We start from the raw sequence: 72,089 nt of genomic DNA on the forward strand, positions 1-72,089 counted from the left end.
TCTCTACGACACACTGGCCCAGCAGAGGAGCACCTTCAGCAGTAGACTCCTCTTACCCAGATGCACCACAGAGCGCCACAGGAAATCGTTCCTGCCTGTGGTCATTAAACTCTACAACGCCTCCCTTGGAGAGTCGAACACTCCCTCTCTGTAATCTCTCAAACATAGACAATCATTTCTCTTTTTATTGCACTTTTTGCACATTAACACTGTACATTTGATCTTTTATATATTATTACTGTGTATTTGTTTTTAATATATATGTTAAAGTCTGGATAATATATGTTTGTATATCTGGAGTTGTAACAAAAATAATTTCCCTCTGGGATTATTAAAGTATTTCTGATTCTGATTCTGATAACTGCTGTGTGAAACCAAAACTTACCGGATCAAATGTAGGCCTATACAATGTAACAAAAACATGAACCTTGGTCCGGACCTTGGTTCGGACTTTCATGTGTGAAAACGCAACACAGTCCCAAAAATGACACCAACTTAACTGGCTAGAATTCTCTCAGTCAGTCAGAGTATCTGAGGATTTGTGATTTATCAAAAGAACAGGTATGAAGTGAGCAAACAGGAAGAAGTATTGATGCCAGGACCAGAAAGCCCAGTACAGGCTGTCCAGCATACATCATTTGTATTTATGCATGTAAACCTGCTTAAGTATTTTTCTATCACAGCTTGGTAATAATAAAGCCATGATGGGATGATATAATTTAATAACGAAATAATAGCTACAGCATGTTATTTATTCATTGTGTCATGCACATACAAGTGCCCAGCCCAGACATCCCGTCACAGTGCTGGAACATTTTTCATACATGAACATAACTTTGTTCAACACAATGCCTACAAATACCTGTCTTCTGTCCCAAGCTGGACAAATCAAATCTGCCAAAACTTCCTTTCTTAAAACACAGCTCAAGTTTTTTTTCTTAACATCCAACCATAAGAACTCATCAGAAATTAAAGATCCCATGACATGGTGCTCTTTGGATGCTTTTATATAGGCCTTAGTGGTCCCCTAATACTTTATCTGAAGTCTCTTTCCCGAAATTCAGCCTTGGTGAAGAATTACAGCCACTAGAGCCAGTCCCACAATGAGCTTTACTTAATATGTGCCATTTCTGTGTCTGTAGCTATTGAGGAGGAGAGAGGGGGGGGCAAGGTGGAGGGTGGGGGTGTGGCCTTGACCAACTGCCACTTTGCTCGTTTGATGTCTCTCTCTCATGGGTTGGCCAAATTCTCTGGGCGGGCAAAGCAGAGAAAGGGGAGGTAACCTTGCTCCTTATGAGGTCATAAGGAGCAGGTTGCCTCCCCACATCCACAGCTATTCATTCTAGCATCTTTTTGGGCCCTCCTCACGTGAGGGCCCTGGTTACTCAGTCCCCTTTTTCCCCCCAGTCTAAAGCCCCTGTAGGCAGGTAAAATGAGAAATGCCTTTCAGTCTGCTGCATTACAGTTGCACAGAATGCCACAGAATAAAGCCCCAAATATAGCATACAATCAAATCCAACACCTCCCTAACACAGGTTAAATAATATAAGAATCATAAAAGGTAAGATGTATTTCCAAGCTACTGTGATGGATTGCAGTGAATGTAACTAATATTATGGCAACTCTGGGTTACTCTGCAAATGAGCCTCCCTGTTCACCTGCCTACAGTGCCAAGCCCAGCTGACCAGACCTTTCCATGACCCTGCTCAGTGGTGACAGCTGCACCCAGTCCCTATGGAACAACACACCATCCCAGAACTGGCCAAACAACGGCTCCTTCAAGACAGACAGGCAGTCAGACCAGGTCTAAAGCAGGACCTGACTCAGCCCGAGCCACACAGGTGTGCATTGCTTGCCCCAGCACAACAACTTCTATTTACCCCTAGTTCACCTCACTTTACCTCATTATTCTTCATTTCCCTGGTCTATATAGTCACCCTAAGCAGTAGGCTGAGTTTTCTGCTGACATTTCTCAAACATCAGAAAAACCAAGAAAAAATTATCACCTCGACTGTGGATGTGTGAATTACAGTAATAATAGACAATAAAACTAAGTTCTGACAAGAGAGTAGAAGGAAGGAAAGCAACAAAGGTGAGAGGTGCAAATAATCATACACGTTGGTGCACCTGTGAACTTCAACCAAAATTAAGAAAATGTTCAATCTGCAGGATTGTTGACTCGTTTCTGAGTACAGAGGTTGTGTGTGTATTTGTGGCATGTACAGCCACTTCCTCCAGAATGGGTCATTTTCAGGTCATGGTCATTAAGAGGTAGTGTAAGCAATAAGAAACTAAACCTGGCTTTAATGTTGATTCTTATCTAGTTAAAACATTTAGTTCTAATCATCTTGTACACCCCTAGACTTGCACTAAGAACAACCACACCATACTTAATGCTACTGCGTTTATCATCACATAAAGTTTACTAATTAATGTCTCTCAAACAGTACTCACAGATATTACAGTTTTTCTTGATTGATTACACATTTTCTGAAAGCATGCCTCATAGTCTCAGAACTCTACACAAAAATCTAAAAACACACACACAATGGGCAAAACCCGTCAATTCTCCTGCAAAATGAAACTTTACATTCAAAACAATGTTATTTCTTCACAAAATGGTATTTTGTTTTTAAATGACACACACAAACCATCATATGAATAGACATTTATAAGAACCAGTTGAAAACTGATGTGCTCAATGTAAAACACTATGATGAATGGAAAACACCATTCATCATAATGATTTAGGCCTTTTTTTTTGTTCTGTGTTACACTTACTACAGACAGTACATACATAAGTGTGTTGTAAAATATTTGAGAATATTGTTTTTATACTCAGAATACACAAATACACGGAGCAATTATATTTTATTTTCCCACAAAAACAATGTACACAGTGTACATCCCAACCAACACAAAGTTGCACATATAGTGGTCTACATGCAAAACAACAGAAGAATTTACTCTATACAGTTACAGTATATAATAAATAAGCTGCATCCTCTCTTCTGTTTGGGTCTGGCCACAGCACCTCATCCACATCACAAGCAATGTTTTCCCTGGCCAAGCAGCGGGGGAAATATCGCCTAGCATGGCGATTTCAGCCATGAAAAGCATCAACTGCTATATCTCCAAATGTGTCATAGCTTGGCAAAAGGGTATACGCGTTTGTGGATTTTGGTCATACACTTGAGAAAAAATTATCCAAAACAGAAGAGCTGACCTGTTGCCCTTTTATGCTAAAGCTCTGATTGCTAATTGTAAAATTGTGTGACAGGTGTTGCGCATGTGATGAGTCAGTGTGCATATTTGAATGGCAGCGTGTACATTGTGATTTTCCTCATGAAAATTGTGCCAAATGCAGAGAATTGTGTGTAGTGTTTTGAAAAAAGTGTGTTTTAGAACTGCAATTTGAGTGTAAAGAAGGAATTGTTCTTGTAGTTTAGCAGAATTGGTTCAGGGGGTTTGTGCATGTGTTACATGTTGTGGTCATTGTGTCACAAGTACCAGTATGTGTGTGTAAACAATTGAGAAAAACTGTAACACATAGACTAGTTTACTGAAGCATGTGAATTACAGTATTGTTCATGGAGCCCAAAAAAGTTGAATAGCTATCTGCCTTCCTTTCACATTATTCTGCTTTGTTATCATCACTCTTTTCTTCCATGAAACCCCAGAACCCTCTCTACCACCATTGTTGTCAATAATATCTCCCCAGTATGTGTGTGTGTGTGTGTGTGTTGAGATAGCTTGAGTTTAGAAGGGAAATATATGGTTGAATAAACAACTCATATATATCTAAAACATGACAAAGGGACACAAGCCAAAAAGGCTGGAAACTAGTGGTTTAATCTTGAACATCACAATGTATGAGTCCATGTTTTAATAATCTTACAAGTAGCCTAACTGCAGCTGTCGGACAAATGTTCTGTAGAATACTTGTACTGTAGCTACCTGAGATAAGGTACTTACTTTCCACTAGTGTTAAAAGGATAGGAGGATAGGTGTTCTCATCATTGTTGGTGCACTGGTGACTCCTACTGGTTGTTTGGGGTGTCTGCAACCTGGTGAGTGTGTCTATTAGTGAAGCTGTCATAAGCTACTACTGTTTTTACAAGAACTGGTCAATTTAGGAGCTCTTTATTGTTTTGGGGATCCTGTGAGATCCAGATGGCGTGATTTTCAAAGGGCTTTGTCAGAGCCTCTGCTTTATTTTATATATAATGCTGAACAATGTACCAGGTTTGATGTCATACAGATCTAGATTAGCCTGACACAGTTCTCTTTAAAAAGTAATATCAACTGTATTTCTCCACAGCAGCCATTCTATGGCATATGTTTTACATTGTGGTATTGGTAATCTCAAAGATTTTGTTCTTTTAAATAAATGTCTATTAGGTCACTATAATCAAATGAGATAACACAGTGGTGATTGGGCTATGGCCCATAAATGAAAGCCCTTGCATTTAGAGTATTACGAAGTCTGTGTCGACATTACTGGGGGAAATAATATAAGGCAACACTGTTTGGATCTCTGGGAAATGAGGTCCAAAAACACACCTGCAAGTTGCTTATAGCCATACATGCCACCAATGAGAACGAAACTGAGATCTTAGAGGTTATAAATTTAAGTAAAGGGTCTCAGTAATTCTTCCACCACTGGCTCCCCTAAAGTGATGGGTAGGCAGCTAATATATAATCCAGGGAAATGATCACTTCTGGACAAAACATCTGACCAGACCAGTAAAATACATATGGAGAAAAGGGTTGTGTTTCCACATTGACCAGAAGGTGGATAAGCTGACATCTGCAACTTGTGAGTTTTGTTTTGAGCACAAAACTACTAAACCTGTTTAGTAACTGCGTGTAGCACTAACCTTAAGGCATATGAGAAGTTTGGAGTTAAACTGAGTGCATGTACAGGCACATTTTCATAAAAACACAAAGAATAGAGAAGCCGTTTGTGTGTTGAAATTGTTCCTGTCATGTGTATACATGTATGACTTCCTGGTATCAACGTCAGCTTACTCAGCAATGAGACCAAAACACACTCATGCAAAAATAATGCAAAGGGTTTATCCTGAGGAGAAACTAACCAAGGCATACAAGGCACTTGCTAAACAACGAGAGTTTTACTGCACCATCATTTGTGTGTTGTTGCCTGATATCATGCCACTGCTGTTATTTTTATTCCTTGATATGATCCCACAGACAGTTTTTCAGTTAAAAGACAAAGCTTGAAATTTTGTTCTGCAGCCCTTTATCACAAACGTAAAAAATCCTAACACACTCCTGCTGACTAGTGAATGTTTATGAAAAATAAACAGGAATTAAAGCTGCAAGCAGCGATGACGGGCCCTCGCTTCTTGCCCCGGGGGGTACTGGCAAATGCAACATCACATGTAGACCACACAGTCTAAGTTTCATGTAAATCGCAAAACTTTTGCCAAGATAGAACCGTTCATGTTTCTACACCCACCTACAGGAAGTTGTTCCTCCATAACTTGCGCATTGTGTTAGCTATCAAAATTCTTTTGATAACTTTTAGTCACGAGGGTCAACCGAGTCTATATCCAAGTTTTTGTGCAGATTGGACTCACGGCCCAGGAGGAGTTAGACAAAGTATGTTTCCCATATATCGCGATGTGAATAATTAATAAAGAAAATTCTAACAGCGCCATCTAATGGCCGATGCACTATAAATTTGGCGTGGATGCTCAAACCCCTATACGGAACAACTTTGTCATGTTTGGTGTCAATCGGGAATAAATCTTGTTAAGATACGCAACTTCCTGTTTCGACAGCCCCCTACAGGAAGTTGGTCATCTGTAACTTGCGCATTGTGTTAGCTATCAAAATTCTTTTGATATATTTTTGTCATGAGGGTCCACCGAGTCTACGTGCACATTTTTGTGCAGATGGGACTCACGCTCTAGGAGGAGTTAAAAAAAATAGCTTTCGCTCAAAGCAAATTAGTTAATTAATTTAAAAAAATTAAAACAGCGCCATCTAAAGGCCAATTGACGACATATTTGGCAAACAGCCTCATTGGCAGATGAGGAACAACTTTCTTAAGTTTTGTGTGCATTGGAATAGCCGTTGGCAAGATATAACCATTCCCGTTTCCACTCCCACCTACAGGAAGTTGGTCCTCCATAACTTGCGCATTGTTTTAGCTATCAATATTCTTTTGATAACTTTTTGTCACGAGGGTCCTCCGAGTGTATATGCAAGTTTTCGTGCCGATCGGACTCACGTCCCAGGAGTAGTTAGACAAAGTAGGCTTCCCATATGTCAATATTTTGATGATTAAATAAAAAAAATTAAAACAGCGCCATCTAATGGCTTATTGCAGCCAACTTTGGCACAGTTTCGGGGCAATCGGAATAATTGTTGTCAAGATAACGCAACTTCCTGTTTAGACAGTAAGTTGCTATAACTTCCGCATTTTTTCAACTATCAAAATTCTCTGGATAACTTTTCATTATGAGGGTCAACAGATACTTCCTGCAAAGATTCAAGAAGATTGAAGTCACGGCCTAGGACGAGTTCGAAAGAATGTAAAACACCTGAAAAATGCATAATTAAAAATTGCCGCCTTCCGGTTGGGCGGAGCTAATGAATGTAAATGGGAAATACAGTGCCTTGCGAAAGTATTCGGCCCCCTTGAACTTTTCGACCTTTTGCCACATTTCAGGCCTCAAACATAAAGATATAAAACTGTAATTTTTTGTGAAGAATCAACAACAAGTGGGACACAATCATGAAGTGGAACGAAATTTATTGGATATTTCAAACCTTTTAAACAAATAAAAAACTGAAATATTGGGCGTGCAAAATTATTCAGCCCCTTAAGTTAATACTTTGTAGCGCCACCTTTTGCTGCGATTACAGCTGTAAGTCGCTTGGGGTATGTCTCTATCAGTTTTGCACATCGAGAGACTGACATTTTTGCCCATTCCTCCTTGCAAAACAGCTCGAGCTCAGTGAGGTTGGATGGAGAGCGTTTGTGAACAGCAGTTTTCAGTTCTTTCCACAGATTCTCGATTGGATTCAGGTCTGGACTTTGACTTGGCCATTCTAACACCTGGATATGTTTATTTGTGAACCATTCCATTGTAGATTTTGCTTTATGTATTGGATCATTGTCTTGTTGGAAGACAAATCTCCGTCCCAGTCTCAGGTCTTTTGCAGACTCCATCAGGTTTTCTTCCAGAATGGTCCTGTATTTGGCTCCATCCATCTTCCCATCAATTTTAACCATCTTCCCTGTCCCTGCTGAAGAAAAGCAGGCCCAAACCATGATGCTGCCACCACCATGTTTGACAGTGGGGATGGTGTGTTCAGGGTGATGAGCTGTGTTGCTTTTACGCCAAACATAACGTTTTGCATTGTTGCCAAAAAGTTCGATTTTGGTTTCATCTGACCACAGCACCTTCTTCCACATGTTTGGTGTGTCTCCCAGGTGGCTTTTGGCAAACTTTAAACGACACTTTTTATGGATATCTTTAAGATACTTTCTTCTTGCCACTCTTCCATAAAGGCCAGATTTGTGCAGTATACGACTGATTGTTGTCCTATGGACAGAGTCTCCCACCTCAGCTGTAGATCTCTGCAGTTCATCCAGAGTGATCATGGGCCTCTTGGCTGCATCTCTGATCAGTCTTCTCATTGTATGAGCTGAAAGTTTAGAGGGACGGCCGGGTCTTCGTAGATTTGTAGTGGTCTGATACTCCTTCCATTTCAATATTATCGCTTGCACAGTGCTCCTTGGGATGTTTAAAGCTTGGGAAATCTTTTTGTATCCAAATCCAGCTTTAAACTTCTCCACAACAGTATCTCGGACCTGCCTGGTGTGTTCCTTGTTCTTCATGATGCTCTCTGCGCTTTACACGGACCTCTGAGACTATCACAGAGCAGGTGCATTTATACGGAGACTTGATTACACACAGCTGGATTCTATTTATCATCATTAGTCATTTAGGTCAACATTGGATCATTCAGAGATCCTCACTGAACTTCTGGAGAGAGTTTGCTGCACTGAAAGTAAAGGGGCTGAATAATTTTGCACGCCCACTTTTTCAGTTTTTTATTTGTTAAAAAAGTTTGAAATAGCCAATGAATTTCGTTCCACTTCACACTTGTTGTTGATTCTTCACAAAAAATTACAGTTTTATATCTTTATGTTTGAGGCCTGAAATGTGGCAAAAGGTCGAAACGTTCAAGGGGGCCGAATACTTTCGCAAGGCACTGTATGTCTGCAATGATTTGAGCAATATGGGTATTAAATCTGGTGAAGAATGTCTGTACAGTCTCGAAAACTCACAAAAATTGGCGCCCACATAAACACCTGGGGGCTTTGTGAGACTGTACAGCGATTTGGCCCATACCTGTAAGCGGGCTCCATAGCGCCCCCTAATGCGTAGAAGGCCTTAACATTGACATAGTTGCTCCGATCTTCACCAGATTTAATAGCAACTTACTCTCTAAACAGGAATTTGCGTTATCTTGACAAGAATTATTCCGATTGCCCCGAAACTTGACAAGGATGTTCCTCCTGGCGGGTTTAGCAACTGTGACAAAGTTGGCTGCAATCGGCCTTTAGATGGCACTGTTTTAATTTTTTTTTATTTAATCATCAAAATGTCTAACTCCTCCTGGGCCGTGAGTCCAATCTGCACGAAAACTTGGATATAGACTCGGTGGACCCTTGTGACTATAAGTTATCAAAAGAATTTTGATAGCTAACACAATGCGCAAGTTATGGAGGAACAACTTCCTGTAGGTAGGTGTGGAAACATGAACGGTTCTATCTTGGCAAAAGTTATTCCGATTTACATGAAACTTAGAATGTGTGGTCTACATGTGATGTTGCATTTGCCAGTACCCCCCGGGGCAAGAAGCGAGGGCCCGTCATCGCTGCTTGCAGCTTTAATTTTATATATATTTACAACAGCTACTTGGACCCCAAATAGATAGTATCGTTGGTGTATTTTACTAAAACTACTAAAACGTGTTTAGTAACACTGTTGCTCCACACACACTCACCTGCTCAAATATGATTTGAGGGTTTTATAAATTAATGAAACAGATTGGGTAGGGCTGATTGCTTCAGTCATTGTGGGGAGGTTGTCTCTAACAATTTGACAAAGGCGTGAGTGAACAGGTTAGCCATGGTTCATATGAGGTTAGAGATGATCTGGAACATGTTGAGACCAAAACACCGTCTGAGCGTGCTGCTAGAGAAGACAACTTCATCTATCTATTAGACCATTAGGTTTCTGTCAGAAAGCTTGTTGAGTTTGAGGATTGAGTCTTTTGACTAGTGCTCATAACAGTGTTCTGACTTGCACATGTTCCTATTGTGTGTACAATTCATGCATAACATCCTGGTATCAACAGCAGCTTACTCACCAATGCACACACTCACAAAAGACAAATATAAAAATAATGCACACCATTGATCCAGAAGAGGAACTAACTTTGGAGTTAAACTGAGTGCATGTACAGGCACATTTTCATAAAAACACAAAGACTAGAGAAGCCGTTTGTGTGTTGAAATTGTTCCTGTCGTGTACACATGTATGACTTCCTGGTATCAACCTCCTGAGGAGAAACTAACCCTAAGGCATACAAGGCACTTGCTAAACATCGGGTATTTTACTGCACCATCAATTTTAGGTCAGAACCTTTAGGATTAAGTCAGAAAAATTAGATGAGGAAAAGGTTGGAAAATAATTTGTTTATCTTACAAGGTCCTTTTAAAACAACAAACAATAAAGAAGCCAAACATGTGATACTTTGACTCATGAGTGAACTTTATTGAGGTTTATTGGGCAGTATACCATATAAAGTTATTTAAGCATTTAGAAATAGTGTAGATTTAAAAAAGTACAGTAAATCGCGAGAATCCAGCAGGTTTATTGCTATCATCTAGTTCTCTCTATTTCTTATATATGAAGACATAAAAAACATTATTTTGCAGTAAGCTATACTATAGTCTTTGAACATTAAGAAAAAAAGATCATCATCATTCTTTGAGAAGCCTATTTCAAATCCAACCTACAGTATGTACCGAAATCAAGGTTACGATTTAAATTACACACCCATAAAATCATTAAAATTTCACCACTCTCATCCCAATTGACCAATACTAATAAAATTATGAAAAGAAACATGAAAATATATTCAAAGAGAACAAAAAATCAAATCATGTTAAATCATTAAAAATAAAATACACCATATTGGCCTAGTGGCTAAGACGTGTACCATTAAAATCACAACGTCCATGGTTTAAATCAGACTGGGAACATTTGCTGCATTCTCTCTCTCTCTCTCTCTCTCTCTCTCTCTCTCTCTCTCTCATCTATAATCAAAAATGTCCTACCAAAAATAGAAAATCTAAAATCTCTCACCATGTAATTCACCATAAGCAAACTCAAAGTACATATCAAAACAACACTTAAGAGGACAGGGATAGCAACTTGACAAAAATGGTTGAGACCAAATCCAGAGGCCTGACGTCGGTAACCAGTGGGTCTGCAGGACCTTCAGTGGGGAATCGGGCCTCGGCTGTTTCTCTCCACGGAGCAAACCTGAAACGTCCACCAGAGAGATAAACAGAGAGGTTGTGACATTGAACAGTAATGACAAACTGTAAAGCTGTCATATCATCTATCATACCATCTGTCTGAATCATCAGTTCCACTATAACGTACCTGTGCACGTCATGGACTCTGCCGCTGGGGCTTCAGTTCAATGTAGTAGTCCTTCACCTCCTCAAGCTGCCGTGTAACATCTAAAAATAAAGCATTGTTTAAAACAAGTGTATTATTAATTACACTATTGGAAATTTGTTGAGTATTTTAAACGATAATCATTTTTATTTTTTTACGTTCCCTTTACCTGGGATTGAGTCACCATCTGTCTTGAGTGAGAGCTCGATTGAATTCTGCATTGTTTTCTTCAGCTTCTCCAGGATCTCTTTCTAAATTAGCATCAAAATCTTTATCACTTATCACTCACACTGTCAAATATTGCTTTCAAGATTACTTAACTGAATCCTACATTAATTAACTGTTGAGATGTGTATTCAGAGGGCTGCTCAAACAGTGTATAACTGTTAATAGCTACATCATATTTTGTATGTTTCTGTATTAAATTAATAACAATAGTTGAATGTTATATTCTGCTTGGATTTAGAAAAATCCTTCATGTAAATGATGAGAATCATGGATAAAAATAAAGATCTGCAGCACATGTTTTACTTTATCATCATCGTATGATGTATTATAAAATGTCACAAACCATCAAGTCTCTCAGCTGTTTCAACAATTCTTCTTTTGCCCGCTCAAACATGATGTTCTTTGCAGCACGTACGTGCTTCTTAAGAGTGTCTCTCATATTTTCCAGCGAGTCCTTTCCTTTAAATGTTGCTGCTTCTACAATACAACAGAAAATTGGTGTAATGTTTTTATGCACAATCATAATGAGTGTAAATGTGTATTAATACAGTGTCAAGTTGCTTATGTCATGTTCTTCTATCTTACGGCTATAGCCTTCTTGCATGTTTTCCCCAATTGGCTCGGTCAGACTGTTGTAGATCGTTTTCTTACGCTCCCGGATCATTTTGTTGAGTTCTGTCTTAATTTTGTCTTCCTTAAAAACAGAACATATACATACATACATACATACATATATATATATATATATATATATATACATACATATATACACATATATATATATATATATATATATATATATATATATACATACATATATATATATATACACACATACATATATATATATATATATATATATATATATATATGTATTTTTTTTCTTAAATAAAATCAAGGTGATACAAATACATGAAATGCTCATCTTTCCAGATTTTACCAGTAAAGCAGTAAATTATTTTTAACTGAGTAGGACCTGCTTTCTATCAGGTGGAGATACACATTCTTTTGCCCACTTAGGTCAGACTATCACAATTCTTCAGTATGTTGACATGAATTGGGGCAGGGTCAACAGTCAAAGAGCCTATCCAGTTTTAACTGACAAAAAATGGCTTGCTAACAACACTAACTGTAATAATAGAATTCTCCATTTACAGTGTATATGTTCACAGTCAGAAATAAGATTATTGGTGTTCAATGTTTAGTCTTTATTCCAGACATTAGTAACAAACTTGATGTCCTGGTTGATTTGCTCAGCCGTCAGCCTTCGGCTTCAGTCTCCCTAACCTAGACAAACAACTTAATAATAGACTAATGGAAAGGACGGTGTTATTCTCATCTCTTACCTCTGTCTTGAGAAATATCAGCTGCAGTTTGACATCTTTGTACTTTTTTATCAGACTCTTTGTGTCAAGTGAAAACGTATTGATGACATTGTTGAATGGTCCACACTTTCTTTCATTTCTGAAAAATGTAACAAGTTGAAATGCCTTAAAGGTAGCATTGACAAGTTTGATAATGTCATTTGTATTTGTATATATTATATAATATGTATTATATTACATCATTTATATAACCATATCATTTAGAATGGGTTAATTCTACATTGTTTGTATGTCTTCATCAGGTTATTTCTTACGGGAAGGTCTTCTTGAATTCCTCATCAATGCTGTCAGTCAGGCATGAAGCTAACTTCCCATTGAGATTTATTTGTTTCCCTTTTTTTGATTTGTGGGTGCCACCTTTATTAACTACACACTTCAATGTCTGGTGAAAACCTACTTTTCTCTGAAACAAAAAAACCTTTCAAAGACATATTCATATTAAGCTGTCCAAAATCAGCTGTTATGATGTAATTATAACTAAATACGTACAGGATGTATGACCGACATCAAGACACTTTCACATGAACTTTTTGATCTTTCAACCCCCTCACTGAGGCATTTTTCAAAAGCCTTGTAGGCCTCTTTCATGGGTTTTCTGACTTCATCAAGTTCATGCTTCATCTTTTTGTCAAGGTCTGTGCACACATCTGTGTTTTTGCCAGCCTGAAATCAAACACGACACATTCACACACACGTTTTTATAAACTATATTGCAACCCGAGTGGATTTTCTTTCATGACAGTATTGATTCTTTCTTTCTTTCTTTCTTTCTTTCTTTCTTTCTTTCTTTCTTTCTTTCTTTCTTTCTTTATGAAATTCTGTTAATCTTGAGTACGATCACCCTTTCTGTGTCCAGCCTCTCTGAAGCAACTGGAAAACAACTACCTTGATGGCTAAATATTCTCTATGGGTGAGATTACCCTTTCAGTGTTTTCAGTGGCATTAAAACATAGTTACTCCACAAAGATTTGAGAAGTCTGTCATTTCTTGTCACTCATCTTTTGACTGAATTTGAACATACTTTACTTCAGCTTACTTGCCTTGAATATTATTTATGGTCAATAAAAATGACAATGAAAGCAGTTGTATTACTTGATCTTACCCCTTTTCTACGGCTGGCCCCTTGAATCAGAGAGAGAATCCCAAGAGCTCCAGACACATGGTTTACTGACTCTGAGTGACAGTCATTGAGTTTTTGCAGAAATTCCTTAAGTTTGGGTATTTCTGCAATTACACATATAGAATACATTCTTACATTTAAATGTCATAATCCAATTATTTTTTTTAAGTAAAGTAAAACAAAATATATATTGGAGCTATTCATTTTCTTTTACCCACAAAGTGTTTATATATCTACCAGTGTGTGTATGTATCTACCAGACACCTACCAGTTTCATCTGGGTTTAGATGGATTTTCGCTAGAATCTCTGTGGAGGACACTGTGAAAACTTTCAAACATTCATCACTGAATTGTTTCTGAAAAAAAGGTTTTGATTTAAGATAGGCTTGCAGTTGTAGACAATGTTAATCTTTCAGTCAATGAAACTCACCTTGATCATATCTTGTTGGCTGAATTTTTTGCGCACTGCTTTTTTGGCTTTCATGTTTCTGTTAAATATGGCTTCACGGTTACTATAAGAGAAGATTTACATCAAGTGGCATTTTATACAGTCTTTGGAGAACTGAAACCTTTTCCACCTTAATTGTGAATCAAAACAGTTATATAAAAATAAAAAAATTCTGGTAACACTGCTCACTCAGAGTAACAATAAAACTTGTTCGAACTTTCGAAATCCGAACTTTAAAAATTAGCAAGAAAAGAGAAACCTTTTTGCCACAACATGAACATATTATAAATAATAAACAAATTACATTGTGTACAGGCTACTATTGAACCAAATAAAATGCAAAGGAATGTAAACAACAAAGACTTTTTAGTGAAAACTGCATAAAGACACAAATCTTTAACAATAAACTTGGTGACTGCCCTGTTGTCAACATTGAACTAATGGAGAACTAACTTAAGTGCAAAGGAATGTAACTGAATTGCCTTGTTGCTGAAAGGTGCTGTAGAAGTAAAGTTGTCTTGCCGTACAACCTCAGCCTGTCAGTCAGTTACCAGGACACAGAAACCACTGTTGTGCCTGCTTGTCTCAGAGGAAGTGTAACGCCAACAGAACCGTGACCGCTTTCGGCTCGCCATTAATATCATATCGCAGCAAACGCTGTCTGCGTGAAGTTTTGAAAAACTGTAACCACACTTGAAACCACTTTATCGGCATTGCCGTTACTCACTGTGACTTCAACAAAACTGCAGAGCCGACGTAGTTTACTCCGTCTGCAACTCTGCGTGTGTGTAGGGCCGGCGATTGCCATAGGCGACCTAGGCGATTGCCTAGGGCGTCAAAAGTGTTGGGGGCGCCTCAAACTCAAACTCAAACACACGGACCTCTGAAGCATACCTGTGCGTCGCTTGGTGTCCACTCTCGCTGTAAAAATAGAGACGAGCAGCGGCACAGACACGGAGCTGCTGCAGCGCGCCTTCCCTGGTCTGTGCAGCTTCAGGTTTATAATGGACGCGCTCTGCTGTGGGCATGCTGCGGCAGATGTGTCCCTATTTCTGCGTAGTATTGTGTTTCCACCTCCGATGTAGAGCAGCGTAGCCTACAGCCACTTCCCTAAACTGTCTCATTCAGAGACCAGCGTCTCAAACGGGGCTCTGTGTCTGTCAGGAGGTCTGACATCTACCGTATCAGCAGAGCAGTCACGTAATGCACAGCAGACTATGGTGCAGGTGGATTATTTTCTGAAATATAGTGACTTTATTCTGGTAATAGTCTATTGTATTATCACTTTATTTTTCTCACAATACCACAACTCCTCCAAACCTCAGAGAACACAGATGAGATATACTGTATTTTGAATGTGCACAAAGTTTTGAACATGAGCAGAAATCTTGCTCAAACACATCTGAAATATTACAGTCGAGGGGTTTATTAATTCATTAAAATGAATTCATGTATCATTCAGGTGAATAATTTTAATATGCACATTTAAGGTGGTTACTTCCTCAACAAAAGAAGCAAAAGTGGGAAGAGTAAATGTTGCCTAGGCTACATGTGTGCTGACTCAGATATAATTAGAAACATCGATCCAAAGGAGAATAAATAGATGAAAGCAATACAGAATGCCTGAGAGCCTTACTGCAAAATATTCCATTATGTTTTTATATTTGGATTGTAATCTATGTTTCCCTTTAGATAAAGATATTTCAAGCATAAATTGATTCAGAAAAAGGTCAAAAAAAAGAAAGAAAGAAAGGTGCATAAAAATTCACCAGAATACAGGAAATTAAGTATTTAATGCTCAAAATTTTAAGGGGGTGGGCCCCCAGACCCCCCATCATAAGTCACCATGCACACAAATCTGGAAACAAAACACTGGCCTTTGGTTTGCCAGACGAGTTATGATTAAACCAAATGTTGGTGCCATCTAACTTACATGGAAGCTAGAAACTAAAATGAACATACATTGCTACTCTATCGCTGACACAGCGCTGTGGACATCTGGCAATGTGAGACGGGGGGCGCAAATCTCAATCTCGCCTAGGGCAACCAAAGGGCTAGAACCGGCCCTGTGTGTGTGTGTGTGTGTGTGTGTGTGTGTGTGTGTGTAAAAAAATTACTGTGTCAGGCTTCACCTCTGCACCTAAACTAACAACAAAGCATTTTAACAGCATTTGCTACCTGTGGCATGAAAACGTTATCAGTAAATTTGCTTGTGTAAACTCCTCTTGGCCACCACACATCAGTGCCTCATTTTGGATGTTTAATTTAACTACTCTTAAATCACTTACTTAAGATTCACATCAGACCTGGAGCAGATAAAGTGAATGTGCTGACACTCGCCCCCATTTCCCATGAGACTGCTGGCACTTTCCAGGATCTCCCAGGCTTCTGTCTCTGCTGCTGCTCGTTCAATGTCAGTCACAATCCACAGAGTAGAACAACTTCTAACTAACTGAAGGGGCATAATAGCAAATTTCATTATGAATAATTCCTTATCAGAGCTTCATAATAACATAATGTCACAACTTCCAGATAACACATACACTACAAACAGCATTGTATGTCAATAGATTACCTCTTTCCACATCTTGTCTCTGCTCTGGTTACAGTCCCCATTTCCAGGAAGATCCACAAGTGTGACATGCCATTTTGAGTTACGCACCTCATTACTACTTTCTTGGTCTCTTTTTTTTTTTTTTTTTTTTTTTTTTTTGAGTCACATCTTTTTTTTTTTTGTGAATCTGACAAGTCTTGTAGATAGCTTTTCAGCCTGCATATATTAAAAAATTAAATTAAAGCAAGATGATTTTATTTGTATGCACAACTCCAACTAAAAAATGTTTTAAAAATTGCATAAAATAATAAAAGAATTAGACAAAAAAAGAGCAATTAAAGAATGCTTCAGGTTAAAATCATATTTAAAATAGTAAAGAGTAAACTAGAAGTGGAGACAAAAGCAAAACTTTCTGGAATAGCGAACAATTAGGTTTTAAATTATATTTAAACATTAACAGATTTCGACAGTGCCCAGGAATATGGGAGGTAATTACAAGTATGTTTATCATAGAATAGAACACCCATATGGTCCTAACTCCATAAGTGGTAGTATTTTATTAAATCAATTATCAGACAAACTAGTAACAAGTGCAGATAATAGGTGTAATGACTTATTATTTGGTTTTTCATATAACACTTGTAACTTACTGATTCACATGTCAAAATCTGCTTCTCGTTTTTGAGAAATTTCGGAATTTCTTTGAAATATTTTTTATCCATGAGCATTTCAGAGGTTTTGTTTTCCTTTTCTTCTCCATACAGCGCTGACAGCTTTTCCTTAAAGTCAGGATAATAGTCATCTTCCTGATCTGCTTTATCGCCAAGAAACTGAAACAACTCATCCTTCCACTCCTGAGAAATAAAATAATTTAGTTAAATTAAGTTTAATTGAATAATAATCAGCAACTGTATTTCTGCAGCTGCATAATAGCTTCTAGTGCTAGTCAACACAAATATTCAGTTAATTTTACCTCTTTTGTAATGAACTCAATGTCCGCCTGATAGGTTTTGTTCTGCGTGTTAGCATCTGTGTTAGCCTCGACTTTGATCATGACTGAGGTACATGCACTGACATCTCCAGTGGGTAAGAGATTCTTCACTCCAATGACGGCATTTATCAAAGAGCTCTTTCCAGCCCCAGTTCTACCAAATACACCAACCACCTCCCTCTTGTCTCTCTCCAAATCATCGATTTTATCCCTGTTGAAAAAGAGTTTAAATATGTGAATTTGGAAAATATAATAATTTAAAGTGGCTAGAATCAATATGTTGATATTAACAATAGTTCTACTATTATTATCTGTGACTGTGTAAGGTTTTAAAACACCACACTATGTAATAACACTGCATTATGTAATAACTTTACAAAATGTAATACATTTTCACTTCACTACACCTGCATTTTGAAATCAACAGCCTGAACACAATACTCTATGTAATAATTTTCTCTGCATTAGCTGTATGACCTGTGTTGCCCCCCTTGGTATTATAGTTGACTCTCATTTTAGTCTAAATAACAGCAGTAACAAGATCAGCTTTTTCTCATCTCACAAATGTTGCCAAACTCAGAGACTTTGTATCAAAAGCCAATATGGAAAAAATAAATTCACGCTTTTATTTCTAGTAGAGTTGACTGCAGCTAGGTGCTCCTAAAAAAAGCCCACCAAAAAGCTTTTCAAAATTCATTCAAAAGGTCTGCTGTGGCCTGTCATCCACATCATTGAATAGAAGTCAATGTCACTTCTTTTTAAATCAATACTTGGAGTGGGACCAAAATGCATTACAGACATGTTTAAGGAGTACACCTCTGCCAGGCCTCTCTGGTCAAGTGGGAGTGGGCTGCTGCAGTAAGTAGTCGGATTCGAACCCTGCTACATGGGGCACACACTCTCACTAGGTGAGCTTGAGGTCGCCTCTAGAGTGTTGATATTTTTAAAAGCAAACTTAAAACCTACTGTTTTTAGTCAGGACTTTTAATAAACAACTTATTTATTAATGTTCTGTATCTATCTATTTATGTTCTATTTATTTATTTATTTATATGTATGTTTGTTTAATTAGTTTTTTTAATTTATGTTATTACTACTAGTTGTTTTTAATTCTACTTATTTATGTATCTGTATTTTATGGATTTTTTTTTAATAAGCAACTTTTTAGAGGTTAGATTTATTTTATTCATTTATTTATTTATATATTTAAGTATCTTTTGGTTTTAAGTGTCATGCCTATGTTGTTTCCGTACTTCCTGTTTTTAATGAAGTAATTTTTGTCGATTTAGAGGTGGGTGGGTAGGTGGGTGAATGGGGCTGGGGGTGAGGGATATTGTGTGTGTGTGTGTGTGTGTGTGGAGGGGTATTGTATGATGCAAGATTTAAATTACATGTATGAAAAGTGCTATATAAAGAAAGACTGATTGATAAACGATGTGTACAGACAAAAACGATGTGTACGGCTTTTCCCATGAATTGTTATTTATAAAAATGTGGGAACCTCACGCAAACTTCAGACCAGATGTAGACACAGTTTTATCTGGGCCTATACAACAAAGAATTTAGAAAACTTAATTAACTTAATACTTACTTCAGGAAGTTGTTGAGTTTGTTTTCTTGGGCCGGCTTGAGTCTTTTCTTAACAAAGCTCATGATGTTTTTCACTTTAGTCAGTATTTCTTCTGTCAGAATACAAGAAAAGAACTATTAAGCAGGAACCTTGAACCAGTGTATCCACTAAGCAGTAATGCATAATGAAGCACTTAATCTACCGAGTGAATATAGGATGCTTTAGAGTATTTAATCACATACACTATGGCAACTTAGCACAGAAGAAAACATGGTCTGAGTTTTAAACATCATCAAGGTAAAGGCCAAGGTTAAGTTCATTTACTTAGAAGCATACATATTACTACAGTATATTTACATCATATGTAACATGTAAGCTGTTGACTGTTTGAGGTGTCCTGATATTGACAGACAGCAAATAAGCAAGTATTTTATGTGGCTAAAATAACGAAACAGACATTTGCTATACAAGTAAAAATGTCATTACATAAAATGTTTAACACTGTAGTAGGTTGCCATTGTTTGAAAGTATTATAAATACCTGAGTCTGATCGTGGTTTAGTGCCACAGTGTCGTTTCTTAGCTGGTGATTGAGATTTGCTGGACTCGCCCTGAAGATCCAACTTTCTCTTTTCTTATTAGATTTTTTTTTTAAATGAAAAAAAGAAGTCTGTTCCATGTGCCTCTCAAAACATTCAAAAGTGTTCTCAATATAGTTGCTTAGTCAAAGTAAGATATTATTGCCTTGAAAACATCAATGAACACTTAATGTAATTAATTAAGATACTGTGTATCTTACCTTTATTACTGGTGCCACTGGTGGACGGACAAACCTGTGGATGAGCAGGAAAGTTTAATATGACTATAAAAATAAATACATTATATTACATATACACCACTGGTCAAAAGTTTTAGAACAGCCCAATTTTTCTAGTTTTTTATTGAAATTTTAGCAGTTCAAGTCCAATGAATAGCTTGAAATGGTACAAAGGTAAGTGGTGAACTGCCTGAGGTTAAAAAAAAAAAGTAAAGTTACCCAAAACTGAAAAATAATGTACATTTCAGAATTTTACAAAAAGGCCTTTTTCAGGGAACAAGAAATGGGTAAACAACGTAAAGCTGTTCTGCAGCAATGGAGGTTGATCAAGCTTTGAAAGTTGGTGCTACCAATTCCCACAGGTGTTCCAACTTGTCTGGATTACTTACAACCCCCTCTGTTTGTATAAAAGTATTGTTGGAACACATTGTGGTACCATACCCTCGTGAGCATTATATAAACAGTATTGTACTGCAGAAAGTAGTGTGTTGCTATAAAAATGGCGGGAAAAAGAGAGACAGACCATCATAACACTTAACAGAATGTTGGTCTTTCCTGCAGAGAAATTGCGAAGAAAGTCAAGGTGTCAGTGAGTACAGTATTCTTCACCATCAAAAGGCACTTAGAAACTGGGGGAAACTCTGACAGGAAGAGGTCTGGCAGCCCCAAAGCCACAACAGAATCAGAAGACAAGTTTCTGAGAGTCAACAGCTTGCATGATAGGCGGCTCACAGGACAACAGCTTCAAGCACAGCTTAATAGTGGTCGTAATAAGCAAGTCTCAGTTTCAACTGTAAAGAGAAGACTTTGAGCTGCAGGTTTGATAGGTTGAGTTGCAGCAGGAAAGCCATTGCTAAGGGACCATTCGGTATTTATGGAATGGACCACCGGAGAAAAATAGGGGAGGGTCATGTCTTTTTATTCTTTATTGAGGGGAGGGTCATCCAACATTTTTCAGTCCAGAGGGGGAGGTCACCCAACTTTTGTATTCATGAAACAACAAAATTTCAAAGTGGCTTGTTTGGTGCATATTTTTCCATGTAGCTCTTAGTCTCGGACACATATATGGGTCTTGAATGGCACATTTATGGGCCGAGTGGGCATGGGTTTGAACTGGGAATGCATATATGCAGGGCTCAACATCAAAAAAAATCCCCACTGGCCAGTAGATCAGAGTTTTGCTGGCCCCTTCTACATTTTTACTGGCCCTGAAATAAATATCATAGGTGTGATTGGCAAAGGACAAAAAAACGCAGGAAAATATACATCGCACCTACTATGAAGCTTCAGAAAATGGTTATAACCCAGCTAGCCACTGCCACTGTATGTTGTGCCATAAACGTTTTTCACGGCAGACATTGACATGTCATAGTAGGAAAAGCACAGGTGTATTCAAAACCATTAATGATGGGTGCATTCCACTTAGGAGAGGTCCTGGTATTAAACCATTACTGATGGCTGCATTCCACTCAGGAGAGGTCCTGGTATTAAACCATTACTGATGGCTGCATTCCACTTAGGAGAGGCCCTGGTATTAAACCATTACTGATGGCTGCATTCCACTTAGGAGAGGCCCTGGTATTCAACCATTACTGATGGCTGCATTCCACTTAGGAGAGACCCTGGTATTAAACCATTACTGATGGCTGTATTCCACTTAGGAGAGGTCCTGGTATTAAACCATTACTGATGGCTGTATTCCACTTAGGAGAGACCCTGGTATTAAACCATTACTGATGGCTGCATTCCACTTAGGAGAGGTCCTGGTATTAAACCATTAATGATGGCTGCATTCCACTTAGGAGAGGTCCTGGTATTAAACCATTAATGATGGCTGCATTCCACTTAGGAGAGGTCCTGGTATTGTGCATGCTGACTCACTGAAATATCTTCCTGGGACACTTGATGGAATTGAGCCATCGTTAAGGTTATCAGTTTCAGCTGTGCTTTTCCTACTATGACAAGTCAACATGTCTGCTGTAAAAATGGTCCATTAGCAGTAAAGCTAGACCAGGGGTCATCAACTACATTTTTCCAAGGGCCAGCAATCGAGCGCAGATCGATAGGTAGAGTTCAGTAGAGTGGCGCAGGATTAGCACTAAAGATGCCAAACGGTTTATGGATGTTGGAACGAAAGAAATGACAAAAAACAAACAGCAAGGGATAAAAGTTCACAGGTGAGAACGTGTTTTATGATATATATGGCGCCTTGGACCTGCAATCTGAGCTCCGGCGGCAGCGGGAGGTGGTGAGTTCCGTGGCACGGCCGCAGCGTCTCTTTCCCCGGGCAGGAACACCGCCTCGTCTTGCTGCTGCGCCGGTCCCCGCTGATCCAGATCGGACCGGCCAAAGACAGAGTGGTGATCGGCAGGATCTTCCACGTAGTCCAGGACGACCTGTATGTAGATTTCGGCTGGAAGTTCCACTGCTATTGGGGGCCGGCGGCCGGAGAGAAGCTAAAGCGGGGCAGCAGAGTCCGTTTGCGGAGCTCACTGCCCGCTTCCTGGAAGCCAAAACCGACACCACGCTGCTGGAGGCCCGGGTCGTACTGCTGGGACAGCTGGAGGGAAGGGAAGCCCGGGAGAACTAGAACCAGGACTCAGCGGGTGACTGCCGGGCCCTGCTGAAGTTTAAATTACAGGTTTCCTAAAGGGAGTCTGGCGGGACTCGGACTGTGGACATGATTTTAAGTCTCGTTAAATAAATAACTACATGCAGAAATGAATGAATAAATAGGAGTGCCTGGACATTTCAGTCTGTTTAAACTTCACTTTGAAGCAGAACCTCTTAGTTCAGAAGGGTGCAGTTTCTGTTTGGACTCAGATCTGTGAACTGATTATAATAAATATTCTTTTTATAAACACATTAATTAGTCTCTTTGTTTTGTTTGTTCCTGCACATGATGATAAAGCTACACTTTTAAATCACAAACAAAACTAACTTTAATATGTATATAAACGCTCTAAGGAAAGAGACAAATGCTCTTACTGGCTCTTACATCACATTGTATTGCAGGCTTGCTGATGTACAAAGTAAACCAATGCAATTCAAATGTTTAAATTAATTAACATGTATTTTCAAATATGGATAGTCACACTACTTTGCATGCAGTAGGCTAGGCTAAGGTAAGTAGCGATAGTTCATTTTAAGTTTACTTAAGTGGAAGAATGTGACTAATAAACCTAGGCCTACTAACACCAGGCATTACATTTTCAACATTGTGAACAGGTAGATTATATTATCTATGAGTCTCTGGGTCAAGGTGAGGCTGTGCTCCAAAACGTTTGTGCTGGCCGAAGAGGAGTCCTGTGTATCTGCGCCACTGAACTCTACCTATCGATCTGCGCTCGATTGCTCTTCCTTCATCCTCCAAGTACCCGGATGTCTGTCTCAGTAACTTGAAATTGAATTTCATGATCTGAATCTGAATAGTGAGAACTGAATGTGAGGATATATAGAGAGTTGAATTTTCAGTGAAGATCAAATTTTATTGGAATTCAGTTACAAACGAATGAATTCAATTTCAAATTATACTATTCAGATTCAGTTTTTCAATGCAATGATTCAAATTAAACAATACAATTTCAAATTGTGTGATTCAAATTCAGTTTTTCAATGCAATTATTCAAGTTTAGCAATTCAAATTCAAATATAAATGATTCAAATTCAGTTTCTGGTGGCACATATTTCAGCCCATATGTGTTTGCACAGCACGGTGGACGAGAGTGGACAGCGCAGACAGAGCAGACTGAAATATCGCTTTCTACATGATTATGCCTGTACAACAGGTAGGTGGGTTATTGATAAGTATTGACTCTTTAATCATGGAGGTTTTATTGTAGGCTAGGCTACTTACAGTAAAGAGTGTAACGTTAGTTCATCTGTGCCATCGGCGGTAAATAATCCTCGGTAACGTTTCCATTCAGTTACATGTGCTGCGTGAACGCACACACCTCGGCCCTGCTGTGTGTGTGCGCGCAGCGCGGACGTCGCTGTTCAGAATCCAATCTATCTTCCAAAATGCAACGCTTGTATCCAAAGGAATTGTTTATAAATTACCTGAGGTGAAAATGTGAAATGTTAACATTTACACGCTTCGTGCCACTCTGTATGACGTTGGTACTGGCCCGTGCGGGTCAGTGACTGGCCAATCAACCAGCCCGACATACGTTTTTACTGGCCCCGGGCCATCAGGCCATTGCTTGTGTCGAGCCCTGATATATGGGTCCTGCATAGAAGTTTTCCGGGCCGAGTGGGCATGGGTTTGATCAGGGAACACATATATGGGTCCTGCATGGCATTTTTATGGGCCAAGTGGCCATGGGTTTGAACTGGGAACACATATATGGGTCCTGCATGGTATATTTATGGGCAAAGTGGGCATGGGTTTGAACTGGGAACACATATATGGGTCCTGCATGGCAGAGGTCGCAAAGTAACTATGTAGGCCTATTGAGTTATGTAATTACTTACTGTACCATTTTTATTAACTTGTAGTAACTCTACATGTAGGCTAATTAAGCATGTTGAGATTGAGTAATTGTAACTCAATACATTTCAAGTCACGCTAGTCACCAAAGAACAAACATTGCATACATGTAGATCTTTTGCCAAAACAATCCATTAGTCATTTTTGTTAGTCGTGCAGAAAATAAAAAATGTAACTTCCCAAAAATGGAAAAAACATCAAAATAGGTCAAAGTTTACGCTGTGTTGAATTATGCTGATTAGTGGACTCTCAGAAAGGTTGCAGGCCTACCGTAACACTTCAAATATTAGCCCAGTCCCAGACGCCTGTCCCTTGGGGCAGAAACACATATTTAGACAAATAACTATGCTCGATATTATCGGCCGATATTGGCTTTAAAATTCAATATCGGTAAATATCGGTATCGGTTTTTGAAATGGTTTAAAATGACTAAAGTATGTCATTTTATACCTTATTGGAAAGCTTGTTTCCTCTCAAAGCGAATGCAGACAAAATTTGGGTGTTGCTGTAGGTTGTTGGCCAACCAGCATAAACATAGGGTTTGTACAGTAAATAAATTCTTGAGCAAGGCAGATCTAAGACCCAATGAGTGGAATGAGTTGAATTTTTGTTCTTGTGTGGCTATTTGTTTTCAGTTTACCTCAGTCAAAGAAATGTTCAGTTGCCATCTTCTCTCGAAGGGGTAGTAAGCACCGCACCCCAGTTAGCCTACCGGTTGCTGGCTAGTCCTTCAAAACATTCAAATCCCCAGAATCAAGGGAGTCATGGAACAGTGGGCAGTAAGCCTATAAACGATCATATGTTTCGGTATCTGTATCGGCTATCGGAAATTAAGCATTGGACAATATTGGTATATCGGATATCGGTACAAAATCAATGTCAAGCATCCCTACAAATAACCCCATACGGTTATCCACATCCCATAGATGCCTGTCCCAATGGTCTATTTGGTCAAATAAAACTCCGGGATCCTATTCGAAGTTTTACGGTACTTCATTTTTGAAGATGAGGCCAAATAGCTCACAGACAGCTAGTCCCTTTATGGACATGATGCATTTATTACCTCTTAGGAAATTGTAATTCAATATTTGTTAGAAAAGGACTTGCAGGAGGCCTCATCATCAATCTGTCTTCCACTTCTGTGTTGTTAGATGTCCTTGGACCAAGGAGTAGCATGTGTTTCTATCAAGGTGTAGCTCATACATCAACAATGATTGATGTGTTGGCTGTAAAAGATACAGTAGATCTGTTTGAGAAAAAAATGAGGGAAAAACACTTGTTTTGTATCTTATCAATTATTAATGATTAATAGATTGTTGGCATTTTAACTTTTGGTAAAGGAAAACACACATCCAGCCCTAGTCTGGAGAAGTGACGGTTGTTAAAAGTAACTAATACTCTGAGTAGTTTTTATTTTTATTTTTTTTTACAAATTGTACTTTTACTTGAGTATTTCTCTAACACCAGTACTGTTACTTGTAATTGAGTAATATTTTAGCAATGTAACAGTACTTGTACTTGAGTACAGATTTTCAGTACTCTTTCCGCCTGTTATGCACACAACACCTAATTAGGCTCATTCATAATGAAGCCAGCGAAGCAGTTAACGTTTGTTAATTCTCTCACATATCCTTTAATTTACGAATTTTACTGTATTTAATTGTTATTTGGTCAGGCAGTTCTTAGGACATCTATAAGGGGCCTGTATGTAAAGGCCTCGTTTTGCGCTCAAAACGTTAACAGTCCATTCGGAAAGCACTGCTGCTGGCTGTGACTTCGAGAGGTTGGACAATAATTAATATATCACGATAGACTTTTATTCAATAACGGTGATATGAGTTTTAAACACATTTCCGATATTTCGATATACATTACAGCATAGCTGTCAACCAGGGGCCTGTTTCACAAAACCAAGATAAGGGATTAAGCCGGGATTTCCCAGTTATCCTGGATGAATTAAGCCTTGATTCGGTTTCACGAAAGCGGAGGCACATAAATCACCATGGAGATTTATTCTGTACAGCTAGCCTGCTCCTGACCAGGCTAACAGTCAGGATTTATTTAATCCTGGAGCCTTTTCCGATCACCCAGCACTGGTTTTACCCTATTGTTATTATCAGCCTGGATTAAATACAACAGGTGCATATTGCTGTTTATTTAAGTACTGTTATTATTTAAAGTTGTGACCATTATTTTTTTATTTATAATTATTCATGTGACAGTCATTGTTACTGTTATATTGCTGTATGAAGACTGCTGTTCATATTGTTGTTAGAAGTTTGATGAATATATTATGGCAGTTGTTGAGATAATTAGAAAGGCAGACAGATAACATTTCAAATGTGTTTTAAATGAAGTCTGTTACTAAGGGCAATACATACAATGCTGCACATTTCTATAATTGACCAATGCACCTTGAATCATTTTAGTTGATACATTTTTTTTTATTCTTTAACAATAAGGATCATGTTTGTTCCACTTCCATGTGCATTGTATTTGGCATTCTTAGCACACAATTTATGTTGTCCAGTAAACTGGGAATATAATTTGGGAGGATTGTACAATTTAAGAACATATCCTAATTGTACAATCCTCCTAAATTATAGTCTTAGTTCACTGGACCAGTACCTATCTAGTGATGTAGGCTACTGTACATTCATGTAATAACAGGGAGAGGACACCTCAATGGTTTTTGACCTTATATTTGGGGGGAAATAACTGATGAATATCACTCTGTTCCATTCATGTTTACAGTGTGCATGGAATTTATCACTTAATTATCTTCATAGCTTCTAGATTTTAGAGTCCAATTTCTTCAGTGTCTTTATTTTCTTTGTCCATATATACAGGGAGCAAGGCATATAATATGTAGAGAAGGAAACTCGGCCTCTATAAAAAATAAAAAAATGAATACGCAAGAAAAAGCGTGGCAATTAATAGCGGACCGACTGAATGATAGTCTAAAAATATACATTCATGAAATACTGCTCTTAACTGAAACCATTCAATGAGTCACTGTCATTTGCAAAAACGAACAGTTGTACACTTTGCATTAAAAGCGAGCAGTGGAAGTTAATGACTTAGGAAACTTATATTTTAGCCCATGAGAGAGAGGGAGGAACAGAGTGAAAGAGATATTTACGCATCACATTCTAGCGTTGTAGAAAATTGATCTTCATTGTAAATTTCCTGAGTAACATTATCTTCTGCTTACTTTTAAGGCAAAGAGTACAACTGTTAATTTGTGAAAATGATTAGTAGCCTAATCCTTGAATGGAAAGATTATGACGGTTTCAGTTCAGAGCAGTGGTCAGTTAATGTATATATTTAGGCTACAATTACGCATTCAGTCGGTCCGTGGATCGCCTGGCTTCGCTGTTTCATTACAGCGGCTGTGTTTCTTTTTATACAAATAATGTGTTTCACGTCATCATACTTCCACAAGAAGCTGCTGCTCACTCTGTATAAAGTATGTACAACGCGTATTCTCCATTTTGGCATCAGTAAATCTGTGATCGACCTCGCGGTCTTTTGAGGAAAGCTGTGGACGCGCATCTATCTGAATTACTTCAGCCTGGCTCGACCTAGTCGCTCCTCCTCAGCCTGGCTTGGCCTTCGTGAAACGCAACAAGCCAGGATGCACAAATTAGACTAGGTCAAGCCTCGCTTTATCAGTTATCCTGGATTTATATATTCTGCTTTTGTGAAACAGGCCCCAGGGCCGGCGATTGCCATAGGCGACCAAGGCGATTGCCCAGGGCTTCAAATGTGTTGGGGGCGCCGTGTCGCCCTTAGGTCTACTTCCCATTAAGAGAATTAGAACAACAAGCAAAATAAAACGTGTTTATTAAACATGATCATCCTAGGGCACCCCCTCAGCCACACGTTTACTTACCTTTCATTACGCGGCGTTTCCCGTCTCAGGTCAGACTCAAAACACACGGAGCTCTGAAGCAGACCTGTGCATCGCTTAGTGTTCACTCTCTCTGGATAAATAGAGACGAGCAGCGGCACAGACACCAGGGGCATCGGACCAGGGGTAAAACCAATACTGTTTACCAGGGTCCAAGGGGAGAGAGGGCCCTTGAAAAGTCTGGAATATATTTTATTTTACCTGGATAATTTTATTTCCTAATAACATTTCATAATGCATATCAGATGAAATGTAAAGTTAGTGTATTGGCTGAATAACTTGGTTGATTGACTGACTACATTTTGTATACAAATAGGTCTCACCCCTTGCTAATGTGCCAAACGGTTTAGTCCACCTGCACGCATTACGTTAGCTAGATCAGTTGAGAGCGTCTGGTGGAGCGCAAACTTCTGCTGTAGAAATTGTTTTTTAAAGATTATGTTTGTTGTTCGATGTAACAATTTTGTATTAATGTATTTTTTGAGAGAAGTTTTTTTTCAGAGATTTTTTTAAAATATATTTTTGATTTGTTTACCGGTATGTTGTGACATTTAAATTGTTTTTTAAAGATAATTTTTGTTGTTCAATTTAACAATATATTTCTTGCAGTTCAAAGCGTCAAGTGTCTTGTATTTATCTTGGACTTATATTCATTCTTCGTTTTTCTTAGATTGTTTCCTTAAACCATTTGGCATGGTTGGGCTTAGATAGGCCTTGCATGAATTGCCCAGTTAGGACCCACATAAGACCCTTACAGGTCCCACTTAAAACCCATCTGGGCATCCACAGCTGAATCCTGGTGCAAGCCCACTTTAAGCCCCTTTAGGCAGGTGGGGCCCAAATGGGTCTGACATGAATTACCCAGTTAAGAGCCACATAAGACCCTTACAGGTCCCACTTAAAACCCATCGGGGCATCCACGGCTGGCCCCCGTGTGGATCCCGGGTGCAAGCCCATTTTAAACGCCCTTTAAGCAGGTGGGGCCCAAATGGGTCTGTCATGAATTGCCCGGTTAAGATCCCACATAACACCCTTACAGATCCCTTTTAAAGCCCATCTGGGCATCCACGGCTGGATCCTGGGTGCAAACCCACTTTAAACCCCTTTTGTCAGGTGGGGCCCCAATGGGTCTGGCATGAATTGCCCATTTAGGACCCACATAAGACTCTTACAGAGCCCATTTAAAGCCCATCTGGGTAGCCATGGTTGGATCCTGGGTGCAAGCCCACTTTAGACCCATTTGGGCAGGTGGGGCCCAAATGGGTCTGACATGAATTACCCAGTTAAGACCCACATAAGACCCTTACAGGTCCCACTTAAAACCCATCTGGGCATCCACGGCTGGCCCCCGTGTGGATCCCGGGTGCAAGCCCATTTTAAACGCCCTTTAAGCAGGTGGGGCCCAAATGGGTCTGTCATGAATTGCCCGGTTAAGATCCCACATAACACCCTTACGGATCCCTTTTAAAGCCCATCTGGGCATCCACGGCTGGATCCTGGGTGCAAACCCACTTTAAACCCCTTTTGTCAGGTGGGGCCCCAATGGGTCTGGCATGAATTGTCCAGTTAGGACCCACATAAGACTCTTACAGAGCCCATTTAAAGCCCATCTGGGTAGCCATGGTTGGATCCCGGGTGCAAGCCCACTTTAGACCCATTTGGGCAGGTGGGGCCCAAATGGGTCTGATATGAATTGCCCAATTAAGACCCATGCAGTACCCTTACAGGTCCCACTTTTAGTACGTCTGGGCTTCCACGGCTTGCCCCAATGTGGATCCCGGGTGCAAGCCCATAATGGGGGCCACATTTGCCACCCATGAAGCCCTCATCTGGGCCCCACATGTCATTGCTGGCTGGGTCATGTCTTTTTTTTGGCTAAAGGTCCCACAATTCCTCCGGTGGCCCCTTAAATAAATAACAAACAGTCCCTAAGACGTCAGAATAAGAAAAGAGGCTTGCCTGGGCCAAGAAACACTGCCAATGGACTACTGAAGACTGGAAGAAGGTGTTATGGACTGATGAATCAAAATTTGAAATCTTCGGTTCATCAAACAGGATTTTTGTACACTGTCGAGTAGGCGAAAGGATGTTTCCTCAGTGTGTGACATCAACTGTCAAACATGGAGGAGGAAGCATGATGGTCTGGGGCTGTGTTGCTGGATCCAGGGTCGGTGATTTGTATAGAGTGAAAGGCACCCTGAACCAAAACGGCTACCACAGCATTTTGCAGCGCCATGCAGTACCCTCTGGTATGCGCCTAGTTGGTCAGGGGTTCATCCTACTGCAAGATAATGACCCAAAACATAAGTTCAAGCTATGCCAGAACTACCTTAGCAAAAAAGAACAAGATGGTAAGCTTAAAAACATGGAGTGGCCAGCACACACTACAAATGCCACACATTTATGGGAACTTCTGCAACAGAGTTGGGAAGAACTTTCTGAAGAATATTTGATTTCCATTGTAGAGAGAATGCCACAAGTGTGTTCAGCTGTTATATCTGCCAAAGGGGGCTACTTTGATGAGTCAAATATTTAGAATACATTTTGGTTTATAAATCGATTCCATGATTTCTTTTTTAACTTAAATTCTTCATTTATTCTATTCTTTCATTTCAGAGTACAATAAGACATTCAACTGCATGAATTTCAATAAAAACATGGAAAAATTGGGGTGTTCTAAAACTTTTGACCAGTAGTGTATATTCACAACCTTTGTCCTCTACCAGAGTTCTATATGCTTGAACACACATCTTTACAATTCACACATCGAATTTGCATTTATGTTCTCCTTCAATCTGGGATGACACCGTGGGAAGTGGAGTCCAGAAAAGGGCCAAAAGGTGATCCCATTCAGAATATTTTTTCCCTCAGTCCACAACACTGGGATCCAATGAGACAATTCTTCAGTCAAAGATGACGTTGTCTCAGGACAATGGAGAATAGAGGCACGTTCACTGAATATATGCCTGGGAATTCAATGTGATCCTTACCTGAGCAGAAACAGCTTCTTCATGCTCCTGTTGATATTGCAGATAAAGGTAGCACTAAGTAATAATTACAATAATAGCTGCTTTCCGACCGGAGGGATTTTTGCAGTTCCTAGAACATAACGTTCCTAGAACCCTTTTTTTCTCCTGTTCCAACTGGACCAATTTGCGGATTATTAAGTTTCTCTGGCCGCAGTTCCTGTAACTCTTTCAGCTCCTACTTCAGGGCAGGGTCTTTCCCTTTTCAGCATCTTTTTAATATTGTATTAACTTCACTGTTTAGCATGCCTTCTACTTTTGTAATGTCTTAAGTTTATCTTTGCACTCTAAAGTTTGCTTGAGTTTTTCCAAGTTGGTTATGTAGGGTTTGAAAGCGTTTAGTATATAAACTGATACTGAACAAATAAGTGGATCATTTTAACTACAGGATAATTGATACACATTCATTTAATTGATTTATTTTAATGTGAAACGTAAAAATGCCGAAAAGGTTTCTTTGCGTCACATTGCCTCAGATACAGAGATTACATGAGATATTTTAATCATTTGTTAACAGATGTAACAGATTAGGCAGCGACCTCTCGTGGCTAAGGGCGGCCGATCTATTTTTTTAAATATTGAATATCTACCGATACCAAGACCCGATCCAATACTTGCATTTGCTCAGATAGTAGAGCTGCATACCGTTTTTTGTTTACAAAAATAACAAAGTAAACAAAGTAAGTAAAATGTCTTAAGCTTAAAACATTTAACTTAGAGCAGCAAATTAGTTTTTTCTCTTGACACCAAAACAGTTCTCTTTAGGATCCCAGCTAACCCCCAACCAAAACATAAAAAGTTCCCCCAAAAACAAACTTTGTGATGCCTCTTGCACTTAATAGTCAATCTTTGATTTTCTTCTAGTGTTTAACTCTCTAGGAAATAACAGCCTGTAAACTGTAGAGATATTTCTATTAGTTAGACATTTAGTATTTTATCTAGATGTGTCATTATTCAAGTTATAGTATGTTAAGTTTACCATGATGCTGAAAAAAGGGACCGAAGTGGGAAAAGTTACATAGTGTTGCTTTAAGGCATGAGGGTGTGTTAGCGCACATGTCACACTGTGTCTGTGCCCCCCTGTATTTCATTATCAGAAATGCCAGATCAGACTATTACTCAACACTAATAGAAGAAAATAAGAACAACCCAAGGTTTCTTTTCAGCACTGTAGCCAGGCTGACAGATCACAGCTCTACTGAGCTATCTATTCCTGTAGCTCTGAGTAGTGATGACTTCATGACCTTCTTTAATGATAAAATTATAACAATTAGAGATAAAATTCATCACCTTTTGCCCACAGCTTCTAACGGCTCACCATTGGGCGCAGGAGGGCTGGAGAGAACAATAAGACCTGATAACATACTTTTATCCTATAGACCTTCAACAATTAACGTTAAAGATCTCTTCTAAGCCAACTACCTGTCTCTTAGACCCCATTCCAACGAGGCTACTTAAAGAAGCACTACCCGTGGTTAACACCACATTACTAGATACGATCAATATGTCTTTATTAACAGGTCAACAGTCATTTAAAGTAGCTGTGATAAAACCTATTCTGAAAAAACCCACCCTCAATCCTGAGGTCTTCTAAGTCTATCTAAGCCTATATCTAGTTGGCATTAAAAGAATCGCACTAAGCTGGTTTAAGTCCTATTTCTCTGAGCGATCCCAATTTGTTAATATTAACGATAAACCCTCCAAGTACGCTAAAGTTAGCCATGGCGTTCCTCAAGGCTCAGTGCTTGGACCAATTCTATTCTCCTTATATATGCATCCTCTAGGAAATATTATTAGGAAACACTCAATCAACTTTCACTGTTACGCAGACGACACCCAATTATATCTGTCAATTAAGCCAGACGAAAGCGGTCAGTTAGCTAAATTTCAAGCGTGGTTATTTAAAGATTAATTACCATTAAATATATAAAATCCTGGATGACCTACAATTTCCTGATGTTAAAATGAAGTTATTGTGCTGGAACACAAGCACCTCCAAACTTCATTATCTAAAGAAATAGCTACCCTAGCCCTCATGCCCTCCTTAAAACAACTTACTCTCGACACCTTCGTGGCAAAAATGTCCACACACACAAAAACTGCTATTAAATCATCATATATCAATATTTTTTTGTGCTTTTTTTTCATAAATCACTTAAACAACTTGTAACCTAATCGAAACTACCAAACATTCAATAATTTTCAGGATTTTAACCCTTTAAATGCCAGTTTATTTATTTGAAGTATTTCATTTTTTATTAAAAATGTTTTTTTTCCATATAATGAATAATATGTAGATGAGGCTTTGGTGGTGATTAGAGGCTTGGATATGTCAAAGATAAGCAACAAAATGAATTTGATTGCATTAGTATTTTTTACATAGTGCCAGATACTCCCTCTGGACACCTTCGAGGCAAAAATGGCCCCATTGACTTCCATTATAACCACATGTTTTGATCTCACTGCCTTTACAGTATAAAACCATGCATTCTGTAATGTCAGCATTTCATTTGGAAGAAAACTAGTCATATTTGACATTTGTACAGTATTTCACCAGATTCAACCATTTTGCCCTTGTAGGCCGATGCATGAAATTATAGTTATATTATGGAGCTCTGTGTGTGTGTGTGTGTGTGTGTGTGTGTGTGTGTGTGTGTGTGTGTGTGTGTGTGTGTGCGTGCGTGCGTGTGCGTGTGTGTGTGTGTGTGTTAACTGCACCGTGACCATTGCGTTAGTGAGATTTGGCCATCGAGCAGCCTCTGCTAATGTTATCAGCGACATTAAGTTTGTGGACGCCCCCCCCCCGCCCCAACACCGTGTAATGAGACCATGAGCAGACTGAGAGGAAATTCAAACAAAAACGGATACGTTAACTGGTGTCTGCTCTGTCTGAAGCAGTGGTAGCAATAATCACGTAGCTAGCTAGCTAGCTACATAATGGAAACTCTTGTCTTTTTTTTGGAACACAAGCTGCTGGCTTTGCACACCCCAGTGTTTGAACATGGAACATGGTTAGTCTCTGTTCTCATCAGAGAAGGCAATAGTCACATTCATTATTTGATATTTTACAATGGTTTATGCAGTGTACCTAAATAAAGTTGCCAGTGAGTGTACATCTAATGTATGTTTATTGAAATACAGTTTTGTAATGCCTAGATTATTTTTTTCCTGTTTTGCTGCAGAGTGACAGACAAACTCAAGTCTGCTTATCACCTGGAGTCAGCTGATGGATCGTGGGCTCAAGTTTTTGTGGTGAGACCAGGACAGTGTATTTGCTCTTATAGTTACCGTAATTATAATGCATTACAGAATTTAATGAATTGCTCAGCACTTGCATACACACACTGGCCACCTCATTTATACATCTTTGCAATCTAATACAACAACTCTGTCTTAGGTTAAACTTTTACCTGTGTATATTGTCAGACAGGTGATTCATGTAATTAGCTGGTGTGGTCTACTTGAGTGGACTATTTTGTGTTTCTGAGCATTTCAGATATTTTGACCCAGTTATGTATGGAAACAGATTGGACAAAATATTTAATAATGTTCAATACAGTACACTCCATCACACTGTTATTAATTCTAAGTATAGCTATCATTTATCTAACCTTTTGCAATCAGTGTCATAGATAATGTGTTCATGTGTAAATGTAATGATCAACTTCATTAGGATGTGTTTCCAAATATTCCATAGCAGAGCCCAGATGATTAACCATGCACAATGCACGCAATGATATGACGGGCAGGTGTAGATTTGATGTTAGAAATGTCTTCTAAAATTTGTGGGCTGTGCCATTTTTTAAAAATAATTTCATGTTGTTTCAGATAAACATGGCGTTTAAGCGCATCACAACCATGCCTCTACAATCAAGGTTTCTGTCGCAGCTTGACCTTCTCTCTGAAAGATTGCTGAGAGTGTTTGCAAAGCGACCGGGGGAGCAGAGCAAAAAGATGAAAGACATACAGTAGCTGCCATGATGACAGTAAGAACTTTTAACTCTAAATTGTTTAACTATAAAGTGGATATCCATTGCATTAGGTCAGTAAAAGATTTATGTGTCCATTGCAAAGCTCAACTACCTTTACCTGTGAGTACCGATTCCACAGAAAGGACCCAGTCATTTGTATCATGCATTCACTGTCCCACTGTAAGAAATGTATCTTTTTGGATACAGGGATGACATTGATGCCAGAAGGGAGTCCCTCATTAAAGGACTCTGCATCTATCTGAATGAGAATCCCGACGTCTTGGTGCATTGTGGCTTTGCTACATTTCAAAACTGATTCGGTTAACCCTGTGATCCTTCTTGGACTGTTTAGGTCCATTTGCCCTCTTTATCACCTTGGCAAAGTGATTCCAGCGCTGAGATTAAAACAAATGGTCCAAACAGTCCACTTTTTCTCCATAGTCCCCCATTATGAAAGTGAAAAACCACCTATTTTGACCCTTCTTCCACAGAACGAAAATATATTGTTTCACTTACATTAGGGATTACACCAGTGTGAAAACACTTCAAATTTGTGAATCTAGCGAAAGAAGGAAAATTCTTCCTACACTGCACTGACCCTCATCTGATAAGGTTAAAATTGGGACTGGGATACAGCCCTGGAATAAATCCAGGTTAATGATAAAAATCATCCAGGAACATAAAAACAACTTCCAGAAAAAAAGGAGGATGAGAATTCAATCTTTACATTAGTTTGCTAAGCTTGAAGGCTCCTCTTCATTTGATCTGGAATAATTTTTTTTCTTCAGAAACTAACTACGAATGGCAGCATGGGAGGGCATTCTTTGCCTGTAGTAATCTGCTATGCTGCTTACATGGGTTTAAATAAACTATAGCATTAGAATTGCTGCATTCAAAAGCGCTCAGTTTAAAAAACAACAACAATATAATATAAAAGCTTAAAGAAATGTTTTATCTTTAACCAGGACATGACGGAGTGCCATCAAGAAAACAACAGTGGGAATCTATGTCACCAGAGAGACGCCAGGCAATGACTTTTCTGATGTTGGCATCATCATCGAGGGTGTGGTGGTTCTTCTTCAAGATCTGGATAATGTGGCCCTTGCAACAGCCTTGCTGTTTGGACTTTTTTACTCTTTGAACATGAGGTATCCGTCCATCGCTCTCCATCACTTTCGAAGTGATTCAAAAGGTGGTAATGGAGTTGGATGTGACTCAACTCTCGAGGAAAGCCCAAAGCTTAAAGACAAAACTGCTCCAGTAAGGAGAGCTCACTGTTGTTGTGCACGTGAGGCTTCAGGTTGAATTTCCAGATGAACAATCAGCAACCAACAACAAATCACAGCATCCATTGTGAAGTCCACCAACAAAAAAGAAAGTGTCAGTCGGTTTATAGTTCTCCTTCACCAAGGGTGTTTATTCCTTAAAGGTGCTCTAAGTGATGTGACGCGTTTTTTAGGCTACATGGTTTTTCACAGCAAACATCTCCTAACTATCCGCTAGCTGCCTATCCCCTGAACACACTCTAAAAAAACGCGGTCTCTGTAGACAACCCAGGCTCCACAAACGGCAACAAAAACAAACTGCGCCAACATGCACAACGAACCATAACGAACAGTGTTCCAGCCAATAAACGACAAGAAGGAGTTGGTTGAACCATGAATACCCATTGTGGAAGTAGCCTACGTGCTAACGCTGCTGCAGTGATGGCTGTATGTGATGAAAAATGTTGTAGCCTAAAAAACGCGTCACATCATTTAGAGCACCTTTAACTGTCATGTGGACAGTGCCAGATTTTTCCCTCTTCCTCTCCTCTGCAAGTTCTCTGATTGGCAGCATTCTTCAATCTTAGTTTCTATTTCTCTTTACAAGTGAAGAGATGGAGAACTGTACACAGTCGAAATAATCCCACCAGGGCGGTGTGAAATGGGATGTTTCAGTTGTAGTAAAGAATTTTCAATACTTCTAAGAATACTGTTTTGAACCAAGATGTCACAATCAGGTCAGTGTTGGAATTTTTGACACTCACTGTATTACTGTTTATCCTATGGCTCTTGAATAAAGGTTTTGACATGCAACTGGTAAAAATGGGTAATGTTAATGATTAAGAGTTAATAGAAAGGTATTGGACATTAAAATAAATGATTGCTGGAATGGCAATGGTAACTAACGTTTTTGCATTTCAAATCAATAATATAGTTAGAATTGTTTAATTACAATTGTTAATTTAATCTTGATAATAGAGACCTTGAACATAATGTTTGTGTTGTTCTCTTCGAAGATGGTTGCCTGTAACCTTTTACAAAAGAAAAGGTCTAATTTCCATTCTGTGACTGAGTTGGTAAAACTGAAAAACTGACATTACTTGTTCACTGTTGATTTGTTTAACAGTAGAACAGTAATGTCAGTTAAATTATCTACCTACTGTCACTGCAGTGAAATTAGGCATTTTATTTTTAAACGTTACTAGTGGTTACAGGCAACCATCTTCAGAGAACAATACAATCTGTTTTAAGGCCTAAAAAATTCAAAATTGTAATTGACACTAGAATATAATACTAACATGTAATATGAAAGAAACGTGTAGTATTTAAGTGACCAAATAGTATTAAAGTAAAATTTATTGAATAGTGTTGAAATAAAGTGATACAATTGTGAAGGATTAAAATGTTCCAATTACTTTATCAAAACATATTTTAATCACACTGTATCAACACAAAATACACAGGTTTATTGAACATGAATAACTTGTGTTAATTTAACTCAATTGTTTAAGTTGCTGACAAAGCAAAACATTTGTGTGCAACCAATGTCCACTATTGAATTAAATTAATCCAACATGTTCTTTTTTTCAGTGTATCTCAAAAAAACTAGTCCATGCATTCGTTACTTCCAGGCTGGACTACTGTAATTCCTTACTATCAGGTTGCTCAAATAAGTCCCTTAAGACTCTCCAGCTGATCCAGAATGCTGCAGCACGTGTTCTGATGAGAACTAAGAAAAGAGACCATATTTCTCCTGCACTAGCTTCTCTGCATTGGCTTCCTGTAAAATCCAGGATTGAATTTAAAATCCTTCTCCTGACCTACAAAGCTCTAAATGGTGAAGCACCATCATACCTAGAAGAGCTCTTAGTACCTTATTGTCCCACTAGAGCACTGCACTCCCAGAACTCAGAGCTACTAGTGGTTCCTAGAGTCTCTAAAAGTAGAATGGGAGCCAGAGCCTTTAGCTACCAGGCTCCACTCCTGTGGAACCAGCTCCCAATCTGGGTTCGGGGGGCAGACACCGTCACCACATTTAAGAATAAACTGAAAACCCTTCTCTTTGATAAAGCTTATAGTTAGGGAGTGAGGAGTTGCAGCGTACGCCTAGACCGGCGGGGCAGGGTGTACAGCTACAGACACAGCACCCCTGCTTCTCTCTGCTTCTCTTCATAGTCATCAGATTTACCTATCACATATTCAATAATAATATAGTGAGAGTAGAGGGAGGCAGGCCAGTACAGCCCGATCCGGCAGGGGAGAGTTCAAGTCCGATCCAGCACCACTCTTTAACCTGCCTCTCTTAGTTATGCTATTATAATTCTAGACTGCTGGGGAAGTTCCTTCATTCCTATGACACAATGAGCTGCTCTCTGATCTCTCTTTTCATTTGTTTCCTTTTGTGTGCATCCTTGTCCCAGAAATGCTTGTTACTAACCTAGCTCTGGGGAGTTTACTCCCCTACTCTTCTTTGCCCAGAATATTGCCTTGGATTAGGATGGCACCAAGACCTGGGTCTTGGGTGCAGCTGTCACTGTGGACCTGCTACACCCTGCTACACCCCTGCGATTCCCTGCAGTGTCCGGCTGCGTCCTGCCGCGTCCACTGCGTCCACCCATGCTCTGCTGTGCCACACTACACCCCATAACGCTCTACTGTGCCCTACTATGACATGAACTACTACGACTACCATTGTAGTCACTGTTCCATTAGCTTTATTATGACTATTATTGACACTGTTCATCACACCCCCAACCGGCACCGTCAGACACCACCTACCAAGAGTCTTGGTCTGCCGAGGTTTCTTCCTAAAGGGAAGCTACTGCTACTGCTAATGCTTGCTCTTGAGGGAATTACTGTAATTGTTGGGGCTTTGTAAATTATAGAGTGTGGTCTAGACCTACTCTATCTGTAAAGTGTCTCGAGGTAACTCTTGTTATGATTTGATACTATAAATAAAATTGAATTGAATTGAATTATAATCAATGATTAAAAACACTAGGCCTACCTCACTGTACAAGAGGCAATCTGACAGAGCAGGGCAACCTTTTACATTTCACATTAAAATGAATCAATCAAATCAATGTGTATCAATTAACTTAGTTCATTCAGTACCAGTTAATATAGCCTATGCTTCCAAACCCTGCATAAGCAAAACTCAATACACACACAGTAAAGCTGGCATGCGACCACACGCAACAAAGATGGAGTCTGTATAGCAGGTAAAAAAAAATGCTCTCGCCCCGTGTAATGTCCCTGTCCCATGTATTTAGGCCATTAGATGATGAATATTAAATTGTGTTCAACTTACTTTGGCAGAAGAATCAACTGTTGCCCGATATGTTGTGTTTTTTTCTTTCTAGTGACAAAAGAGTTGCAAATCTTATGATAAAAAATCCATAATAAAGACATTTTAAAACAATCTAGTAAATGATAGTGTTGTCAATGAGATATAACAATCCTCCATCAAAAATACTACTGTAAATGTATCTACATAAGTGAAATTTATAAAACTAATCAGTGTCTGTGTAAATTGTCTTCACAGAGCAGAATGATGATGAATATTAAATTGTGTTCAACTTACTTTGGCAGAAGAATCAGCTGTTGCCCGATATGTTGTGTTTTTTTCTTTCTAGTGACAAAAGAGTTGCAAATCTTATGATAAAAAATCCATAATAAAGACATTTTAAAACAATCTAGTAAATGATAGTGTTGTCAATGAGATATAACAATCCTCCATCAAAAAAACTACTGTAAATGTATCTACATAAGTGAAATTTATAAAACTAATCAGTGTCTATGTAAATTGTCTTCACAGAGCAGAATGATGATGAATATTAAATTGTGTTCAACTTACTTTGGCAGAAGAATCAGCTGTTGCCCGATATGTTGTGTTTTTTTCTTTCTAGTGACAAAAGAGTTGCAAATCTTATGATAAAAAATCCATAATAAAGACATTTTAAAACAATCTAGTAAATGATAGTGTTGTCAATGAGATATAACAATCCTCCATCAAAAATACTACTGTAAATGTATCTACATAAGTGAAATTTATAAAACTAATCAGTGTCTGTGTAAATTGTCTTTACAGAGCAGAATGATGATGAATATTAAATTGTGTTCAACTTACTTTGGCAGAAGAATCAGCTGTTGCCCGATATGTTGTGTTTTTTTCTTTCTAGTGACAAAAGAGTTGCAAATCTTATGATAAAAAATCCATAATAAAGACATTTTAAAACAATCTAGTAAATGATAGTGTTGTCAATGAGATATAACAATCCTCCATCAAAAAAACTACTGTAAATGTATCTACATAATTGAAATTTATAAAACTAATCAATGTCTGTGTAAATTGTCTTCACAGAGCAGAACATTACCTTAAACAACTTGAATTTCTTCTTTGGTCCTAACTTTGTGATGAGTTTATCAATTTCTTTATCATCAAGATCATAAAAAACTTCCTCGTCAATTTCTTGATCTGTAATAAAAAAATATTCAGTTGAAACGTATGTGTTCTTAGTTTGGTGCGATTACCGACAGTCAATGCCAAGACGCAAATAGAAATTTTTGCGTAATGCTGTGTCGCAAAAGCCTATCAGCATTTACATTCTCCCGACGTCCTGACGTTGTTGATTGTTGAAATAGAGGAACAAATTATTGTAGACGTCTTTGGGTAACAATCGACACACTGATCCATTTAATTTATTTCAATTAAATCACTTCATAATCAGTTTACTTTGGGTTCATACAGCATCTCCGCTGCATCTTGCCGGAGTAATGTAAATAAACTATAAATGATCCTGCAGTCAAACTTGCGCGGGTATCGCAAGTTCAAAATTCATTTTGCGTTTGGTGAACACAGCGGGCATCATGCAAAAAATTAGAAATGATATCAAATTGCTTCAGACATGTATTTCATAAGGAGTGAAATAGGCGTGGGTTCAGCTGACAATTTTTTGAAGGCATCTAAGCCTCACAGAGTTAATGGCCTTGTTGTATAAGCTGAATATTTTAAGTATTTTATTCATTTACTTTTTAGTCTTGATTTCAGTGTTACCTAAGCTGAGATCCTCATCATAAATAACATTACAACAACCCACAAGCTGCAACAAAACAGCAGTTATCTTCTTAATTAATGTTTCCTTTCCAAATGTGTAATAATAACAAGGTCTTTATCATTAATGCGTTTGTACTCTTTAAACAGCAACAAGAATTGCCTGGATATGTCAACACTGATCTCTCCCAGTTTCTTAAAACTATGTCTGTTAAGGACAGATCAGCATTGTACTGCAGAACAATGTTACATTTGTTTTATGTCTGTATTAGTAAATGCTTAGACATTTCAGTATTGGTAGGTCAAGTTAACATTGTATTTTATCTGTGCCTAAAGACGCATGGTAGTACTTTACCTTTAAATTCCTTAATGAGATTGCTGAGATGCCATTCAGTCAAGGACAGATGCCTACGATTTGAGACAAAAATGAAATTGCGCTGAAACCATGCAGGAATGCATAGTGCACCTTTAACTATGACATTTAAAGCAACCTTAGCTTGTTCTAAATGTTAATATGTGAAAACAAATCCAGAAGAATGTACATTATCCAAAATATCTAATGTTATCCTAGCATTTACAGTGTATGATATTGTCTGTAAATCAGTAAGTGATGCATACATATCTTACATCATATTCACTTTTAAACTTCAGCCAGAATTGTGGCGTAGTTCTTTTTCTAACTTCGTTTCACTATGGGAATCGCCTCGGCATGACCAACTAAGGAAGCTCCAATGACACCACGTCTGTCCATGACAGACAGGTCGAACTCCTCCTCATATAATCACAGTCAACCGGCTCCTTGCAAATCATTCTCGCTTTCTTCCCGTGAAGAAAACTATAAGCTCCCTCAGCGCTTCTGGGCTAGCTTGGATGGTTATCTGCTAACAGTTCACAGACGGACCGTTAAGGACTACGTCGCCGAACGCAGTTCCCGACCCAGTCTGGATTCGCTGAGTAAGTACTTCGCAAGAAGTTTTACGGTTACACACTTGAAGCAGTGTCCGCGTCAAGGCAAACTGCTTCTTCTTTGGCTAGTCGGTGTTTGTTTATCGCTAGCTAGCTGTGTAACTCATTTACCCTCTGGCTAACGCGTTACGGCGAGCCTCCCTGGGTTTTTTGGTTAGCATTTGTTTGTTAGCCGAACCAGGTACCTGGAGTGAGCTAACGTGTTACGACGAGCTAACTCTTACAGTACACTGATAACGTTAGCTCGGGCTAAACCCTGTGTGCTAATCTTGCCAACAGGCTGACGTGTTACGACGCTCCTGCTAAGGTTGTATATTTACGCTGATCTTCTTCCTTTCCAGTACCATGTCCTCAGCAGCGGACCCCGCCAAAGGGCCGGAGCCGAAGGCTAGTGAGGCTGCATCCCGCCTGTGCCCCGCATCATGTGGGGCATCCATCTCGGGCAGGGACCCTCACCCGATGTGCATAGCCTGCATGAGCATTAAACATGCTCAGGCAGCGCTGGCTGACCCCCAGTCGTGCGCCCACTGCGCGTCAATGACGGAAAAGATACTGGAAAGGCGGCTGAGAGTGGCCGTGGCCAACAGTCATGACCCATGTCTGTCGGGACCCACCCCAAAAGCCACAAGCAGTACCCATCAGCCGCGAGCTACACCTAGCTGGGCGGACATGATGGACGAGGAGTCCTCTGCCATGCCTCCACTTTTCGAGGACCATCCTCGAAGTGGAACCGGGCAGCGAGGACGTAGAGGGCGATGCCATCGCTGATATCCTCGACGTGGATGGGATGGAGGACGAGGAGGAGGACTCCACATTCCCCATTCCACAGTCAAGGCCTCCTAGTGCAACCGACACTGCTCCCCCAGTGGACAGCAGCTTGTACGAGGTCTGTAAGCGGGCCGCGGCCAAATTGGGAATACAATGGCTGGCAGCCCAGGACCCCGAGGGGGCGGAGAGAGACCTATACGACGGCAAGAGGCTCCCACCTGCCCAGCCGCCTGCGAAACAGCTTCTGCCGGCGGTGCCTGCCTGCATGAAGGAAATGAGCCGGTACTGGTCTAGCCCATTTAAGAGTAGGCTCCCGACTAAGGGCTGCTCTAAGCTGGAGATCCACGGGATGGAGGCACTGGGGCTGACCGAACCCCCAGTGGTGGAGCCTTCAGTGACTCATCACCTCCACCCAAACTGCCGCTCTCTCTCAGCCTCCCACAGCATTCCTCTGCCTAACGAAATGGAGCGCCTCACCGCCTCCATGTTTCAGAGGATGTACAGGTATGCAGCGCAGTCTGTGTGCTCTCTAAATGCAATGACTCTGCTGGCTGCGTACCAGGCTGAAATCCTTGAGGAGATGGGCCGTCAGCTGGACTCAGGGGCTCCTAACCCGGTCCTCTGGGACGAAATCTGTGTGGTCAACGACCTGGTGCTGCGCTCCTCACGGGGTGTGGTGCAGGGCTGCGGCCGTGTAATGGGGCTCGCAGTCGCAGGTGAGAGGGTGGCTGAACCTGTCGGTCCTGAGTGACACACAGAAAGCAAAGGTTATGGACGCAACATACGACCCCACCAAAGGTCTGTTTGGCCCAGCTTTGGAGAAGATGAGAGAGGCCAGCACCCTCAGGAAACAGGAGGGCGAAGCCTTTGACCTCTGCCTACCCCGAAAACACACACCTTGGCCCCAGCAGGGTCAGAGAGGTGGCTTTGCCGCAGCAGCGAAGGCAAAGCAAGGGGCTGCAAAGCCACAGAGATAAGCCGCTGGTCAACAGACTAGCCAGCAGTCTCGGTCAGACAACCCCAAGCCGTGGGGAAACACTCCTTCGCGGCTGTGGCAGCAAAGAGCCGTAACTCCCACCCCGGAGAGGGGAAGAAAAAGCGGCCGTCCTAACCCCCCCAGCTTCTCCCTTCACCCCTTCTACAAAGAGGAGGAAGGTTGGAGAGGTAGAGCAGAGCCCTGAGGTTTGTGGTTCAGGGCCCCTGGTGTTTCACAGTTCTCCAGGGGGCCCCTCTCAGTTTCTCTCCCTCCTCATCCAAGAGGAGAAGAGTCAGGGGCAGAAGGTGTTCCAGTGTCACCAAGCACTTTCACCATGTTCACAGTGTCACCAAGCACCATGTTCAAAGAGGCAAATAAAGCCTGCATTCTCGCATCCAGGCGCAGAGCCAAGGGCGAAATGCTACCCTCAAAACAAAATAAAGATAAAACCCAAAACAGATCTGACCTGCCAGGTCCCTACAGGGGGAGCTCACGCTCCTCCCAGGGCAGACCGCTCCCTCCAGCCCAGGGAAGTGACGTCACTGCAGTGCGGCTCCATGGGGGCCCCCTCTCTGCTCAAGCAGACCGGTGGCGCGCATGCGCAGTTCACCCGTGGGTTTTATCCACTGTTTTTCAGGGTTACAGGCTACAAATCGCATCAGGGGTTTTACTCAAGGGGGTAAGCTTCGCTTCAGAACTCGAACCTTCAATGGCGCCATTTTGTTGCTACAAAGGTATCACCTCCTGTTAGCATTCTACTGACCGCCATTTTTTTTTTACGTCACTTGACTGCGAATAACTTTACATCTGAAGCTTTTAAAGACTCTATTTGTCCATTGTTTAGTTCTAAAGAAACAAAACAACGTATAAAAGGCTCTATTACCTTGTACCTCACGTTATGGCTCCGTAGCAAACGTTTTTGTAAAAATAGGCTAACGATTGTGTCATAACCAAGTGTTACTTACTTACTGTCGCACAGTAGAGGAATTACCGTATAATACAGGAGAAGCTCGCAGGCAGTTTCGACTTACATTATATTAGCTGTTTAGGTTTAATTACTAATGTTAACTAGCATGTTAGATAGCAATAATTAGCCTGTGCTTATGTTATCTCCTTACATATACCTACGCTCTCTGTCTCTGTAAGATTGGGAATGATTGAGAGAAGATTGAGAAGACTTACAACTTTCAGACAGGTTGCTCACGTCACATTTACGTTGTATCTCTCAGTTGGAGGCTGCGCAGTAAAGCAAGAGATCACCGGAAAACTGCTTCTAATAGCCTTCACTGGTCTCCGTCCAGAGCAACGGGGTCTATTGGTCCATTATATATATGTCAATGGTTTTACTCCCGCTATTTCCTCATTCCAAAAAAAGCGGGCGCATCACTTCGCCCGATTTTAGATCTCCATGTGTTAAACAGACACCTACGAAAATACACGTTCAGGATGTTATCACCCAAAGTGCTCTGTCGTTCAATCCGCCCGGGGGATTGGTTTGTGACGATAGAGCTTTCAGATGCATATTTCCACATCGCCATATATCCCGCACACAGAAAATGTCTGAGGTTTGCGTATTGGGGCAGAGCCTACAAATACCAAGCCATCCCATTCGGGCTGTCGTTAGCACCTAGGGTGTTCACCAGATGTGTGGAGGCAGCGCTGTCACCGTTAAGGAACAGCGGTATCAGAATATTTTCGTACATAGACGACTATCTGATCTGCTCCCACTCCCGGGAGCAGGCAGTCAGAGATTCCACTACGGTGATAACTCATCTCACGGATTTGGGGTTCAACATAAACTGGGCAAAGAGCCGAGTAGAACCCACGCAATGTACGGAGTATTTGTCTAAAAATAAACTCCCTCTCCTACCGCGTCACGCTATCGGAGGGGAGATTAGCGTCTCTGGGGCAGTCTCTCTCTTTTCCGGCTGAGCAAAGCCGTGCCGTTCAGACTGTGCCTACGCCTGCACGGCCTGATGGCGTCAGTAGTATCTGTGGTACATTTAGGGCTTTTAATGATGAGGGATTTTCAGCGTTGGGTTGCAGCTTTACACCTGTGCCCACTCCGGCGTGCGTAGCAGCCCTCCGCTCATGGAGACACACGGCGGCGCTCGCATCGGGCGTCCTGCTAGGGGCGGTGTCATCCAGAGTAACCATGACAACGGACGCTTCCCTGTCAGGATGGGGAGCGACACTGTTGGGGAGAACAGTGAATGGCGCATGGAGTCGGAGATTAGCCCAGGCTCACATAAATGTCTTGAAGCTTATGGCGGTGTTTCTGGCTCTGAAACATTTTCTGCACTTTCTCCAAGGTCGTCATGTGTTAGTGAAAACAGACAACTCCACAGTGGTTGCGTACATCAACCGCCAGGGCGGCACTCGCTCTCTGCAGCTGCACAAGTTGGCTCGCACAGTGCTTTTGTGGAGCAGCGGGAGACTGCTGTCTCTTCGAGCAATACACGTGCCAGGCGTTCTAAACAGGGGTGCAGATCTCCTGTCACGGGGAAACCCTCTGTACTGGGAGTGGACTCTCCACCCACAGGTGGTGGGACAGATCTGGCAGAGTTCAGGGCCTGTCGCTAATACTGATAGCGCCGCGGTGGTCATCCAAGCATTGGGTGGCAGAGATAATGCAGCTCCTGGCGGGAGATGCATGGCACAACTTTTTTTTTTTATGAAAAAAAAAAAAAAAAAAAAAAAATTCCCCCTTCCCCAGACAAAACTTTTCCCCGGGGGGGGGGGGGCCCCCCCCCCTCACCCAACGCTTGGCGCTCTGGGCTTGGCCCGTGAGAGGTGGAACCTGAATGCCTCAGGCCTGCCAGAACGGGTCATTGATACCATTTAAAGCGCAAGAGCCGCGTCCACCTGCTCTCTTTACAGCGGAAACCTGCTCTTCCTCTCTTGCCTTCTGTACTTGTGTGACCGTAAATTGTAAAGAGCAGAGCAGCTTTTAGTTTCCCTGTAAAAGGTACAATGATGAGGTACACAATGATAGGATATCTAGGCAAGCTGCATGGCTTAACTGGCAACTTAAACAACAGATTTGTGCTGTTTCAGTGTCTCTTTAAAACAACTGTTGAAAGCAGACAATGTTGGTTTAAATCCCACCCTTTTAACTGGATTATCTTGATCAAACATCACTCTGATAATATGTGGTTGATAGGTCATCATTTCATCGCAGCTAATATGCCTTGCTTAACTGAAAGTAAAAAGATATTAAACATCTTCGTTTTACTATCCACTAATTCTTACCACTCTAAAACCTTTTAGTTTTTTCAAAGGAAACAGGAAAGAAAAGGGTTAAGCTTTAAAGATATTATATTTTTATAACAATAAAAACTATAAGTTAAGAAGTAACAGAATTTCACTTCAGCATGCAGAAGTGTCCTCGGAAGTATGCAGATTTAGAGTTTATCTACAGTATAGATTTAATACTGTATAAATAATACATCTATTATTATTATCTAGCATATGTACATTTCGAATTTATCTACAGTATAGATTTGATACTGTATAAATAATACATCTATAGCATATAAATGACTGGGTTATGAATAAAAAATAGCAGAATAGGTGTATATATTGTATCTTACAGTCTCTGAGTAATGTAATGCAGTGCCGTACTTACGTCTTGTCTGTTGCTCTTTAACACACGAACAGGACTCCTCTGGTGCTTGATCTAACTTGAGTTCTTTGTTATATGTTGTCTCCACCTCTCACCAGCGTACTCGCCTCTCAGTCTCTGCCCACAGGGCAGATTCAGCACGATAAATTTAAATGTGGAAATACGTTGAGGAAACTTGCCATGAACAGGTTAAATTCTCATCCACCAATGCCAAGCCCTGAGGCCTGATTCAAATGTGTCCCTAGCAACAATCACACCTAGCAGTGTGGTATAATGGTTTTGAGCTTTGACCCAAGGAAGAATAGTCTTCACTTTGGTGATGACTAATGGGGATCCTTAATAAACAAACAATAAACCTCATTGGACATTGAGAGAAATGTCTCTTTGGTTGACTAACAACTCATAGACATTTGAAACATGACAAGGGATCCTAAATAGGTACTGTTTTGTAAGGCAACAAAAGAAAAAAAATAGTAACTGCTTGGAACGCTTCCTTCAAAGCTGGCGACGTAGTGGGTCTGAGGACAGCCAGGGCCAACCTGTCGCGAGGCATCAGAAAAGCCAAGAAACAGTACTCCAGGAGGATCGCCGACCGCTTCAACGACAGCAGAGACACCAGGAACCTGTGGCGAGGGATGCAGACCATCACAGACTATAAGCCCACTCCGCTGACCTGCGACAGCTCCACCTCTCTGCTGAACCAGCTGAACAACTTCTTCACTCGCTTTGAGGCAGACAACAGCCCCCCGGCACAGTCGCCTCCCAGCGACCAGATAGCGTGAGGCGATCCCTCAGAAGGACAAACCCACGGAAAGCCCAGGGTCCTGACAACATTCCTGGTCGTGTCCTGAGAGACTGTGCAGAGGAGCTCACAGATGTCTTCACCAACATCTCCAACACCTTGCTGAGACAGGCTGTTGTCCCCACGTGCCTCATAGCCACCACCATCATCCTGGTCCTGAAGAAGTCGTCTCCTTCCTGCTACAATGACTACTGCGCGGTCACACTCACTCCCATCCTCATGAAGTGCTTTGAGCTTTGTGAGTCTGATTGGTGATTGTTTATTGTACGTCTTGTTGATAGTTGATTGTACGTCTTGTTGATAGTTGATTGTTTATTTTTATGTCCTGTTAAATTGTTTAACATTATTCTATGTCTTTTCTATTTATAGAAACTTATTTATTTTTATTGCATTTTGCACCAGGGGTCCGAGAGGACTGAAATTTCATTTGTGCCGTATGTCATACATGTATAGCACATCTGACAATAAAGCTGACTTGACTTGACTTTCCTGGAGTAAGAAATACAATATTCCCATCTGAAATGTAGTAGATTTAAAGTATAAGTAACATTAAGAGGAAATTGTAAGTACCTCAAAACAGTAATTAAGTTCTGTACTTGAGTAAATATACTTAGTTACTTTGCACTAGTGATAAAAGGATCGGACGAGGGGGAAGGGTTCTCGTCATTATTGGTGCACTGGTGACCCCCACTGGTTGTTTGGGGTGTTGGCACTGTCGGGGTGGGACTATAGAGACAGCATGACACCCTGAAAAGAAGTGGCTGGTATATAGCAAGGACGTGCACACAAACATATTTCTGTTTGACTGTGACATGAGAGTGTACTCACATACACTTAAAGTTCTTAAATAAACCTTTGCTTGTGTATTGTCATGTGGATTTTTTTTATGTGATATATAACATACTTTCTATTGTACTGCTAATGCAACATCTCCAGTATGCATTTTACCATGGTATGACTGTATCTCATACTGCTGTGAAGCGTGTGTTTCAATATTAAAAAATCATTTGTGCTGAATCATTCAGCATGCTCGATAAAATAAACGCACACAATCACAATTTTTTTCTTATGTTTTGTCTTTTTTACTGTGAACACCAGAGGGCGGCAGAAGTCAATGTTCTGGTGAACAGATGTTTCGATGTTTCCCCACAGTATGCATGTAACATTTGAACATGGAAGATTTAGTGATTAAAGACAATCGGGAATGTGCAGAAAAATCAAAGTGCCATTGTTTGACTGTAACTAAAATCTGTCTATTTTTCTCCCCTTTTGACTGATATAAAACACAGTCCCAAAAATGACACCAACTTAACTGGCTAGAATTCTCTCAGTCAGTCAGAGTCTCTGAGGATTTGTGATTTATCAAAAGAACAGGTATGAAGCGAACAAACAGGGAGAAGTCTTGATGCCAGGACCAGAAAGCTCAGGACAGACTGTAATGTAAATCTGTAAATCTGTAAATCTGACTTTAGTATTTTTCAATCACAACTTGGTAATAATAAAGCAATGATGGAATATCATTTAACAACGAAGTAATAGCTACAGCCTATTATTTATTGTGTCATGCACATACAAGTGCCTAGCCCAGACATCCCATCACAGTGCTGGAACATTTTTTATACATGAACATAACCTTGTTCAACACAATGCCTACAAATACCTGTCTTCTGTCCCAAGCTGGACAAATAAAATCTGCCAAAACTTCCCTTCTTAAAACCCAGCTCAAATTTTTTTCTTAACATCCAACCAGGAGAACTGATCAGAAATGAAGGACATTTTACTAAAAAGTGTAGCCTCAAATTATCATAGAATGAACAAATTAAACATGAAAAGCACTTCATATTCAATCTCATTTAAATCACAAAGCATTTTATCCTCAGGGAGGCTATTAACTTTCCTGCTTCTATAGTTAACAGTAATTTACCTTAACATAACTGTGCACACAGAGATCTTTGATTAAGCAGGTCCCCTCAGGTTTGCAGCGCTTTACACGGCAGCTAATTGTGAAAGGCTCTTCGATTGAACACTACCAAATGACAGGCAGGCAAAGTAAGAGTTTAAAGTTAGAGTAAGTTTAAAAGTTTTTTAAAGGAGAATTCCAGTCGATTTGAACACGTAGCTCTGTCGTTTGTAAATCTGAAGTGCTGTCAGTAGCGAGAAAAAGGAAAACAATCGGTGTTGCCTACACCGTGTTATACACATAAAAATATTTATAAATTTAATGATTAAATAAGGTAGTGTCTCCAAACTTACCTCAGTTATAACTTGTCTCCTGCTAGTTGTACTATAGCACTTACTTTAAAAAAATAAGCATATGCCTATTTTTGAAAATACCTTTGTATCTGTTTTCGGTGTTGTAGTTTGTAGACGGTCCCTAAGCACTCGTCTTGCCGTCTCAACACCGTAACTAAACAGAGCTGAATTAGCAAAACTTTTATGCATTTCTTTCACATCTACTGCAATCAGATTCACTGTGTTCACTCGGAAGGAATCACTTCACATGGGTAGGCACTTGTAATGACATTTTGAACATGTTAAGAGGCTAAAAGCACGTTTTAAACTTGCCCAGTTTCAGCCTCCTGGGTGCTAACGCTAGCAGGAGGATAACACGGTGTAGGCAACACCAATTGTTTTCGTTTTTGTTCTCGCTACTGATAGCACTCCAAATTTACAAACAACAGAGCTACATGTTAAAATCGATCGGAATTCTCCTTTAAGCCCCAAAAACGCTGTCACCGTCTAAATAAAAGGCACATAAGATAAAATATTTTGTCGTTTTCACCCGCGAGCCTAACAGGGTCTAAGTGTTCAGCTGAGGAATACAGTGGAGCATTTAGAATCTAATGAGCAAGGTATTTCCCTCAGGAGTTTTTGAAGACCAAAACAGAGCGAAAAAAGACTGAATATTGGATTTGTATCAAGTTCACTACAAATCATTTAGCCCAGCTTAGCCCAAAGACTGCAGCTCAAGGTGTATATAAAATTGTGTTCACCACCCTTTGAAGTAGGCAGGTAAAATGAGAAATGCCTTTCAGGGGCCGTCCACACGGAAACGTTTTTTTGTGCAAACGCACATGTTTTGCATCGTTTGGGCCGACCGTCCAGACGAATCCTGCAAACGCACTGCCTGAAAACGCACTTTTTTGAAACCAGCTCTCAGGGTGAAACAATCCGAAAACGGCTCTCGTTTGGCTTCGTATGGATGGTAAATACGGATCCGTATCGATGATGTCATCGCCACACCCCTCTTTACACCCTCTCCCACGGTTGCTGACGCACACAACTGCGGTGAAGCTAAGCGAGCATGTCCCATCTCCATGGTCAAACCAGCTCACTTCATCTAAATACTCTACTCCCTGACCCTTCCCTCTGGATTCTACACAAGATATATTGCTAACGTTATGTAGCCAACGTTAAACATCGCTAAAGTAGCTGACCGCTCCAGCAGCGAAGTAACGTTAACGTTAGCTGCTATGGCTATCTGTTTATAAAGTGGAAGTAGATAACTTATCAACTAGCTAGCTAATCTGTCTGCTTATCAACTCCCTGAACGGCTTATTGTAGAAAGGCTACTGCAAGAAAAACGTATAGATTATTAAAAAGACATCATTCATGGATCATTGATGTTTGTTTGACTGCCGATGTTAGAGCTAGCGAACGTTAGCGCGCTAACGTTAGCTCGCTGCTAGCGCGCTGCAATCATGCAAAATAAAAAGCAATCCAACAGCACATTATACAACGTAAACAAAGACACGTTTTCTTGCGGCAGCCTTTATAAAATGAGCAGTGGTGAAAGTTATTATAGTCCACGGATGTATTAAGAGAAAATGATAATCTAGCTAGTCATGTTATGATGGGAAGTGGAAGTGACTATGCTCTTCTTCTCCGTTTTTTTTGGTAAATTTCTGTAGCAGAAACAGCGCCGCCTATAGGCCTGGCATATGAAGTAGCGTATTGAGTCATTTACAAGTGGATTCGTTTGGACGCAACTATTATTGAAACGAATCCAGGGAAGACGGGTAAAAAAAAGATCGTTGTGGTACGTGTGGACGGGGCCTCAGTCTGCTGCATTACAGTTCCACAGAATGCCACAGAATAAAGCCCCAATTATAGCATATAATCAAATCCAACACCTCCCTAACACAGGTTAAATAATATAAGAATCATAAAAGGTTAGGGTTTATTTCCAAGCTACTGTGATGGATTGCAATGAATGTAGCTAATATTCTGGCAACTCTGGGTTACTCAGCAAATGAGCGTCCCTGTTCACCTGCCTACAGTGCCAAGCCCAGCTGACCAGACCTTTCCATGACCCTGCTCAGTGGTGACAGCTGCACCCAGTCCCTATGGAACAACACACCATCCCAGAACTGGCCAAACAACGGCTCCTTCAAGACAGACAGGCAGTCAGACCAGGTCTAAAGCAGGACCTGAGTCAGCCCGAGCCACCCAGGTGTGCCTTGCTTGCCCCAGCACAACAACTCTTCTATTTACCCCTAGTTCACCTCACTTTACCTCATTATTCTTCATTTCCCTGGTCTATATAGTTATACTAAGCAGTAGGCAGATTTTTCTGCTGACATTTCTCAAACATCAGAAAAACCAAGAGAAACTGATCATCTCGGCTGTGGATGTGTGAATTACAGTAAAAATAGACAACAAAACTAAGTTCTGACAAGAGAGTAGAAGGAGGGAAAGCAACAAAGGTGAGAGGTGCAAATAATCATACACGTTGGTACACCTGTGACCTTCAACCAAAATTAGGAAAATGTTCATCCTGCAGGACACCCGTGTTGACTCGTTGCTGAGTACAGTTGTTGTGTGTGTATTTGTGGCATGTACAGCCACTTCCTCTGCCCAGAATGGGTCATTTTCAGGTCATGGTCATTAAGAGGTAGTGTAAGCAATAAGAAACTAAACCTGGCTTTAATGTTGATTCTTATCTAGTTAAAACATTTAGTTCTAATCATCTTGTACACCCCTAGACTTGCACTAAGAACCACCACACCATACCTAATGCTACTGCGTTTATCATCACATAAAGTTTACTAATCAAAGTCTCCCGAACAGTACACACATATAGTAACACACACACATGCACACTCATAGACTAGTTTACTGAAGCATGTGAATTACAGTATTGTTCATGGAGCCCAAAAAAGTTGAATATCTATCTGCCTTCCTTTCATATTATTCTGCTTTGTTATCATCACTCTTTTCTTCCATGAAACCCCAGAACCCTCTCTACCACCATTGTTGTCAATAATATCTCCCCAGTATGTGTGTGTGTGTGTGTGTGTGTGTGTGTGTGTGTGTGTGTGTGTGTGTGTGTGTGTGTGTGTGTGTGTGTGTGTGTGTGTGTGTGTGTGTGTGTGCATGTGTGTGTGAAGGCGCATGGAGTTTGTCAGTATTCTAGCAGTGGGTAAACACGGCCTCTGGCCAAGAAAAAGCGGTAGTGGTAGTGATGTTGTGCATGGTAATTGGCGCCGGGAGGACTGGACTCTTCCCAATGTAAAGCAGCTGGATTAACATAGTGTGTATAACTCCAAATGAGGCAAGTGGATTGGCACCGTCTCAGAGGACCTGGGATCCCTCCTAAACAAAACACTTTAGAGCAGGGAGCTTCAACAGGGGGTCCGGACCCCTAGGAGGTCCTCAGAGTCAATGCGGGGGCTCCAAATTATTGTTAATTTCTGAAAGTTTTTAAAAGAAATTAAAAAGTCTTAACATGAATCCAACATATTATTAGCAAATATAAATCTCCACTGCTTACTGGCCTATAGGTAAGCTAGTCACTAAAGTAGCCATCCATAGATACAGTTAATCCTAAGGATTAATTGTGCCACATGTATGTTTAACATTAAAACATGATTTATAAAATCATGCCAACAATTATTAGGCTATTTTAATAGCAAAGTATTCTATGCAAAACAAGTATGTATAAGGGCTTTAGGGCGCCCTACACGTTATCGTAGGCCCAGTTTTATATGCAACTTCATTTTATACAATATATGTAGTAGGGGGTCCCTGCTCCATCTCTCTTTCAGTTAAGGGGTCCTTGGCCTAACAAATGTTGAAGACCCCTGCTTTAGAGGATGCCAGTGTGTGAGTTAGGCATGTGTGGAATGATGCTTTCAAACTGAGGGGATCAGTTGGATTTAGGAGGCTCCCACTGAGATCTTGATTATAGGGGGTGTTCAGAACATTTCCGTCTGTTAGACTGGTTGTGGTTGTTACCTGGTAACCAAACACAACCAGTCGCACGCTTATGATACATTTGAGGAAAAGGAAAACCAGAGGAACCACACGTCTTCATTGGTCTACTTTCTTTCTCTCACTCTCTCTCTCTTTACAGTATCTCACCCACCCTCTGTTTCAGACCATAAAAGGCAGGGATGCTGTGTGTGATGGATGGCAGTGGAGTCTCTGACTGAACAGGGAGCTCTGGTGCCACTCTACAGAGTCCCTGCAGTGTCTCCATTCAGCTCCATTCATAGATGACAGCCCCGGGGGAACCTCCTCTCCTACTGAGCAAAAACACCACATCCTGCCTGCCAGCCCACCTCCCCAATCCGTCCCTTGTCCTCAGATCCAGACCTAGTAACGCTGCTGTATTTTTTATGGTGTTCGACAAACTGCTCCTTAGCAACCAGACCAGAGGCACCAGGAGGCCCATGTCGCAAACAGTGAATCTAAAATCAGCACCATTCTTCATGGGAGAGATAAAACTCATTGATATGTGTGTATTTTTCCTCTCATGAAAACTAGGCATGAAGTTTAACAACTACATACCACACATGAAATGCTGAGCTAAGTTAAAGCCATAACAAGATGACACAAAACTATAAAATGCTATTAAAAACCCCAATAAACAAGGGTAGGGTATAAATTACTGTACATTGTGCTGTCAAAACAAGATTTTGATAGTAACTTCTGCACCTCACAGACATTTGTTACTCACCAGCCACAATGTCTTTTCCACTTTCCAGAAATACGAAGTCAAGTCCTGCCTACAATATATAATAAAATATGATCAGGTGTGATATATGGACTGCATTTTATATAGCACTTTATACATAAAAGGAAGTCTTATAGATCCATCCTAGTCACCCCTTTTTATTTCAATATGGAATCAACACCTCTCCAATAAATCTGACTGGGCATGATGAGCTGAGTGCTGCTCTGTTAACAGCCTGTGTTTCACTGAGTGGAAAAGCTTGTACTGAACACACAGCCAAGGGCGCACACGCGCATTCACAAATGTTGATGGAGCCAAAGCTGTCTCACAACTCTGTGGGATTTTAGGAAAGTTAACAACGTCCCCTTTCCCTCCAGCTCTTCTTCCATCCCCTCCCTACTTCCAACGTAAGTCCTTCTTCCCCTCTCTAACCGACATCCCAGCAACACTGGTTGCCTCTACATCATGAATGCTGACAGTTTCTTCTCTCTCCCTATGTTGTATGTTATATCGGATCCTTTAAGAATATTCAGTTTCTTTGCAGTGTGACCAGCATCAAAAGACCTACAGTACATCAACACTGTTCCTGTGCTCTCGGTTGTACATATTTATTTGACAAACGCTGCTGCTGCGCCATGCGTCTGTGTGGCTTGAATGCCGTCTGCGGCCGTGTCTCAGCGTGAGAACTCAGACAGCGGGCTCATCTGCCGCCAGGCGTGGTGAGACAACTTCCATATCCTCCCCTGTCGCCTGTGATCTCCTCTCTCACCCCACCAGCATGACTACGCATGTGGCTTAGAACTGCCACACCACACAATTATGACCATCCCATGATAAATTTTCAATGTTCTCTCACGCCCGTTGCTTTCAGATTTTGCTGTCAAGTTTGTTCTGTGAGCATGTATTGCACTGTTAAAACAAAATGCCTCCACTGTTGAGGAGATAAATGGAGTGGATTAGCGCTAGATGATTTTAATGACAGGATTAAGACCCTATACATCCTGTGTTTGGCACATCTGCTCTCCTCTCACATTGCGTTATGGTTGTGATTGACAGAAAAGCATTTGGCTTTGACTTTATGAAAGCAGAGAGCAAAGCACATATCACATCCTTATCTTCCTGTCTTTCGGTGAGTGACTCATCAACACTCACCATAACATATGTGACCTACAACCACACATAATACCACACACAATAGCTGGGCGTAGTCTTGCCAGACCTCTCTCCCCCTCGCCCACAATTACAATTACCTACCCTCCTTCAGGAGAGGATAGAAAAACCTTTTGGCTTAGGGTTTTTGATTTCCCTAAATCTGTCGAGGAGGAATTTTAATTTGTAGCTGGACTCAAAAGATTGTGACGGGGAGCAAAGAGAGAAAAACAGGTGCAGCGAGGTAGAGTTCCCTCTTCGGAAATGGACACAATTGACTGTGCTGTGTTTATATTACACACATATTTTACAGTCAATCTTAGCATGTACATCCATAAAACATGTAGTTTTACTTCAGTTCTTAATCGCTCACTTCTCACCTCTGATGACCTTACAGAGATATACTGTAGTCAGTTACACAGACAAGACAAGCAGATGGGTGTGTGTATACAACAAATATAGGTCACACACAGAGCATGTGTGTACTCTCTATTTACAATATTAAGTAGTAGTTAGACTACTAATTGTTTTCAGTTTCCAGAGCCCATGATGACAGTTTCAGGTTTCTTGTTTGGGCTGACCAACAGTTCGGAACCCAAAGATAATCAGTATAGTATCAGTTACAGTAACCAAGTACGGTTACAGTAACCAGAATATATTCACATTTGAGGAGCTGGAATTAACGTTAATTCTGATTAAAGCAGATTTTTTACCAATACAAGAATAAGAGTCTACAGAACTATGCTAGCAGCTCTGTGTACTTGGGCACAGTGACGACACTGAAGTTGGTTTCCGAGTCGCAACTTCCGATTCGGCAGTTAAGGGTAAATTTAAGGGGAACTTAAAACTGTCCGATTCAGCAAGGAAACATAATTTACATTGCTGAGTGACTGATCCTCTGAACCGTCTGGACCTGGTCTTTTGTGGTTTACATATGAAAAAAACAGTAAAATCTCCCTTTATTGCATTTTCACAAATAGAATAAAGCTTTTACAAATCTTAAACTGTGTTAGCCTCTCTGGGTTAATTTAGTCCAGATTTGACAAGTCTAGGTATAGTGGTTTTGGATCTGGACCTGGTCTAATGTGGTCTACATATGAAAAAAACAGTAAAATCTCCCTTTATTGCATGTTCACAAATAGAATAAAGCTTTCACAAATCTGAAACTGTGTTTTTAAGAATCTTTAGCCTCTCTGGGATAATTTAGTCCAGATTTGACAAGTCTAGGTATAGTGGTTTTGGATCTGGACCTGGTCTAATGTGGTCTACATATGAAAAAATCTGTGAAATCGCCCTTTATTGTGTTCTCATAAAGACAATAAAGCATTCACAAATCTGAAAGTGTGTTTTAGACATAATTAATAATTTACCTTAATGACTAATTAATCGATTTATTGTTAGCACCTGCCATCTTCACTTCCTGAAAATTAGAGGCTTCTTCTTCTTTGGCGTTTTACGGCGGCAACCGTAGTGGTCTAGATGCTGCCACTTTCCAGATTGTGTTACTTTGCTGCAACATATACCAAACCGAAATATTGATAAAGCAGCGTACAGTAAATGCTAATAAATAATGCGTAGATTGTCATTGTGTATTTGGATAGTATTGTAGGGGATGTATGGAGATGGCACAACTAACGTTTTGGATAAAGGGGTATGGACTTTGCTGGGAAATAAAAGTATATAGTTTTTATTGTATCTGTGTTGGTTACAGTGTTGTTGCTGCTGTTTCCCTCATTGCCAAGACTTGGAAGAACAAAACCATTTTGAAAAAGAAAAAAATATGTCAATAGCTTGAATGTGCATGACAGGGTTGAGGTTACCCAAGCATTAATACACAAGGGAACCAGGGGAACCAAAGATTGAAAAAAAAAAATAGCTTTGACCTGATGGACAGCGTGAATGTAATGTAACACATTATTAAGGGCTATTAAAACATGTAAATCCGTCAAAATCAAAACATACTTTTAGGGCAAGAGAACAAGTTTTAATATTAGCAGTGTAGCTAAGCAAAGTATTTAAGGAGCCCATTCACACCCTGACCTTTTCTCCTAATTCTCTCTTGTCATTCCCTCCGTCCTGTCGTTAACACAGAAAACAAAAACATAAATGTAGACATATGGAACATTACAGCTGAATGGAGCACACAAAAGACAAAGTGTTGGCTTCTACGTTCTCAGAGAAATCCTTGTTTTATAGGCAAAACTGTGTTTGTATTCATTTGGGTTTATTTAAAACTTTCCAATCTGCACGGTTAATGTTTTAGGAAAAATTTAATCTTGCTGTGAAGCTGCTAACTATTGAGTGTGGGAGTGGTGCAAAGGACAGGAGGACCCAGTGTGAATGCTGGCTCTCTCTTTTGCACACAATTTTTTACAGACAAATGGAAAGACAGACAGAGACACATACAGTACATACACTATTCACAGGCGACATCTTTAGTGCTTTTTTCACACTGGTGCAGAGGTGATAGAGCAGTGTTTGTGCAAAGTCTGGTATTGTGTGGGAAAAAGTTACCTGTGTGTGCATAATGTGCTAAACTACGTAACACTAATATCCTTTCTTATTCTAATGTAGCTGTTATCTCAACAGAGATATAGTTATAGGATGGAAATGGACATGAATTTATTAGAGAGACAGAAAAGGACAGATGTCGAATATTTAACAACTTATCCTGTATGGCCTACAGATGGCGTAAGATAACCAGTCACAATGTGATGTGTCTGCTTTGATCCATGTGCTTCTGTGACAAGGACTGAATGTGATTCTTGAGTATTTGTGTGTATCTGCATGTGTGTGAGGAAGTGTGTTGCTCCAATTACGGTGGGAAGTTGACTCATAGAGAGAAAAACATTGACTCTATTTCTGCTGCCACATAATATGCTTTCATACCCTTTCCTGCACATAGGCTTATTGATCCCAAGCACACATCCCTATTGTGTGGTATAATTAACCACTTTTTTAGTGGGTCAGTAGAAAGACTACCTGAAAAGTGGAGCTCAAATGAGAAGTTAATCAATTAGTGTATCGAAAATTACTTAACTATTTTGTTAATGGATTATTTGTTTGAGTCATTTTATTAACAAAATTATCATTGATATGAGTATTTGCTGGTTTTCTTAGTCTTCTCTCAACTGAGTATCTTCTATATCAGACAAAATGTTCAAAGATGCTCCTTGGGCTCTGGGGAAATTGTAATTTACAGACCAAACTATTAGTCCATAATCAAGGAAGTAATCAGCAGAATAATTTATAAGTAAGATTATTCTTTGCTGCCCTACTTAAAAAGTATTGAAAAGTGAAAACTAAAGTGAATTATAAGGTGTTTCCATTATTGTGTCTACCCCCTAAATATAATCATACACTGTACAGTAGACTAGACTGCACACATCTCTCTATATTCTGTACAAACAGCCTTCGGTGACTGCCAAATGATTTTTATCTACCCTGTGTAAACATATAAAAGCTATATCTGACTGTGGGAGCTCCTCACTGACAATTTGACTACACAGCAGCAGTGTTAGTGGAGGCCTGACTGGCTTCACTGGGATCCTCCTCCTGGTTCCTCCACAAACAGAAGGAAACCTCGAGGAAGAGCAGCTGATTGATTCAGTTTCCACTCTTCTCTTTGCTGGAGGGAGTCTGGGGAAGTCTGGAGGTACACGGGGAGCTGACTGGAAAACTAAACATGACAGTGCCAGAGGAAGGTATGGCACAATTAAAGGGTGGAGGGTTGGGGTGAGGCAAGCATTTTAGACTCCTTAACAGTTGCACCCATGTAGAAATCCCTCACTCTATCTGTCCTAAATTTCACCACTCAATGTTCTGAAAACACACCAGAGCGCCCACAAGTCAGTATCAATATTTGCTGTGCCAGTGCAGGTCTCCTTGCCTGTTATTGTGTATGTGAGCCTGCCTGCCTGCCTGCCTGCTCACCCCATGCCCTGCTATCTTTAAAACTTAATGGATATTGTCTAACACAGGAATACTGACCTGCACAATCTCAAACCTTATGGCAGGGAGAAACACCAATATTCTTCCCCATTCTCCTATCATTTATTACAACCTTGAAGGTTTCTGCAGTGTGATGGGTAACTGTATTCTCAATCCTATAATAAAGATCATACATCAATACACCAAAACAGGATATATGCCTTAAAAATCCCATATTTTGGCCTTGTTATTTCACACTTACAGTATTTTGTACTATATGCTAACACCCCTTATTCCCCGAAGGTCCCTTTCTTTCTATTATTGACCCAGTTTTGAAGGCAAGACACTAACTTTTCTAGCATCTTAGCCTCTAAGATAGCTGGCAGTCTGGCAGGAAACATGAGAGAGCTAGAGAGGAATGACACGCAATAAAGGTCACCAGCCGGAGTTGAAGGCTAAAACAGGCCTCCCACCCAGGCCAGCCAAAGCCATGGGCTCTTGTCAGGTGTGTTTCTAGGTGGGATGCACCTGAGTCATAAAGCTTTGCTCTGTAACTACCAGCCCTTCAGCTGATGGCCCATTAGATTGGTTAGATGACCTAACTGCAATGCCCAAGGGATCAGAAATAACGGAGCTGAATGGAGCAATTGCAGACAAAACAGAAAGAGGGAGGGCGGGTAGACACAGCAGGGCATGCATCAAAGTGTTTATTCAGTATACCCATAACCCCTGCAGTGCCACCACCACATCTCATATGATGTCAGCAAAAGAGGGGAATTTTCCATGTATTAATAGTTAAAAACTAACCATGACCAGTAGTTAGTTTATCATGAAAGTGCCACAGCTCTTGTAACTCAAACATGATCATGTGCCTGTTGGACAGATAACATCTGAATGAAAGTCTCGAAAAGCTGGCTATCTTGCTCTCCTGTAGAGGGAGTTAAATGCCAACACTAGATGAGCCCAGTGGCTTCACGCCAAAATCCCAAGCCTATTGAAGTTTATTCAAGCTCTAATTCAACCCTGCCAACAAATATTTCTTTGAAAAAAAAAAAGGAGAAGAAAAAAAGAGAAAGCCAGAGAAGCAAGGGCTTGCCAGTGGAGAAGCACTATGTACACAGAAGCGTTTTGCAGCCAGTAAGAGAAGAAGCATCAAAATGCCTCAACATTGGACGGTTCCCAAGAGGGAAATGCACACAGATATGTTTCTTCTTGTAGTTTCTTACGCAAGTGCCTGAAGTTGTCTTTAGCTGTTCTTCCCTCCTCTGTATGACATTTGTAAAGGTTCAAAGAGGTCAGTTTTGAGAAGAACAAAACACATCGACAGTTCAGTGTAAGCCTCATTGACTGTAAAAATGAATTTGTGTCCAAGACCATGCTACCTGTCTGTGCTGTGTCTCTGTTTCAGTTTGGCTGCTGTTTTTTTTCAGAGTAAAAACAACTTTGCAGACACAGTTTTAAAGGAAGCCACAGCAGCAATGAGCTGAAATGGGGTTTCGTTTTTTTCGCTGCCTCTTGATGTTTTCTACTGTGCATCATCTTTCATGTCAGACTGTCACTGGCGTCCTGCAGGGTCGAGTGTTGGGTCACGTCAGTGTGGTGCCAAGTGTCCTGGTGTCTCCATTGCTGTAAAGCCACACTAACACACACATGGATGGACAAGGAATTTGCTACAAACAGCCAGGCACATACACAAATGCCGGTGGTACACACACATGTATGTGACATGCATACTGCACATGCATGCACAAATGTATGCGTGCTCGCACAGACTGTAGACCTATAATGACTCTAGTCTCTTTACCACCTGATCAATCATCCCAACTGCCATTAGATCTACAGGAGAGGCATTCCTTCCTAACAACTGGAGCAGGGGGTTGTGTGTTTGTGGGGAGGAAGAGGGGGATTGAGACATAAGGGGAAAAATGTCATGTGTTAAGTCTCATAAATTTGAAAAGTTTTCACTCAAAGCAAATAAGCAAAGTTGGTATGACTGAGAATAACCAACAGAATTACAACAATTTCGGTAACACTTTACTTGAAGGAATCTACATAAGAGTGACATGACACTGTCATGAACACATGACACTGTCATGACACATGAACCCTAACCCTAACTAACCCTAACTTGTCATGACAAAAACTGAATGACACTTAATAACAGAAGCATTATGTCATAAAAGTTCATGACAGTGTCATGTCACTCTTATGTAGATACCTTCAAGTAAAGTGTAACCACAATTTCTTCGGTCTGTAGATTTCCTTTTTTTTTTATATAATTGCCTGTCAGTTTTCTTTTTCCGTGTCCCCTCTTACTTCTCTCTGTCGCAGTGAAACAGCTGGCAAATGTAAGAGAGGGAAAAAAAACAGTTGAAAAGCTAAAAGAGTACAAAAAAGCTGCCTCTAGCTGGGGTCGTGTTGATGCATGTTTTGCATCACACTAGTGTAAAAGTAGTAGAGGAGGAGTGAAGAGTAAAGCCTCTGTGGATAAGGTGCTTTATCTCCCCTGCTGTCTATATCTTTCACCCAGGCCCTCCTTCTCCTCGCCTCTCTGCTCTTTGATTTTTCTCTTTCTTTTCTGTTTGCTGAAAGAGCTGACTGTGCTGCTCTCAATGAGTGCTCAGTGTGTGTGTGTGTGTGTGTGTGTGTGTGTGTGTGTGCGTGTGTGTGTTTGCTATGTTTTGTTCCCTTCTTCCTCAATATGATGAGAAAAGCTTGAAATAACAATGTCTGGGGGTGGAGTGCGATCCCTCTGTTCTCTGTTTCATCTCTTCTCCCTCTGTCCTCGCTTCTCCAGATGACAATGATGCTCTCTGCAGATCTCTTGCAGGTGTGGGCCTTTGACCGCCCTCTGGGACAAATTGGACACTCATCACTGTGTGCAGACACACACACACACACACATTAAGATGTGAGTGCACAGACATGCTCAGACATTCATATAAAGGTTTTAGCACATGCAGTATAGTACAGTATACTACACTAGCGTGGAAATGAGATAGGATGTCACAAAGCAAAACTAAGTGACCCTCCATAACAGCAAAAAGCTCAACATGAAAATGTGCAGAACTTTAACCTCTCCAGTTTAGGGAGAGGACAAATGTGTGCACACCATGCTGCTATGCGGACAGGATTATCAGAGGATCTGTCCTGCTGGCCTTGAGGAGGTCATGTGTAAGGGGCAGGCTGCAGCCGCCGGCCCCGCCAACACCAGAATGTCTGACGTCTCAGGAATCTGTGCAGCGCCGCTCTGCCTGGCCACGCAGCACAACACAGAGCTCCTCACAGCATTTGGGCCCTCTTTGAGGAGAGCAGGAGCCCAGGGGACAAAAGTTTTAAAAAAATGGGAGAAGATGACTCACTACCATTAGCTCAAAATCAGCTGTGATAACAATTTGGCTCTGTGGTCTGTGCTGTGTCTTCTCCATTTCATTTGTAGTTTTTTGATTCAGAAATAATATTGTCATATGCTTTTTAACATAAACTCAAATTAGTTCAGACATAGTCATCACTAAACCCTATCTTAAATCTTCATAAATATCTTTAGCTAGAGCATTATGTTTTTTGGGGGCATTTTAGTCCTTTATTAGACAGGACAGCTGAATACACGAAAGTGGGAGAGAGAGGGGGAACAACATGCAGCAAAGGGTCATAGGACGGAATCTAACCTGTGGCTGCTGCAGCAAGGACTGAGCCTCTGTACATGGGGTGCACGCTCAACCGGGTGAGCTAGCCCCGTCCTAGAGCATTTTTTTGAACTCTTTTACATATTCATTACCTCATGACATACTGTTTATTAAAGCTATTAAAGATGACCAGGAGGGAGAGCTTACACACAAAGGGCTGGGTGGCAGGAACAACAGAAGCATGATTTATTGCAAAAAAAGAAAGAAAAAAAATCTCCCAAAAAAACATGGACAGCAGCTTCACTACCATACCGAGCGATTTAGATCTTCCGATGAACAGCTCTACATGGGCCATTCCTTATGTTCTCTCATGTTCCACATAATTCGGGTAAGTGTAATGTGTGTAGCACATGTGTGCAATACATAGCAGCCATATGTGAGATCTGATATGTAGTTCAGTGGAATGAGGAAAATCAAACAGAAATGAAGTTAAGGATTTACAGGAATCACTGCTCTTCTGACTCTCAAATCAAACACACTTTATCTGAGACAGGCCTGATTGCCTGGCTTAAATATCCAACATGCTCTTTTGTTTGGTAGATTACATCAGCAGTAATCTGTCGGATCAATTGTATCTATTTGTGTTATGCAAGTTTCTACAGGTGGTGGTGCTTGGCTGCTCAATTAGCTCACAAAAAGTATTAAAGAATAGGAGATTGATTTGAGGTGACTCTCCAGGCACTGTGTCTTTTGTCAGGTGATCTCACAAGTAAAGTTGGCTACAATTAAAAGCCTCAGGAAGGCTCTGCAGCAGTTATGCACGGCTCTCCCAGCTTCGCTGTCTATCCTCCTCACAACATACTGCTCGTTATCCCTCCACCGCCTTACCGTCAACACCAAAGAAAATCTCCGCTCTGTGTGTGAGTGTGTGTGTGTGTGTGTGCATGTGTGTGTGTGTGTGTGTGTGTGTGTGCGCGCTAGTGCATGCACTGGTATGTACTTTGAATGTGTTGCTATGTGTGCAAGTAATCACTTGTTTATGTGTATATGAACATAATTGTGTGTGTGTGTGTGTGTGTGTGTGTGTGTGTGTGTGTGTGTGTGTGTGTGTGTGTGTGTGTGTGTGTGTGTGTGTGTGTGTGTGTGTGTGTGTGTGTGTGTGTGTGTGAGTGTGTGTAACTGTGTTTTTGCAGGAGCTCGCACCAGCCGCAATCACTTTTGATGGATATCTACTCTGGCTTTGGAGAGCTGTACGTTTTCCAGTGGGTGACTCATGGGGCTTCTGACGGATGTCTGTACCAATTTACTGCTACTGCAACTGCTGCTGCTCTTGTTCCCCACCCCAAGTGTGTCTGTGTGTGTGCGTGTGTGTGTGTGTGAGCGAGAGTCTATGAATAAGTGTCCTGTGCATTGGCTGGTTGTGGTTGTAGTTTCCAACTTCTGCGTATGGAGTTTCCACTCTTTTCTTGAACAGCAGAAGAGGAGAGCTAAGGGATAGTTGGGCAGTTATTTAATGCCACTGTATACACACACACACAATAACTGAAACACATACTCAGCCAGGTGACTCACTCCCATCTTCTTTTGTTGTCAGACTTGGACATTACGATCACTTCAATTATTAATCTAATCCAAAGATGTGTTTGGAGCAACATGTCATAGTGTTACACACCCTTTGTAATAGACAAAAGTGTAAAGGTTACATAATGTCATTGTTGATCTGAACAGACCAATGTATGGCGATGACAGACATTTTTTGTTTACCAGACGAAGCTGAGGCTCTGCAGGTCACCCAGTTCATGTGTAATGTGGGACTTGAACTTTTGAACTTGCAGAGCCCTGGAGTGATAGATTCTTTACCTGCAACGCCTACCTGGAAAAGCTTACTGGGATTGCTTCATTCATTTATTGGCTTCACAAACAGAGCGCCTCACAAGCTATTTCAACTCTTTGATATCCCCAGCCAAGACTTCAAAGGATCAGACAGTCACCAATAATCTGTGTTATATAAACCTCAAGATAAATTGTGAACTGTGATATAATGTGTTTTATACAGGGAATGAGTACACTTAACACAGTGATAATATATGATATCAATAAATCCCATCCTGCCAAAGATAACACAGGACAAGTAGGATTTGTCAGTGGTCCTTGTCTCCTGGTCAGCTGCAGCTATGTGTAATGTGTAATAGGACGGTATTTCCTCTACAAAAGCAATACTCAATCAGGGCTACTTGTGGGGCGCGGGGTGTGTGGAAAGATTGAGAAGCTTAACTAATTTGAAAAAATTTAAATAACAATTTAAGTTTAAAAACAAACGTTAAAAACATGTTCACATATTGAGTAATCTGTAACAGCTGAAGACTATGTTATATTGTGATTAAGAGCGTGTGAAAACTAGGTTGGTAAAAGTAATGGATAAATAGTGCAAGTAGATTCATCTTAAATGGAGTTTTATCCCAATAGTTTATGGTCATTACTAACACACCCATACACACACACACACACACACACACACACACACACACACACACTTGCAGGCTGTAGGGGAATTCCCCCTCACTGCAGGTACTGTAAAACGGTATTTCTTTAGAAACTACAGGAACACTCTAAAGGGATTACATATCTTTCAGCTGAAGTAGTTCTTTGGCTAAAGGGACTTATTTCATGTTAATTTCTTTGGTAGGCCCCACTCTAAATCTTTTTCAACCAAGCCTGTCTGAGGCAGGAGGGCCTCATCTAGTCAAGTAAAAAAAAGAAGATATAGCTCAGATCCCCGAGGACGACATGGCTGTAATGCATCAAGCATATTTAAGAACTGCGTGACTAATCGCTGACTGCTTCAAACAATCAGAACTCTCGCTCAAGCCTGTGGCCTGCCAAGAGGACATCCCACCTGGGAATCGTTCAGAGATCATGGAAATACAGCGCATCCATTTTAAACACAGCATATTTTTTACACACCCCCTTTACATATGTCTTCTGCCATTAAACAGCATGAAGAGAATGAGTAAAATATTTTGGCTTTGACGCATGTGTGAGTGACCTGACCACCCAGTCAGCTCCCACGTTTCCCAGTTAATTCTCTCCAGGAAAGAGATGCCAAATGCCAGTTGCTGACCCAGACGTGAAGCCTTAGCGAGGATCATCCCTGGGTGGAAGGACTTACTTCTATTCACTCTGTTTTCATCCCTCCCATCCTCATCTGTAAGCAAAAGAGCCTAACACACCACTGTGATTCCTGTCTTCATCGCAGGCTATTCTGGGCTGAGGTTACCCAGGACACCATGTGGCTTCACCCAAATTTAGCTGCCCACAGTATGCCTGAGTAAAATCATCTGTGTTTGTCATGCAAATAATAAATATTCATTAATGGTTCTTCCACAGTTCCTCAGATTCTTCGTCATTATTTTGTGTCAGCTCTGTAATCTCTAAAAGGATTTTACCCTTCTGGACTTCTAGAAATAATCCTAAACTAATATTGACACGTGCTAAAGAAGTGCGCCTGCGGTGGTAGAGTTGGACCAGAGGGCTGTGAAGAGGGTCAGGGAGCCAAGGCCAAACCGCGGGGCTACACACAGAGGAGAGGGCAGCCAGCACAACAACAGTGCATCAAAGACACCAAGTTGAACCACCAGCCTTGTCTCTGCTTCTATCCGCCTCTCACACTCATACCCTATTTTCAGAAAGACCAACATTAGGGCAAACAGCAAAGCCTCCATTATTGTTGTTATCATTTCCAAACAGCAATTTTCCAGGCCAAAACACATTTAAGGACGCTGATGTGTTGGCATGACCATGCACGGGCATTTGTGTGTGTTTTGCCAAGCAGCGCACACCTTTTCATAGATCTTCATGTGTTTACCCATGCTGGTTTAGCTCACGGAGAGTCCTATTCTGTCACTTTTACAGTATCCAGTGGGTCCAGAGCACCCTAGCTGCTTTGCCCAATGCTGTGGCTTAGCTAGGGATGGACTTGGCTGAGCATGGCTACTCTGGGCGCTGGTCCCATCCCCACATTGAGGTGATGAAGGAGGACTCTGTCCCACCTCCCCTCACACACCCCCACCCATGGCCACAGAGGTGAGGAGGCACCCAGGGGACACGCTGGCTGGCGTCTGAGGCCACATTCACCCAGCTGACAAGAGCGGGCTTGGCTGCTCTCAAGGTGATGGTGCCAGGGTGTCTTGCCTGCTGCTACCCACGGCTACCCTGCTCAGCTGTGAAGTGCTCCACAACCACTACAGTTTAGTCAGGTCAGCATTTCCCATCTTTATCTGTTCATGTTAGAACTAACGTTTGGTCTTTGCAAATCCATGTCCAACTTTGTTGCATTGCTGTCAGGAAAGGGATTGAAATGTGATGACAGAGGTCACCGTGTGGTTTAGATGAGATTTAAATGTTATCCAGTTTGTCCTCTTATCTATGATTGCAAAGGTAAACGATATTGGAAAATTGACCTCCCCCTTCAGAGTCCGATAATAGTTTTAGGATTTGACTCTGTCTAAACTCTCTCGCACTCTGCACTCGCCTCCATCTTATTGAGAGAGAGGGCATCTCTGTTCACTTTAGTGCTCTCTTAAACAGTCTCTCAACTCACCCCAATCTCCACTCCAATCCTCTGTATAGGGTCATGCATTTGTTTTGATAACACAGCAGAAAGGTTTTACTGTGCCTGCCTGCCCAGGTGCTGGTGAATAGGGAGCTGCGACAATGGGCCATCAACTGAATGGAGCATCAAAGCCGCCACTGATGATTTGATGATGATTGAGGGTCCCTGCATAAGGGTAGGGCCTCCTGCTTCAGAGAGCTGTTTGTGAACAGAATGCACCATCATACAGGTTCACCCTGCCTTTGATTTGAGTCCTTCGTAAAGTGCCATAGTGGCGCTGATGTCAGCTGCATCTCACCGATCATTCGGCCGTAGGGACAAAGGGTTGTGTTAACCAGGTGTATTGTCCTGATCTTAATGGCAAACACAGGCAAGAGCTGACTGGGGATTTCGGTTGAAATTTTCCTGGAGAACAGAAGAGCTGTAGATAAAAGCGAAAAGAATATAAAGCTGGTTTCCTTTTTTTTTTCTTCTTTCAGTCAGTGAACTAAACACTCAATCCAGGCACATGACTACCGTAGCTTGCCACCTGTTTCGTGGGAAAGCAATGTTCAAGACAAGTTCTCAAATCCGAGGGGGGATAAAGAGAGTAAAGAAATAAAAAAAAGAATGGAAAAGCATTTAGTTTGAGCATGCCGGGCGCATACCGAGGCTCAGCTCGCAGATTCCAAAGACAAGCTGATGGAAGAGAGCCAGGCCGCCTCACACGGGAGGGGAGCACATATGAAAGAGAGGACAGAAGAAGATGGAGTAAGAGGGGAAGAGAGTATGAGAGGCGGTTTGCTGGTTGGAGGCATAAAGAGATATTCTCTTTAATCAGGAAACTGCAGGACGCTGATGGACAAGGGACAGTGAGTGATGGAGATAGAAGGTGAGAGGGTAGGCAGGGGGTGACAAAGATAAAGGGGAGTAGCTTGAAGAACACTACAGATGGAGTACCTCAACACCCCCCACCCCAATAACCCCTACCTGCCTTCTGTTTGCCCCCAACCCCGGAAATAAATGGCACTGTCTTCTGGCCAACACCCCCAATATGTACTGACGTAAAGAAAAAGATGAATGCAGCAGGGATGCTCCATGAATTGTTGACCCCAGCCGTTTACTGACAGAGAGGCTTTAAGAGAGGACGGTGGCCAAGCAGGGCCCTGCAAGAATGAATAGTTCAGGGAGATGCAATGAGACAACCATGCCACAAGTGGTTTGTCATGTTCTCACTACAGTTTCTCCCACCATATCTTTATCCCCCACACACACACACACACACACATCACAGACCCGACTCCAGGATCCCAGACTCCGAGCTCTTAGACCAGACTCAGTGGATGTGTAGAGAACAAGTGAGCCTCTTTGTTCAATGACACCACCATCCTTCAATCCAGAGATAACTCACTGACAGACTGTTCAGTCGCTATAAGAGAGATGGATGAAGACACTTTGTACCTTGAAGAGAGAGGGAGGGGAAATGGACTGATTTGACCAAGAGATAGCAGATAGTGGAAAAGGATTTGTTATTATCAGTAAAGCGATAAAAGAACGGAGATAAGGGATAATATCAGAGAAGAGAGAGCACAGCAGAAAAGACCCAACGTTAATTTGGATTTGTTAAGTTCAGTCCACAGCAATAGGAGCTGCATCCTCCTGAGACACAGCGGCATCACAGGCCAGATTACTGTCTCCGCTGTCTCTCAGCTGGACCTCCCTGACAACCAATCCCCATCCGGGAAGCTTTGTAACCCAGGCCATGAGAGGGGTGGGGCAGGGTCAGGGGTTGGGAGTTATAGAGCTGACAGACAAGAGAGATTGATGCCCGTTGACAAAACTTGAGCCCTACTCGGTCTCAGCAGCAGCCCTGCCTGCTCCCCAGGGGCCAGAGGGGGGGATCAGAGATACAGATACAATCCCCCATCCCCTTCTCATCCCCAGGGAGGGACACACACTTTGACTGCCCCCAACTCGCATACACTTAAATGCTATCCCACTTTCCTGTTCTGTCTTGTTTGATCATGTCCTAAACTGTAAGAGGAAGCAGCCAAAAAGGCCTCAGTAAAAGGAGAGCTCTGACATATATTTTGTTTCATCCAGCCTTGAATTCCTGCGGGGGTGCATGCGGCATTACTTTATGTGTGTCCATCAGCTAGAGGAGAGCATGGTGCTACTGGGAGAAGGTAAGATGCAGCTAGTGGGTGGAGGTGTTGTAGAGGTAAAGTAATGCAGCATTAACTGTCACAGATAGAGTTACATGGGGGACCAATTCCTTAGACCAAAACAGGCTGTTAAACTCACAAATGGCCTTTCACAGATATTGTTACACACAACGCAACTGGCTTAGTGAGGGAAGAGGGGTTGGTAAAAACAAAATAAAAAGTAGACAGGTTATGCTTTATTGTTTGTTGTGATGTTAGATTGTTGTAGCACTTCCGCTTGTAGAAAAGAGTCAGCAAGAAGAGCAGAACATGCAACATGGACCCCGGCTGTGTGAGTGCAGATCATTTACTCTCTCCCTCTCTCTCGTCTCCCGTTACATGAAGTCATTCATGAGGAACGTGAGAGCGCGGTCCGGCCCTCTGCTCTCTGCGGAGAGAATGTGAGATGCTGGATATATACTGTTAGCAGAATAGGTACGAAGTTGTAAAATTTTATCTGCAGGGGTGACCGAAGAAAATAGCTCTGTGTGTGTGTGTGTGTGTGTGTGTGTGTGTGTGTGTGTGTGTGTGTGTGTGTGTGTGTGTGTGTGTGTGTGTGTGTGTGTGTGTGTGTGTGTGTGTGTGTGTGTGTGTGTGTATTTGTGTGAATGTGTGTTTGTGTGCCCTGACACATGGTGAAGATCTGAATGGGAGCCAATAAAGAGTCTGGCTATGCATTCATAAAGAAAACTGGTGTTATGCAACACACATACTTTATTTACACAAACTGAGAATCAAAATAAGATTTTACCTCAGTTGCTTGATTTCCTTACATTAATCACTGTCATGGTTTTGGAGCAAAATTAATCTGTCATCAAACTATTTTTTTCAGTAAGACTTTATTTGAAGGGGTGTGCATAAGACTGACATGACGCTGTCATAACCATGACAGGACACCGGTCATGAACATGAATTGAGAACGAGTC

The 72,089-nt window shown here is 40.9% G+C and overlaps 1 protein-coding gene across 1 annotated transcript; it reads right to left on the reverse strand.

Annotated features, from left to right (window-relative positions):
* Positions 1–9,803: 9,803 nt before the first annotated feature.
* LOC120574422 (nuclear GTPase SLIP-GC-like) lies at positions 9,804–45,981 on the reverse strand. The gene is made up of 28 exons (XM_039824680.1): positions 45,875–45,981; positions 45,248–45,268; positions 41,924–41,976; positions 40,892–40,992; positions 40,645–40,692; positions 40,372–40,419; positions 40,099–40,146; positions 39,826–39,873; positions 31,244–31,270; positions 19,834–19,867; positions 19,576–19,668; positions 19,057–19,147; positions 17,448–17,676; positions 17,125–17,328; positions 16,641–16,690; positions 16,496–16,604; positions 16,209–16,372; positions 13,903–13,984; positions 13,741–13,828; positions 13,455–13,576; positions 12,842–13,015; positions 12,607–12,770; positions 12,314–12,431; positions 11,553–11,661; positions 11,311–11,444; positions 10,909–10,990; positions 10,722–10,801; positions 9,804–10,598 (listed from the first exon to the last, which is right to left on the reverse strand). The coding sequence occupies exons 1-27, from the start codon at positions 45,979–45,981 to the stop codon at positions 10,731–10,733; spliced, it is 2,619 nt and encodes an 872-aa protein (XP_039680614.1). The 3' UTR covers positions 9,804–10,598; positions 10,722–10,730.
* Positions 45,982–72,089: the final 26,108 nt, after the last annotated feature.

This window comes from Perca fluviatilis, chromosome 15 (genome assembly GCF_010015445.1).
Source record: "Perca fluviatilis chromosome 15, GENO_Pfluv_1.0, whole genome shotgun sequence".
In the NCBI taxonomy this organism is placed as follows: domain Eukaryota; kingdom Metazoa; phylum Chordata; class Actinopteri; order Perciformes; family Percidae; genus Perca; species Perca fluviatilis.

Excerpts from the sequence above, each read along its gene's own strand:
- LOC120574422 (XM_039824680.1), bottom strand. The coding sequence starts at position 45,981 with ATGTACGAAAATATTCTGATACCGCTGTTCCTTAACGGTGACAGCGCT. Across the intron at positions 31,271-39,825 it reads CAGTTGATTCTTCTGCCAAA|GAGCATGAAGAAGCTGTTTC; the intron begins GTAAGTTGAACA and ends CAATATCAACAG. Across the intron at positions 16,605-16,640 it reads TTCACAAAAAAAAAAAAGAT|AGACCAAGAAAGTAGTAATG; the intron begins GTGACTCAAAAA and ends AAAAAAAAAAAG.